General features: G+C 45.1%; 1 protein-coding gene and 1 pseudogene across 1 annotated transcript; one reads left to right on the top strand and one right to left on the bottom strand.

Moving 5' to 3' along the window:
• Window positions 1–29,622: 29,622 nt before the first annotated feature.
• Window positions 29,623–35,167, bottom strand: LOC144126497 (uncharacterized; annotated as a pseudogene).
• A 14,084-nt stretch (window positions 35,168–49,251) lies between these two features.
• Window positions 49,252–61,786, top strand: LOC144104783 (BEN domain-containing protein 5-like). The gene is made up of 4 exons (XM_077637968.1): window positions 49,252–49,323; window positions 50,918–51,018; window positions 58,807–59,020; window positions 61,593–61,786. Exons 1-4 carry the CDS (start codon window positions 49,296–49,298, stop codon window positions 61,778–61,780), a joined length of 531 nt encoding a protein of 176 aa, XP_077494094.1. The 5' UTR covers window positions 49,252–49,295; the 3' UTR covers window positions 61,781–61,786.
• The last annotated feature ends 10,303 nt before the right edge of the window (window positions 61,787–72,089 follow it).

The following is a 72,089-nucleotide window of genomic DNA, read 5'->3' as shown; positions in this document are numbered from 1 at the left end:
TGGCTATTTTTGCGTGCATGGAATAGGTTGGTTGTCCAACCTTTTAAGTTTTTTTGCGAGTAGCAGCGGGAGTCTTTGCTAAGGCGCCCGGAATTAGGCCTTGTCTATACGCTGCATGCCATCGGCATTGGAAAAGCATATCCTCAGTGTCTTCTTCAAACCGGCCGCAGGAACATGCCGCACTCTCAGCTCCGCCTATTCTGAACAAAGTTCTGCGCAGGCGCATTCTCGTCGTAAGGGGTTCAGCAGACCGGGTTCGATTGATACAAACAAAAACAGAACACTTCGGTATGTAAAAGATGGTAGAGTCGTTAGTATTGTCAGACCAGGTCGCTTCAGCGATCACGGCAGATATCTTGCGTATTTTTTTACCCGCACCACCCTGTGTCGCAGAAATGAGGCATGTGCCATTCTCTTAAATCCCGAGCGCGATACAGAATCACCTGACCTCCTTCCAGAGTTATTGCGCTGACTCAGAACCCCCGAAATGATTTTCTGAACTCATCCGCGTACGGCAAAAGTATAGGGTTCTCATATTCCAATGGATTCACTCGTTTGCGCAGGCTGAAATGTAACCATTCTTATGGAACTTCTAGAAAAAAAAAGTTCTCTAACCCAGACAGCGATAAGAGAACCTAATGCAAACTCATTTTTCCGTTGAATTGTTTATTTCGCAGGTGCACACAACACGAAAATTAGTGCTCAAATCGGGGTTCCGTATTTTATTACACGTCTCTAGAAACCACTGCGTATACTTTGTCTATTGGCAAGTAATAATTAACGAACTTTCACTACTGACTGAGCTCGGCATACAGTGCAATGAAAAAACTATATTTGTCGGATTCTTTTCAGCCATAGGTGTACGTGGGACATCTCCGTCTATTGCCGATGCATAGTTCTGTCCGTGCGGCGCACCTGTCCGCAATCACGTGACCACCACGCAAGTGTGCTCGGCTCTCTTTCCGCGTGGGTATGGAAAAACGTGTGAGGGTGAGGGTGGAAGCTAAGAGCGATCAAACCTTATTACAACACACGTGCTGATATTTCTTTTATATTCCTCTTCTCTCGGGTCATTGAAATCTCGATTGGTCATCAGTAAGATTATGCCGTTGAAAGAGGTGCTCACAATCTTGTATGCGCCATTAACATTTCGTGTTATGGGCGTCCAAATAGATGTTCTGCACCGTATCCAGGCGCGTAGCCAGAGGGGCGTTTCGGTGTCAGAACACCCCCCGAAATTTTCTGGCACTTTTTTTAATTGTACGCGCAGTTCGGCCAACTAAACATACCTTTTTTACGTCAGCCTATAATTTGCATCGTCCTCAAATGACCATTAACTACAGCGAAAATAAAAAGTGCTTTTTATTTAAAGGCCACTGTGGCCGGGCGCACATTCACATGCATGGTGTAGAAGTTCTGACAAATGCCATTCGTTTGCAGTTTCTAACTTTATTGTGAAGCAGAAGCTTTTGTGTTCTTGTATGATATGTGAAAATGTTGTAAATAGCCGCTATTTTTCACACGAATGTTTTTCTGATAAGATAAATGTTCCTTACGAGCCAAGTCCTCGAAATCCTGTGTGAATTCTTTTTTTTTCTTTTGTATATATTACAGGAAACGAAACAACAACACCTTCGGCTTTATGAACGCGGAAAAAAGGCTTAAGATATTGTTTGGGCGCAGGCTGTCTTTTTCACTTTTTTTACCGGCAGCATATAACACCGCCAGAAAAAATTTCTGGCTACGCCACTGACCATAACCACTGACCCACCACCGGCGGCTCCTTCTGTTTTCACAACCACAGCCGCGACGAATGGACAGCTATGGTCTGTTCTTTTGTTTTTTTATGCGGGTGCCGGGAAAAAGCGACGTAAGTGATAGATTTTCCAGGAATTGAGCTTCTGTAAACCACAACTATTTTTTATTTCAACTGCTTGTATATCTAGACTGTCATTCTTTAAGCTTTGGATGATATTGAAACGCGTATTCGGTGTGGCATCAAGACTCCGCTGCTTTGGTCGTGTGCGGTCTTCACCTAGAACCTAAATCCTGTGGAAGTACTCAGCCGCTTAACTGCACGATCAGTTACTGCAAGAAACAACTTTTTCTCTACTTGCGCAACATACTGCACGACCAGTGGCGCAGCTGCGAGTTATTCCGAGCTCCTGGCAATGCTGGCTGCTGGAAATCCTTAGCCACGCTGAATCCGTCGTGGCTTGGCTTATGGCTTCTGGTGATTAACGTCCCGAAGCGACTCGGCCTATCAATCCGTTGTGGTTGTACGTTCAGGGTGTGCGACTACAACATTTTTTGCTTCACTTCATACAAATACTAAAAAAGAAACGTACATTTGCGCCGCATCGCAAAAATAGTTTTTCTCAGCACTCTTCACATGCTGGGTATTTACTGCAGTGCTATTTCCTTTTATTTATTTATTAAACCGAAAGTTTTACTAGGCTATGTCGGCGGGGAACGTGTCCGCAAATTGTGTCTGCAGCAGTTGTCGGCAACTCAGAAGAGGTAGCGTTAAGCGAGTGGTTGTAGTTGAAAGAGGATGATGTGAGGACGCTGCCCGAAAAAGGATTTTCGAAATCGGACGAATAGTTAAATAATTACAGGCAAAATTCTCCAAAAAGTGGGCGAGTCCAAAGCAATAGTGCCGCGAAATTTGAAAACGCCGGAAGTGTGGGAGCACGTGACCAGAACTGTGGGTGGGGCCAACATGTGGCGCCAAATATGAAAGTCTGAAATGAATACTGAGATGAAACGAGAGAAAATGGGTATTTAATTGAAATCTAATCAATAATTACTGATTATAGAAGGTGTCAAGGGTGAATTAATATGAGATAAGGAGACTTAGTGGTGAATAATGGTGAATTAATTGTAAATTACGGGGAAATAATGTGGTCATTGTGATATAATGACACATTAAGAAGAATTAGGGTGAATTAAATTGTACTGGGCGGGTAAATAGACTGGACGAGTGTATAGTGATTGGGCGGGAACGAAGCGTGGAGGGAAATTTGAAAACTCGAATTGCTTGCCGGGATGAAAGGAGGGTATAATCAGAGTTAATCGATACCCAGTCAGACAAGTGAACGAGAAAACAACCATGGCGCCGATTTTTAAACGCGATCGGCGTCGAGGAGGCGTCAACGCTTTCGCATTCCAATGCGGTTAGCCGCAGTGTCGTCTAATTTTTATTTATTTATTTATTTTTTATTTGTTAATTTGTTTGTTTATTATTTGTACTCTAAGGGCCAAAGGCATTTCAGAGGGGAGTGGTTATAAATTATACAAATGCGACAAAAAAAGAAAAATTCAATCTACAAGCGTCATGATAATAATAATAATAATAATAATTGGTTTTGGGGGGGAAAGGAAATGGCGCAGTATCTGTCTCATATATCGTTGGACACCTGAACCGCGCCGTAAGGGAAGGGTAAAGGAGGGAGTGAAAGAAGAAAGGAAGAGAGAGGTGCCGTAGTGGAGGGCTCCGGAATAATTTCGACCACCTGGGGATCTTTAACGTGCACTGACATCGCACAGCACACGGGCGCCTTAGCGTTTTTCCTCCATAAAAACGCAGCCGCCGCGGTCGGGTTCGTCATGTTCCTGGTTCTACAATTTAGTAAAAGAAGTTAGCATAAGCTGTAAGCGCAAAATACGAGAACAAACAGAGTTAACTAACGCAAATAAAGATAATCGAGAATAATGCCGCGAATATTTGCAGTGTTTATTCGTTTTTCAAATCTGCCGCGACACCACCTTATCGCTTTGTTTGCGACGCAAGACGCGACTAGATTTATCTCGATTGATCGCAGCCAGGCAAAGCTGATTCTACGTTGTTCCGGAATGTTCTAGTAACTTTGCGCCCTTTATCTCGAATGTTCGCTATCAGCTTTAAATTGAGCACGGCCGACAGCGGCGGGCATTCTGTTCGACGACCGCCGAGCACGCTTGTCGCTTCGCCGCCGCCGAGTGATTCAGTCCATTTTGGGTGCAAGTCAGCCCAATAAACAGTTCCTTTAGAAGATCCTTTCGTCCGTCTTCATCGCTGCTTCGACTGCTGTCACCACTACGTGACATCTGGTGGAGGTGCGGGGTAGCCTTTCATGTTCCGGACGCCTCCTTCAAGTCGTGAAGCCAGCCCTGAGCGCTTCGCACCCGAGGACGAGCCAGCAGCTCAGCGAGCCAGCCGACGTCTCCAGGGAGAGGAGCCTGAGTTCGGGAAACTGCCGGACCGCACAAGACAGCGAAAAGACGCGGCTACGAGCACCGCAATCTCGCCGAAGATGTCGACACCGATCATACTGCAGCAGCCGCGGGTGCCGCCAACTTTCAATGGATCCCTAGGCGAAGACCCTGAAGAATGGTTGGATCAATTTGAGCGCGTGGCGTCATTCAACAAGTGGGATGATGCGGCAAAGATTGGACACGTTTTTTTCTCATTGGATGGCTCCGCACGCACGTGGTACGAAAACTACGAGTCGTCCCTTACGACATGGGAGCTATTCAAGAGAGAATTATTGAAGGTATTTACCAGTGTCGTGAGGAAAGAAAGAGCCGAACGACTCCTCGACTCCAGGATCCAGCTTCCGAATGAGCCCGTCCGCAGTTACGTCGAGGAGATGAAGCGCCTATTTCGCCGCGCCGATCCCGGGATGACCGAGGAAAAGAAAGTTCAGTTCTTAATGCGCGGCGTAAAAGAACAACTCTTTGGCAGCCTCGTCCGTCAGCCGCCAAAAACGGTCGAGGAATTCATGCAGGAAGCCTGCACGATTGAGAAGACCCTCGACGTCCGAGCTCGGCAGTACAACCGCCCTTCCTCTGCCTATGCAATCCGTTCGGACACGCCGGCGACCACCAGCGACAGCTTGCGGGACGTTATCCGCGAAATCGTCCGAGAGGAGCTACGCCGATTACTGCCATCCTCCCCACAGCCACAAGCATCGACTCTGATGGACGTGGTACGGGAAGAAGTGCAACAGGCACTTGGCACCCCGACGGCCACAGAACCCCAGGCCATGACCTACGCCGCTGCAGTAAGGACTGCTCAGCCCCAACGACAACCCCCACGTCCTCCCCGAGATGAGCCACTTGGTCCACAACGCCGCCTCCCAGCCCCCGCCCGCCCAGCCTATGACCGACCCTCAAGCCCCAGGAAATGCGACGCCTGGAGGACTTCCGACAACCGGCCGTTGTGCTTCCATTGCGGTGAGGCCGGCCATATTCTTCGTCACTGCCCGTACCGACGTATCGGTCTTCGAGGATTTGCCGTTAACGCCACCCGACCACGCTTCGGACAACGTCCGCACGAAATCGACGAGTACCTGCGTCGAGAAGAGTACACGCCGAACCGCTTTTCGCGCTCACCATCGCCGTCAACCTCGCGCTTTGCGTCGCCACGCCGCAGCTACGCAGCCGCGGTACGAGGAAGGTCGCCCAGCCCCCGTAGGGGAAACTAAAGGCAGCAACCTCTGGAGGTGAGGTTGCTCACGAGCTGAACGCCGAAGATCCTCCACCGACCACGCCCCATGAAGACGCTGCACCCGCGACGCCGCATGAAGAACCGACACTCGCTGCACCGACGCCGCACACAATGAGAACCTCGACCACGACGCAAGCTACCTTGAAATCGACGCCGCCACCCAGAGGAGCTTCGACCACACGCCCAACCCGTGACTCGCATACGCGACGAAGCCGTGACCCGACGCCGAGAGCGACATGCAATGCAAGAGCCAGGACCTCCGACCTAGAAGTGACTATCGACGGCCGGAAAGTTGCCGCTCTAGTCGACACAGGAGCCGATTACTCGGTGATGAATGGAACATTCGCTGCGCAGCTCAGAAAAGTCACAACGGCTTGGGACGGCCCACAAATTCGCACCGCTGGGGGCCACCTCATTACGCCATCAGGACAATGCACAGCGCGAGTGACTGTCAAAGGACATACCTATCCTGCGACCTTTGTTGTGCTACCGCAATGCTCCCGCGAAGTGATCTTGGGTATGGATTTCCTTAATGAGCATCAGGCGATCATCGACCTGCGATCCAAGCTGATCACGCTTTCGACGGACGAAGCCATCGCTTCGATGAAAACTCGGGAAAATCACGTTGCCCTAAGTGTCCTGGAGGAAGAAGTGAGCGTCCCACCCCGTTCAAGCGTTATCGTGACCGTAGGCGCCACGAAAGCCATAAACACTGAAGCCATCATCGAGGGGAACATGCAGTTGCTACTAGACCGAGGAATCAGCATCGCAAGAGGCATCGCACATTTCCGCAATGGCCAGGCCGAAGTACTGCTGACTAACTTCAGCGAAGAATACCGGCATATTAACAGAGGAACGACGATTGCTTTCTACGACGAAATATCTGACGTGCGAGATTCCTTCGCCCTCTCCGACCCCTCCGCAGAAGATCCGCCTGACCAAGAGAACTCGCCCACTTTCGACATCAACCCAGCCCTGCACCGGAACAGACAAGACCAGATCCGCAATCTGCTTCAAAACTACAGTGAGTGCTTTTCGACATCGCCGAAGGTGCGACAGACGCCAATTGCCAAGCATCGCATTATAACGGATCAACACGTCCGACCTCTCCGTCAAAGCCCCTACCGTGTGTCTCCGCGAGAACGACAAGCCATCCGGGACCAAGTCGAAGAAATGCTTCGCGACGACGTCATCCAGCCTTCAAACAGCCCATGGGCGGCACCGGTTGTTCTGGTGAGAAAGAAAGACGGCGCACTTCGATTCTGCGTGGATTACCGCCGCTTGAACAACATAACAAAGAAGGACGTCTACCCCCTCCCCCGCATCGACGACACACTGGACCGCCTCTGCAACGCCAAATATTTCTCATCGAAGGACCTCAAGAGCGGCTACTGGCAAATTGAGGTCGACGAAAGAGATCGCGAGAAGACAGCATTCATAACTCCGGATGGGCTGTTTGAGTTCAAGGTGATGCCATTTGGTCTCTGTTCCGCACCAGCGACGTTTCAGCGAGTAATGGATACAGTGCTGGCAGGCCTGAAGTGGCAGATTTGTCTGGTATATTTAGATGACGTCGTTGTCTTCGCCTCGAACTTTGAAGAGCACCTCAAAAGACTTCGAACAGTACTAGACGCAACCAAGTCGTCTGGCCTAACCTTGAAAGCAGAGAAATGCCACTTTGCCTACGAAGAGCTGCTGTTTCTAGGCCACATCGTTAGCAAGGAAGGAGTACGCCCAGACCCGCAGAAAACAGCCGCTATTGAACAGTTTCAACCGCCGGCCGATAAGAAAGCAGTGCGCAGATTTCTCGGACTATGCGCATATTACCGACGATTTGTGAAAAACTTTTCGCGCATCGCCGAGCCCCTGACCCAACTGACGAAGGCAGACGTGCCGTTTAAATGGGAAGCGCCGCAAGCAGAAGCCTTCAAAGAACTTCAGCGTCGTTTACAGTCCCCACCGATCCTTGCGCATTTTGATGAAAACGCCGATACTGAAGTTCATACCGACGCAAGCAGCGTGGGACTAGGCGCCGTTCTCGTTCAAAAAAGTGACGGGCTGGAGAAGGTCATCGCATACGCTAGCCGTTCCCTTTCCAAGGCCGAGGCTAACTATTCGACCACTGAGAAGGAGTGCCTTGCCATCATCTGGGCTACGTCGAAATTCCGCCCCTACCTCTACGGACGGCCGTTCAAGGTGGTCAGCGACCACCACGCGCTCTGCTGGCTTGCCAATTTGAAGGATCCCTCTGGCCGACTCGCTCGATGGAGTCTGCGTCTCCAGGAGTTTGACGTCACCATCGTTTACAAGTCCGGACGCAAGCACACTGACGCCGATTGCCTCTCACGAGCCCCTGTAGATGCACCGCCGCTGGACGACGATGAGGACGCCTTCCTGGGACCCATCAGCGCAAGCTCTTTTGCTCAGCAGCAACGCTCGGACCCCAACCTAAAAGGCCTCATCGAGTACCTGGAAGGCAAGGTTTCTTCACCCCCCGCTTCATTCAAGCGAGGACTGTCTTCTTTCTGTGTGCAGAATGAGGTCCTTGTGAAGAAGAACTTTACAGCGAACAAAACAGCCTACCTCCTTGTTGTACCTACTTGTCTCCGCGAAGAAGTTCTACAGGCTTCACACGACGAGCCGACAGCTGTACATCTCGGGTTTACTCGCACCCTCCGCCGCATTCAAGACAAGTATTACTGGCCCCGACTGTCTGCCGATGTCGCACACTATGTGAAAACATGCCGAGATTGTCAGCGACGAAAGACTCCTCCCACACGACCAGCAGGATTTCTGAACCCCATTGAACCTCCCTCAAGACCCTTTCAGCAGATTGGCATGGACTTGCTTGGCCCTTTTCCAACGTCAACATCTGGAAATAAGTGGATCATCATAGCGACCGACTACCTGACCCGCTACGCCGAGGCGAAAGCCCTACCGAACGGAACAGCAGCAGAAGTGGCCAAATTTTTCGTGGAGTGCATTCTTCTTCGACACGGCGCCCCCGATGTGCTCATCACGGACAGAGGAACAGCATTTACGGCGGAACTCACGCAAGCCATCCTGCGCTACAGCCAAACCAGCCACCGGAGGACAACTGCATACCATCCGCAGACCAACGGACTGACCGAGCGCCTGAACAAAACCATCGCCGATATGCTGGCTATGTATGTCGATGCCGAACATAAAACCTGGGATGTCATCCTGCCTTACGTCGTCTTCGCCTACAACACCGCAGTGCAGGAGACCACCCAGATGACGCCTTTTAGGCTCGTCCATGGCAGGGATGCCACGACCACGCTAGACGCCATGCTGCCCAACGTTACAGAAGAAGAGAACGTCGACGTTGCCGCCTACCTTCAACGCGCAGAAGAAGCTCGAAGGCTTGCCCGATTACGGATCAAAGATCAGCAGCGGTCCGACGCCAGACGCTACAACCTACGAAGACGCAACGCGGAATACAAGCCAGGAGACCAAGTCTGGGTGTGGACGCCCATTCGCCGCCGTGGATTGAGTGAAAAGCTTTTGCGCCGCTATTTCGGCCCGTACAAGGTTCTTCGTCGGCTGGGTGAACTGGATTATGAAGTCATCCCTGACGCAATGACTGCATCCCAGCGACGCCGCGTACGACCAGAAGTTGTCCATGTAGTCCGTCTGAAGCCGTATTATGCGCGCTAAAGGCCGCTGCATTTCCATGCTCTATTTTCGCAAGATCCGTTTTTTTTCCCTTACTAGTCGCAATATTTGTTTTGATGCATCGGGTCGATGCTTCTTTGAGAGGGGAGTAATGCCGCGAATATTTGCAGTGTTTATTCGTTTTTCAAATCTGCCGCGACACCACCTTATCGCTTTGTTTGCGACGCAAGACGCGACTAGATTTATCTCGATTGATCGCAGCCAGGCAAAGCTGATTCTACGTTGTTCCGGAATGTTCTAGTAACTTTGCGCCCTTTATCTCGAATGTTCGCTATCAGCTTTAAATTGAGCACGGCCGACAGCGGCGGGCATTCTGTTCGACGACCGCCGAGCACGCTTGTCGCTTCGCCGCCGCCGAGTGATTCAGTCCATTTTGGGTGCAAGTCAGCCCAATAAACAGTTCCTTTAGAAGATCCTTTCGTCCGTCTTCATCGCTGCTTCGACTGCTGTCACCACTACGTGACAATAAGTACATTTGTTGTGAGCCTTAGTATACGATGTTAGCTAAACTGTTATGGAAGCGCAGGTTGTCTTGAACGCAGGCGGTCGACCCGGGAAGGTGGTTCCAATCTTCTGATGTACGGGAATGAACGACTGCCAACAAGCTTTTGTTTCGTATGACGGTATGCAGCCTTTGTGAACGCGGTCTCGCCGTGGAGAAATGAAAGACGGATCAGATATGATTTTGTCGCGTAGATTGCGACAGTCGGAAAAAAATTTATGAAATAAATGTAACCGTTAAAATTTTCGACGGGCAGCTAAAGTTTGAAGGTTAGGCGTGTTTTCAAGGAAGGGACACTTGCAGAGACAATTTTGAACTCGTCTCAATTTCATCCACAACTTGCATGCCATCATGCCCCCAGCGGGGCGTTATTTCGATTTTCGATACATCTTAGTGGCTCGAATATTTCGTGACAAAATAAAAAAGCACTGTGTTTCAGCGTGGTAAGATACCGGCGAATATTCCTTCACGGCCACCAAGGCTAACCTGACTAACACGACCAGAGGTAGACGTGTGGCATCAAAAATCTCGACCTCACCTCAGCCTCACAAAAAATTTGCAGCCCTCACGCTAAGCTCATTGCTTCAGCTTGAGTTCATCTGAAACGCCCTCAGGCGACCACACTCAAACTCACCTAAATCTCCAATTTTGAGGATGAGGTCAGCTGCTCGACTTCAGACAAAAAAAAATGCGATTAAGAATTTTTTATCCAAAATAATTCTGAAAATCCTGTGAGTGAGGACGCCAAAATGATGACAGTGCCATGCAAAGACTACTTAAAACAATAGCGGCACTAAGTGATATGTAATTATTTAATAACGTGCGTACGGACACTACTCATATGTGCCTGCAGTAGGAGAAGCTTATAGTCTGGGATAAGACCTCACAGAGTTTACGGCCTGCGGACAGGGGTGTGCTTCATGCGGGTACCATCAGTACGTCGGAGGGTACTTTTAAGAGCGTTTATTCATCACGTTTCTCAATTTTATGGGGTCTGCCACCACTCTTCGGCGTGAAATTTTCTGTCCCAGGAGTTCAAGATGGCGGAACCATATAAATCGATATAGCAACCAAATTGGCGATTGATTGGTGACGTCATAATATATTGAATTGGTTATTGATTTGTGACATAATATAGGGAGCAACAAACGCTTACAGCTTTCGCTCCGTATACCTTAATCCATATTCTTTTTTTTTTTCACGGCTGCCTTATATTTTGCAGACGAACCTCAATCTACGCAATACCTACAGTTGAGCGATAAAAGCCAACCGTATCCAAGGAAGAGCTCTGCGGTTCAGCTTCACGACAATCTAAAGTACACTGGTTGCTTTGCGAGGCGCCTGTATTTATTGCTTGAGTATATGGTTGCCTCGAATCAAAGGATCTAAACAAAATGTAGCACTCCGCAGCTTGCACAAGGTTTTTACATTAAATATTCTATCGGAGCAGTTAAAAGCCAAAAAAACAGCTGACTTGAAGGTCAAAACTGAGTTTGAGGCCTTTCGTTTGCTTGCTTTGAATGAGTGATAAAATTGGTTTTCGAGGAAAGGACATGGCGCAGTAACTGTATCGCTTCCCGGTGGACACCTCAATCATGTCGTGAGGGAAGAGAGAAAGGAGGTAGTTGAACAAAAAAGAGAAAGAAGTGCCATAGTTAAGAAATCATGAATAAAACAACCGCCAAAGATATTAACGCGCACTGATATCAGCACACGGGAGTCGAATACAGCAGAATAATGAAGGCCGAATCGGATACTCTCGATCCCACTAGACCACTTACAAAGCGCCCACTGGAGACAAATTAAAACCAACTGAACCCCACCCCCTCAGTTTGCCCACATGTTCCACCCCACCCTCTTTGCTCTGTGCTGTACCACCTGCTGAGCCAGTTACATCTCACTATCATTATATCTGAGAATGCCCACACCCAGTCTGTCTGTGCCCCACCCGTTTCGATCAGCTCATGTTGACCGAGCAAGGCAAGTTGGAGGGGAAGGGCTGAGGTAGTCGGGAGACTCCCAGGAAAGATTAACCAATATTTTAAATACAGTTTATTCCCTAGCTCTTATTTCTAACACAATATTGGTGCACCCTGAACATAGTGTATGCTTTTGCACTGTCTTTGTGCCTTAAGTAGTTTCAGGTGATTGTTCGTGTGAGGTATTTACTCTGATAATAATAGTTGTTTTTTTAGAAAACGAAATGGCGCAGTACCTGTCATATTGTTGGACACCTGGACCGCACCTTAAGGGAAGGGATAAAGGAGGGAGTGAGCGACGAAAGGAAGAGAAAGGTACCGTAGTGGAGGGCGATGGAATAATTTCGACCACCTCGGGATCTTTAACGTGCACTGACATCGCACAGCACACGGGCGCCTTAGCGTTTTGCCTCCATAAAAACGCAGCCGCCGCGGTCGGGTTCGAGCCCGGGAACTCCGGATCAGTAGCCGAGCGCCCTAACCACTGAGCCACCGTGGCGGGCCGCTAAATATCCCCAGTTGGTCAAAATTATTCCGGAGCTTTCCACTACGGCGCCCATTTCTTCCTTTCTTCTTTCACTCCCCTCATCCTTTACAATCGAACCCGACCGCGGCGGCTGCGTTTTTATGTAGGCAAAACGCTAAGGCGCCCTTGTGCGGTGCGATGTCAGTGCACAATAAAGATCCCCAGGTGGTCGAAATTATGCCGGAGGCCTCCACTACGGCACCGCTTTCTCCCTTTCTTCTTTCACTCCCTCCTTTATTCCTTTCCTTACGGCGCGGTTCAGATGTTCAACGATATATGAGACAGATACTGCGCCATATTTCCTTTCCCCAAGAACCAACCAACCAACCCTTACAGCCCTGTTAGGCTCCTCAATTACTCAGAGGCGCGTAGCCCACGGTAATTAGTATCCATGTCAGTTCCTAGAATTTCCCAGTTGTGCGCATGCGCCGTTACCATTGCAACCGAAGAGGAGCAAAGTGCAGCGTGCTCTTACCGTCGCCGCGGCCGCGTGCCTGCTCGACTATCAGAGCTGGTCAAAGCCGAGCGTGACGTCACGTGGATGAGCAGTTGTAAGCATGCGCCGATACTATGGTAACCAGAGAGACCCCACAGCGGCGCCGCGCTCTTCGTCGCCGCCTCGCCGGACGCCCCTCTATCACCCGAACTCCGCGTTGCATGCGCAGCAATCCGTATAAAAGGCGGAGATGTAGTGGGCGTCTCTATCACAACGTTTGACATGCATGCAGGAAGGAGAGTCCAGCCGCTGCTAATCGGCGGTACAGCCAAGAGAAGATTAACTCTTCCGATCCAGGAGGTTGTCGCCTGGCAACTGGCTTGAACCAAATAACGCTGGAGTCTGTGTGTACATGAAACAGGTATCACCGCTGTCAGACATCTCCCTTCGATTGCGGTGACTAATGGTGAGGCCTGCTGGTTCTGCTTGGTGGTGCTAGTGGTTTTTGATTAAAATAGTAGTAAAAAGGAAGGAAAAGATTTTTGCTAGCCCCCGCATCTGCCATCGATAATGAAGCACCTGAGCTGGGGCAGCGGAAATAAAGGATAGCAGGCAGAATGGAGAAATGAAATGAAAGAGGTGAGGGGACAGGAAGAGAGGATAGGGGAGAAGTAATATGTACAAACTATTTACACAATAAGAAATGTTTCCAGGTTGCGCGCTGGAAAGCGGCATTGTCATCCAAGGAGTCTACGTGGCACCGGGAACTTCTGTCAAGGAGACGATTTTGGTGGTTGCCACATACCATCTGTACCAGCCTACGGCACGGTTTCACAGTTGTGTGCGACTTTGGGTGATTTCAACAGGAAACAGGACTCTCTTAGCCAGTGTATGAAATAAAGTTTGACTTTAATGTAGCTTCGGACCCTCACGTCCAGACTACACAATGGGGAACTACTATAGAGCTTCTATACTAAAGAGGCTCTAACCAAATTAAATGCTGTATCGACAAAATTGAGACCGCTGCATGCTACTTCATATATAATCGGGCAGTCTTCGTCTCGGTCAAGCAAAATGAATAAAATATGTGTACCTAATGTGTCTCTCATTGCTAAACATAGTGATCCCAACAAGCTCAGCCAAGGAAACGTACCTCTCGCTACGTATATCCTGAAATAGCCAAGCTAAGCCAAAGCGAATTTTTTGGGGGTTCTGCTACCACCACCCTCCCCAAATTGGTTGAAATTACTCCGGAGTCCTCCACTACGGCACCCATTCCTTTCTTATTTCACTCCCTCCCTTATCCCTTCCCATACAGGCGCGGTTCAGGTGTCAGCCGAGATATGACAGATACTGCGCCATTTCCTTTCCTCAAAACTAATTTTCTGTTTTTTTTTCAGTGGCGGCGTTTCTATGGAGGCGAAACGCAAAGTTGTCCGTGTGCAGTTCGATGTTAGTGCATGTTAAATATCTCCAGATGGTTAAGATTATTCCGGAGCCCTCCACTACGACACCTTTTTTTCCTTCTGTCACTCCCTCCTTTATCCCTTCCCTTACGGCGCGGTTCAGGTGTCCGCCGATATGTGAGACAGATACTGCGCCATTTCCTTTCGCCAAAAACCAATTTTCCAATTTCCGCACGAGTGCGGAGCCCCATGTATTGGATTTAATTTTCATTCCTCGATCTATATGTGGATTTTAGCGGTGTAGTGCGGATTACAAGTGTAATACCCTGTCGGAAAATCCAGCATGGTTTATGGTCGCACTAATAATGGGCATGCTGTCAATAATATCGGGTATGTCGGGGATCATGAGGGTCAAACCGGGACGTGGTGGCGATGTCGGACATTTGTTGGGAGGCTTACCGGGCATGTCGGACAAATGAAAATGGGAACAGAAAACGGTGCGAAGTTTGGTGTCCACGAAAGAAATGATGCTGGGCATGCAGCAACCCATAGCGGTGATAATAGCAGCAATGGGTGGGATGTCTGCTCATTGCTGGGCATCGCGAACGGCGATGGGCAGGTGTTGGTGATCAAATGATCAAAACCGTCATGCTGAACGCATGGTTACTCAATTCTGATTTTGTTTGGAACTCTAACAGGGGCGTGCACAAAGCACTTCGTGCTCGGATGAAATCACTGCAGCTATAGATTTGGGCCAATTGTACACTGCGGCGACGAGTAATTGTTCCGAACGTGTTACTACTCGGTCTCAAGTAAACGGATAATATATATATATATATATATATATATATATATATATATATATATATATATATATATATATATATATGAAAGTTGAAAACGCTTCATTTAGCCATAGATTTATTTTGAGTCGACGTTTCGGACAGAGCCTGTCCTTTCTCAAGACTGAAGTTACAGGGGTCTTCTTCCTCTTCTTAAGGAGTTGGCACTGGCACACATGTACGACACATGAACAAAAGAAACAAACGGTGGCAAAGAATACCAGAAAAGATACAGATAGAAAGGGAAAAAAGGGGGAACAAATAAAAAAGAAAAACGTGTTGTACCCCGCCGCCCACCCCGAAGCCGCGGGGAGCCGACCCCGGACGAGGGAAACAAAAAAAAAGGAAAACACGGAGCGGGAGAGGATAATGGCTACCCATCAAGGCAACAGAGCGGCGGCGTGTAAGGTGGACAGGAGCAGACGGTGGCGGGATCGCCCTACACACAAAAGTTAAAGACGCGTGCACTCGCGTGCCCCGTACACAAAGAGTAAACAAATAAACAGAATAAAATGCAGACAGGGTCGGAGCTTCCGTCATCTTGAACCACTTCGGCAGCCAGAGCCAAGGCCGAATCAGCGGCGCCGTGAGCTTAACTAAACACACGTGCACTGTGCATGAAAACACCCAGACACACAGCAGTAAAACATCCGAGCTCATGCCAGTGTCGTGTGGCGGCTAAATGACAATGGCGGGAGCATTTAAGCGAGTAAGGTGTACAGAAACAGACGGTGGCGGAATTGTCCAACATATATAAATTGGAGATGCTTGCACTCGCGTGACCTGGCCAGAAAAAGTAAACAAATACACAAAATAAAATGCAGACAGGACAGGAGACTTCCGTCATCTGGAACCATTTCCGCAGCCCGAGTCAAGGTAGAATCAGCGGCGCCGTGAGCTTAACTACACACACGTGCACTGTGCCTGAAAACACCCACAAAAGAAAAAAAGTGGAAAAACATCCGAGTTCGGCCAAGTGTGGTGTGGGAGGTAAATGTGAATGGCGTGAGCAATTAGGCAAGGGTTCTTCAATTGCACCCCGTCGTCAAGGTAATCGAACTGGGAAGATAGGGGCAGGATGGGGTAGGGAATGAAGAAATTTGTGTGAGCTTGAAAAAGATGTCGCTGGCAAGAAACGACCGAGGTATGTCAAGCTGGCTCTCGTAATGTCAGCAACGGCCCTGCAAGGGGCGGATGGAGGACAATACACCTGGACTTTCATTAATGCCGTGAGGAATTGTTTCAAATTTGTAAAGGAAGTACGACTCGCGTTGTTCTCTTTCCAGGGTGTTGTGGAACCCACCCTGTAGGACTGTTAACTTAATTGCATCAAATGGGTGGTTTCGCTCATTAATGTGTTTTGACAAGGGAAGGTTGGGTAGGGATAAGATATGCGCGCGGTGGTTATTAAAGCGAATTCGTAGAGGGTTGACGGTCTGTCCAATGTACTGCATACTGCACACACTGCATTCTAGGAGGTATATTACGTTGCAGGAATCACAATCAAAGTTGCCATTAATTTCCCATTTGAAGCCTGAAGCTGTGCTTACTGCACAGCTTGATGTTTGTATGTGTTTGCAGACCTGGCATCTACTTTTTCCACAGGGCCGGCACCCCAAAACCGGCTGGTTATTTGTTTTTGAGTGTACAAGAATATTTTTAATGTTTTTTGGTCGTCTGTAGATCACGTGAGGGGGAGCAGTGAAAATTTTGGTGAGGCGCTCGCTTTGTTCGAGGATGTTGAAATGTTTTCTGAGGATTTTGTTTACGTTAGGCGGGTTACTGGTGAAGGTAAGTACGAGATTGGCCCGGTGGTCTGTTTCGTCGTTGTAGCGACATCCCTCCAGTATTTGCTCTCGGTTGAGTTTAGATGCCTTTTCAATGGCATCGTCGACAATGGCGGGGGGGTATCGTTGCTTAATGAGGACTTCTCGCATGCGTTTGGAATTTTTTACGAAGTCCTCGTCTTGGGAACATATTCTTTTAAATCGATGTGCCTGGGAGTATGGGATGCTTGTTTTAGAGTGACGAGGATGGCAGCTTTGGAAGTGTAGGTATTGTTGGCGGTCCGTCGGTTTTCTATATACACCGGTGGTAAGTGAGCCTTGGTTTACCGAAATCTCAACATCTAGAAAGTTAATTTTGGTGTTGGAGTACGTGTAAGTGAAAGATATGTTGGGGTGGACGAGGTTGAAGTTTTCAATAAAACGTACGAGTTCTTGCTCTGTGTCAGTCCATATTAAAAAGATGTCATCCAAGTAGCGTTTGTATAGGGTGGGCTTAATGGGGCAATCTTTCAGAAATTTGGATTCAATACTATGCATGAAGATATTGGCGTAGGTTGGTGCCATCCTTGTACCCATGGCTGTGCCATTAATTTGCAAATAGTGTTCATTGTTAAATTCGAAGTTGTTATATTCGAGTACGATTTTTGCCAGTATTTCTAAAACACGTGGGGTAGGGGTTTCCTCCTTTCTGTTTTGTTCATACGCTTCGATCAGAGATTTAATGCCATCGGAATGAGGAATGTTTGTGTAGAGAGAGACTACATCTAGTGTTGCCAGGATGGCTCCTTCCGGGAGTTTGAGACCTGCTATTGCGCGAAGGAAATGGTTTGTGTCGCGTATGTATGATGCGTGTGTTGTTGGAATATGTCTAATTAGTGTGTCAATCAACTGGAAATTGGTTCTGTAATCGTGCCAATGCCAGATACTATAGGGCGGCCAGGATTATTCTTTTTGTGGATTTTCGGTAACATGTAGAATCGGCCCGGCGACGGGTGTGGTGCGGTGAGGGCTTTAGATAACCGTAGGGATATGTCCCCATTCTTCGCAAGTTGACCCAGGGTCTCCGCTACAAAATGTTGGTATTGCGCAGTTGGGTCTGCTTCAAGACGTTGATAGAAACTAATGTTAGAGAGTTGTCTCAAGCCTTCTTCAATGTATTTTTCGCTGTCCATGACAACTATACCACCTCCCTTATCCGCTGGTTTTATGATTATATCTGTCCTTCTGCTCAGAGCCTTCAATGCATCCCGTTCGTTTTTAGACAAGTTCTGCCTCCCTGGAGTTTGGTTCTTGTAGGCGTAAATAATGTCTTTCTGGACGGCGTTAATGTACATGTCCAAGTGTTTGTCCCTTCCTATACTAGGAGTCCAGTGGTGGTTAGTAACGACGAGTTCTCTGCTATCCGCGGTAACCCGCGCCCGATCGAAGAAGTATTCCCGGAGTCGCAACATTCATGCAAAGTTGTCCAAATCTTTTAACACCGAGAATTCGCTGTATTTACCGGTGGTAGGGCAAAATGTAAGGCCTCGAGAAAGGACGGATATTTCCTCTGTCGTTAAGGCCCTGGTTGATAGATTAATATTATTGTGCTGGAAAGCAAAGTCGGCGCTTGGAACCGCAAGATTATTATTAGTAGATGCTGTCGTTTCAGATCGTTCTACGCGTGTTTCTTGAACTCTTGACGTTTGTGTCGTTCTACTGGATTTGTTGTTGGAGTTTATTATAATAGTGGGGTTAATATTTGTAGCTGCCTCCGTTCTTGATTCTTTTTCGCTTGTTATTGATTTTGACCACACGTGTTCTGGAACCCCGTCTCAAATAAATTTTTTGTGTTTGGTCTTGCGTACCTCAGTCGCTCTCTTTTCTTCAAAGAACATAAGCTCTGTGGCCTCCAGCGCGGTAAGGGTAATTTGTTGATGAGCACGACTCTCTTCCATTCTCAGAGCCACCAACGCCTTCTCAAAGTGGCCAATGGTAACTACAAGCAAATTTAAAGAGGCAGATTGTAGTATACGATTCCAATTAGCCTTCTCCTCTTCACACAGGTCACCCATTGATGGTGTTAGCGACACTTGTAAACCTTTTGGTACGATTTTTGATTCAAGATAGGCCTTTAGGCTATGAATATGTAGTTCATGCCTAATTCGTTTATCCACAATTTTTCTTAATTTTAAAAATTTATAGTTATTTGAGGCAGGCTGTCGGTAGGATGAGTGAGAGAGAGTCGGCGTACTCACGCGGCCTGAATGTCACTGTTGACGAACCCGTTGTGCCGAACCGCAGCGCTTTCGAAGATCGTAGCGTGATAGAGGGGTGCTGGGAAGCTCTTCTTTCCGGCTGGATATCGTATCAACCTGGCCCTCCACCGTGGAAGCCAGTTGACGCTGCGCTGCACTAGAATGGCCTGATGCTCCGCCTGGGCTTGCTGGAGTACTGGCGCCGCTTGCTCCGGATTTCGGTGTTGTGCTGGGAGTGGTGGGGGTATGTACATGGTTGGCCTTAGATGGTGGTTGTTGTCGGTGGGTTCCAGCGGATAAGCTTGTTGCTGAGGTGGATCTCTCGGCGGTGCTGTCTCGTGTGGTGTCCCTGGGCGACTTCGGGAGAGCAGGAACAACTTTACTCTCCAATTTGCGAAGATGTGGTGGCCGCGTTGGTGTTGGCAGTAGAGCCCTGCGTTGGGTCGAAAAATGAACTACATATTCATAGCCTAAAGGCCTATCTTGAATCAAAAATCGTACCAAAAGGTTTACAAGTGTCGCTAACACCATCAATGGGTGACCTGTGTGAAGAGGAGAAGGCTAATTGGAATCGTATACTACAATCTGCCTCTTTAAATTTGCTTGTACTTACCATTGGCCACTTTGAGAAGGCGTTGGTGGCTCTGAGAATGGAAGAGAGTCGTGCTCATCAACAAATTACCCTTACCGCGCTGGAGGCCACAGAGCTTATGTTCTTTGAAGAAAAGAGAGCGACTGAGGTACGCAAGACCAAACACAAAAAAAATTATTCGAGACGGGGTTCCAGAACACGTGTGGTCTAAATCAATAACAAGCGAAAAAGAATCAAGAACGGAGGCAGCTACAAATATTAACCCCACTATTATAATAAACTCCAACAACAAATCCAGTAGAACGACACAAACGTCAACAGTTCAAGAAACACGCGTAGAACGATCTGAAACGACAGCATCTACTAATAATAATCTTGCGGTTCCAAGCGCCGACTTTGCTTTCCAGCACAATATTATTAATCTATCAACCAGGGCCTTAACGACAGAGGAAATATCCGTCCTTTCTCGAGGCCTTACATTTTGCCCTACCACCGGTAAATACAGCGAATTCTCGGTGTTAAAAGATTTGGACAACTTTGCACGAATGTTGCGACTCCGGGAATACTTCTTCGATCGGGCGCGGGTTACCGCGGATAGCAGAGAACTCGTCGTTACTAACCACCACTGGACTCCTAGTATAGGAAGGGACAAACACTTGGACATGTACATTAACGCCGTCCAGAAAGACATTATTTACGCCTACAAGAACCACACTCCAGGGAGGCAGAACTTGTCTAAAAACGAACGGGATGCATTGAAGGCTCTGAGCAGAAGGACAGATATAATCATAAAACCAGCGGATAAGGGAGGTGGTATAGTTGTCATGGACAGCGAAAAATACATTGAAGAAGGCTTGAGACAACTCTCTAACATTAGTTTCTATCAACGTCTTGAAGCAGACCCAACTGCGCAATACCAACATTTTGTAGCGGAGACCCTGGGTCAACTTGCGAAGAATGGGGACATATCCCTACGGTTATCTAAAGCCCTCACCGCACCACACCCGTCGCCGGGCCGATTCTACATGTTACCGAAAATCCACAAAAAGAATAATCCTGGCCGCCCTATAGTATCTGGCATTGGCACGATTACAGAACCAATTTCCAGTTACATTGACACACTAATTAGACATATTCCAACAACACACGCATCATACATACGCGACACAAACCATTTCCTTCGCGCAATAGCAGGTCTCAAACTCCCGGAAGGAGCCTTCCTGGCAACACTAGATGTAGTCTCTCTCTACACAAACATTCCTCAATCCGATGGCATTAAATCTCTGATCGAAGCGTATGAACAAAACAGAAAGGAGGAAACCCCTACCCCACGTGTTTTAGAAATACTGGCAAAAATCGTACTCGAATATAACAACTTCGAATTTAACAATGAACACTATTTGCAAATTAATGGCACAGCCATGGGTACAAGGATGGCACCAACCTACGCCAATATCTTCATGCATAGTATTGAATCCAAATTTCTGAAAGATTGCCCCATTAAGCCCACCCTATACAAACGCTACTTGGATGACATCTTTTTAATATGGACTGACACAGAGCAAGAACTCGTACGTTTTATTGAAAACTTCAACCTCGTCCACCCCAACATATCTTTCACTTACACGTACTCCAACACCAAAATTAACTTTCTAGATGTTGACATTTCGGTAAACAAAGGCTCACTTACCACCGGTGTATATAGAAAACCGACGGACCGCCAACAATACCTACACTTCCAAAGCTGCCATCCTCGTCACTCTAAAACAAGCATCCCATACTCTCAGGCACATCGATTTAAAAGAATATGTTCCCAAGACGAGGACTTCGTAAAAAATTCCAAACGCATGCGAGAAGTCCTCATTAAGCAACGATACCCCCCCGCCATTGTCGACGATGCCATTGAAAAGGCATCTAAACTCAACCGAGAGCAAATACTGGAGGGATGTCGCTACAACGACGAAACAGACCACCGGGCCAATCTCGTACTTACCTTCACCAGTAACCCGCGTAACGTAAACAAAATCCTCAGAAAACATTTCAACAACCTCGAACAAAGCGAGCGCCTGACCAAAATTTTCACTGCTCCCCCTCACGTGATCTACAGACGACCAAAAAACATTAAAAATATTCTTGTACACTCAAAAACAAATAACCAGCCGGTTTTGGGGTGCCGGCCCTGTGGAAAAAGTAGATGCCAGGTCTGCAAACACATACAAACATCAAGCTGTGCAGTAAGCACAGCTTCAGGCTTCAAATGGGAAATTAATGGCAACTTTGATTGTGATTCCTGCAACGTAATATACCTCCTAGAATGCAGTGTGTGCAGTATGCAGTACATTGGACAGACCGTCAACCCTCTACGAATTCGCTTTAATAACCACCGCGCGCATATCTTATCCCTACCCAACCTTCCCTTGTCAAAACACATTAATGAGCGAAACCACTTATTTGATGCAATTAAGTTAACTGTCCTACAGGGTGGGTTCCACAACACCCGGGAAAGAGAACAACGCGAGTCGTACTTCATTTACAAATTTGAAACAATTCCTTACGGCATTAATGAAAGTCCAGGTGTATTGTCCTCCATCCGCCCCTTGCAGGGCCGTTGCTGACATTACGAGAGCCAGCTTGACATACCTCGGTCGTTTCTTGCCAGCGACATCTTTTTCAAGCTCACACAAATTTCTTCATTCCCTACCCCATCCTGCCCCTATCTTCCCAGTTCGATTACCTTGACGACGGGGTGCAATTGAAGAACCCTTGCCTAATTGCTCACGCCATTCACATTTACCTCCCACACCACACTTGGCCGAACTCGGATGTTTTCCCACTTTTTTTATTTTGTGGGTGTTTTCAGGCACAGTGCACGTGTGTGTAGTTAAGCTCACGGCGCCGCTGATTCTACCTTGACTCGGGCTGCGGAAATGGTTCCAGATGACGGAAGTCTCCTGTCCTGTCTGCATTTTATTTTGTGTATTTGTTTACACTTTCTGGCCAGGTCACGCGAGTGCAAGCATCTCCAATTTATATATGTTGGACAATTCCGCCACCGTCTGTTTCTGTACACCTTACTCCCTTAAATGCTCCCGCCATTGTCATTTAGCCGCCACACGACACTGGCATGAGCTCGGATGTTTTACTGCTGTGTGTCTGGGTGTTTTCATGCACAGTGCACGTGTGTTTAGTTAAGCTCACGGCGCCGCTGATTCGGCCTTGGCTCTGGCTGCCGAAGTGGTTCAAGATGACGGAAGCTCCGACCCTGTCTGCATTTTATTCTGTTTATTTGTTTACTCTTTGTGTACGGGGCACGCGAGTGCACGTGTCTTTAACTTTTGTGTGTAGGGCGATCCCGCCACCGTCTGCTCCTGTCCACCTTACACGCCGCCGCTCTGTTGCCTTGGTGGGTAGCCATTATCCTCTCCCGCTCCGTGTTTTCCTTTTTTTTGTTTCCCTCGTCCGGGGTCGGCTCCCCGCGGCTTCGGGGTGGGCGGCGGGGTACAACACGTTTTTCTTTTTTATTTGTTCCCCCTTTTTTCCCTTTCTATCTGTATCTTTTCTAGTATTCTTTGCCACCGTTTGTTTCTTTTGTTCATGTTTTGTACATGTGTGCCAGTGCCAACTCCTTAAGAAGAGGAAGAAGACCCCTGTAACTTCAGTCTTGAGAAAGGACAGGCTCTGTCCGAAACGTCGACTCAAAATAAATCTATGGCTAAATGAAGCGTTTTCAACTTTGAATTTTCGCCTCTAGCAACCAAATACGTTTATCTTTCTATACTATATATATATATATATATATATATATATATATATATATATATATATATATATATATATATATTACGAACGTAGGTTGCGTTGGCTCCGCAGAATAAAGATTTAAGAGAAGTGGGCCCTTCTACAAAGACACTTTTATTTATCAACGTTTCGACCGCTGTGCGGTCTTCTTCAGGACTGACTTCTTCAGGACTTCAGAAGACCGCACCGCGGTCGAAACGTTGATAAATAAATGTGTCTTTGTAGAAGTGCCCACTTCTCTTAAATCTATATATATATCGAAATGCCGAGCGCCACACGGCTGTGCCCAATCGGATTGCAGGTGGCAGGCTTTGCCTCACTACATGACTGACTAATGATGACGCAGCAAGCGTTAGTTCCACGGTTCACGCTTTATCGATAGCTTTTGCCAACAGTGCCACAGAACATAGAGCGGCGAGAACAGATGGTAACAAGGCGCTTTAGCACCTATATGCGCCTCTCGCACCCGTAGATAGTGACTCAGAACTAGCGTCGGAACATGGTCGGAAATGTTGCAGCTTTTCAGCAGCGGTTGTGGTGACTACGGCTCTATAGCCACAGTCCTGACGTCCGATTTTTTACTGGACATGCACCGCTGTACTGCAACCCACCCAAGCCGGCGTTTTATCTGCCACCACAGCATGCTGCAGTGCTATGTGGGGAAGCCCACCTAACTGACGTTTGCCGCTTGGTTTTATTGCGGCCTCTGCAATCGCAGCGAGAGGCTTCGAAACAGTGCTGAAACTATGGAAAAGGTATCTCCCAGTTGCTGTCCTTCTCGCTGACTAAATTTTACTTTACCATCGTGAGTTTGTGGAGTTATTTTACAACACAAATTTTAGCTATGTAGAACCATTCATTTCACATCTTTACCTAGGTTTCACCGTATTATCTTTTATAATTTTCATGTGAGTATACCATCACAAATGGCATGGCGGATATACTTTTCATGTTTCTGCAATTATGTTTCGTCATCTCCAAAATATCGTAAGCCAGCTGAAATTATTTTTCTATCATTATTCTATCATGAAATTTTTCTATCATTTTCATGTAAATTTCTCCTCTATATATGTTAAAATTTTGCAGGAAAAATCGTATAGCTCGGGCCTATAAAAACAGTTATTTTTCCAGTGGTAACAAAAGTTAAACAACCCATATGTATTACATGTTACAGCAGCAAAAAAATAGATGGAGCCAGTCACGTACAAAACAGAAATTCAGATTGAATTCTGATCACGGGATCAGTGACAAACTGTGATAAAATTAATGTTTTTACTGCTACTACCTTAATACCTTTCCAGTAAAGCATTTCAGCACCATGGACATCACCATGCGAAAATAATGGTCTAATTAGCATGCACGGGTATTTTGGCTAAAAAACCAGTAGCTTTCTTGCATTGATGACTCATGTCTTCAAAGAAAGTAAGCTTAAGTGTATGTTTCATTTAATGAGTGTGTAAATTGTAGCTGCCACTTATGAAAAAGGCATTGATTTCCTTTCTTGTCAATTCAATTCACAACACTGAATGAGGTTGCTGGATGTTTCAAAACATTGGCTCATTGCTTAGAAGCCTGTAGTATTTTATTTATTTATTTATTCGAATACCCTGAGGGCCCGCTGGGGGCATTACATAGGAGGGGGGGACATAAATCATAGCACAATTTTCAAAGAAAAAAAAACACTTCAGGTGGTCAACACGGAAAAATGGGAAACAACATAACGTAAACACTGTTACAAAAAATGCACAAATAACAAAGAAAGAGAACATATTGGTTTGCGATTAAGTGATATAAAAAAGCAAACCTTGCTTCTGAACGCGCTGTGATTCCAGATAAGTTGGCAATTTGGACTGAAATAAGGTCTTTTTTTATTGACAAGGTTAAAGGCGAATTGTACTTTGCCCTCTGAGCGAAAATGGGGTTAACTTTGTAGACATGATCAGTGCGACTTGAAATATGAGGTGGTGGCAAAATATGCGAGTGTGCAAATGATGTACTGCTGTGATAGAGTGTGAAAAAAGGAAAACCTGGCAAATTTTCTGCGCATTGCGAGTGGCGGCATGTTGAGCTCTTCCTTCAAAGATGAAATGCTTTGAAATCTCGAGTATGATGACAAGATGAATCATGCGGCTTTATTCTGAACAGCTTCAAGTATATTGGTGAGGGTGATTTAGAAGGGATGCCAAATGAATGACGCATATTCCAGTGAACGGCACACAAGAGAATTGGATGCTTGAAGCCTGGGGTCCCTGTTGGCTAGACATAAGCGCCGCTTCAGAAAGCCAAGTTTTTTTGTGCCTTAGATGTAATATATTCAATTTCTCTATTTATTTGCATCTGCCATTTGCCGCAACACTCTTGTTAGCTTATTCAGGGCAGATTGCAAAGTTATGATGTCGTTAGGACCAGCTATATCTCTGTAAATTACACAGTCATCGGCAAAAAAGGCAAACTGTCGAATTAATATTTAGTGCTATATCATTAATATATATTAAAAATAGAAGCGAACCGCTTACTGAGCCCTGATGGATGCCCGATTTGACAAGGGTTAGGCTGGAATTATTATCATTTAATTTAACCACTTCCGAACAATTCGTTAGAAATTGTTCAAGGCATTGAGAATCAAGCTATTCAAAGGAGATGCGAGTTGCTGATTGAAAAGTCAGGAGATTATGAACACATGTTTACTGTAATGGGTTGAAAAATACAGTAGAATGCTGGATTTGATTTCATTTTGCCATTTGGGAGCAGCCAAATGGACAAAATCTTCAACGGTTTCAATGTAAACAAGATACTGAAAGGACCATGTCACACTCGATATTGCTAAATCCGATTGAATCACCTGGATTAGCCTAGACTGCATGCGTTCAGTGTTCACTGCACTCTGAAATAAAGGTGGCTGCTCTATGCATGCATCGGTAATGTATATGCCTTTGCCTTGGACGTCATATGCATACCTATGAACCACTGCAAATAATGTACAAATGGAAGTTCAGCCCTTGTGCTCATCGGCTCTTCTATCCTTTATTCTACATTTTTGTGCTGCAGCCACCAACACTATACTTGTCCTGTCTGGTACCATGATTGTTGGGTTTTCTAACATCTTGAAAGTGGAAAGTCAACAGAAGACTGAAGCAGTCCATAGCATTCGTATAAACAAAGTGCAATTTTTTCTTCATAGCTTGTTCGACGTAACACAAACCAAGGACACAGAAAACATGAAAGCTCATGATACATGTAAGACTAGTAACAAGAAAGGTTGCGTTCACAGTAACTTATTTTCTAAGAAAGTCACGAAAAGTGCACACTGCAGTGCATTGAGTACTGCTTTCAATTTTTAATAATAATGCATTAAGTAGCTTCTGCTCATGTCTGTAAATGAGACAGAATGCAAAGTAAGCATGGTTCACAAAATACTCTAAAAACTCAGAAATGACATATTTTTTGCAGGTGACAAAGAATAAATAGCATACATATTCAGCAAAAAGAGCATTTGAGCTCGCTCAATGAGGCTTGACAACTGCCGCAGTGAACACACAAATTTTGACTGGGCTATCAAGAAAACTGAACAAAAGGCAGTTCCCTGGAAATGAACTAAACACAGTAATAAGGACAACCCTGTTACTGTGGGTGCATTAGTTCATTACCTATTGACTAAGTTGATAATGGCCTTTGCCATTAAGTTCATGCAAGATGTGCAAATGCCATTGCCCACAAAGCATAAAAAAAGAAATGAAGGAAAACTCAGCAAAATTATGGCAAAGCTGAAACTTCTAGATCACAAAGCAAATGAAGTACAAATGAGCAACTGGAATAAAAAAAAAACTCCATAGAAGTGCAGAAAACTATCGGGCAACACACGCAGACACTGCAACCACAAAGGGAAACAACATGAAAATGTTCGCCTCTGCGACAGTGTGCCAAGTCCTTTGCAGTGATGTCTACTAGGCTAACAAGAGATGTAAAAGCTTGGAGAAGTGACAGGAAATCCTGATTGCAGACTTTGTTTTGCAGCAAAGTAAACCAAGCTACAACCATGCTCTTATTATGTGTCAAAAAAATGCAAGTTAGGAGCCTCCATAATGCTTGCTCTGGTGTAAAATCATAAAGTCAGATCAATTTTACTCACACGGCTACAAAAAAGATACATGCGCATGTACACACCACACATTCAAATACAGTCGTACCCCATTAATATGACCCCTGTTAATATGGACGACTCGAATTACGGCCAGTTTTTCTAGGTTCCAAATTTCTTTAATGTAATGATACTTCGTGAGTATGGAAACTTGCTGTACGGACCGTGCACAGAATGAAAATGCACACTGCCCATTGGGACCACTGTATTTCTGTGTGTTAATAAACACGACTGCCCCAAGAAAACTTTTTCTTTCCGGTATTTTGAAATCAGGAGTGACGCCTGAGTGATGATCCTTTTTTGTGTTTTCATGTTTACAGGGTGTTCAGTGGGTATACCTTACTGTTTCCCTTAGTGCATAAATTGATGTGAATAAAGCTCTATCTGGGACTCTCGCTGCTTAGAGGTTTTTAGCAGTTCTTGGGATGTGAACAGTCATAACAGGAGATAAGTCATTGCACCATGAAATGCCATCCTGCTTCTGATGCAGCGCTAGGCACATCAAACTGCACCGCATTAGTTAAACATAATGGCGAGCAGAATAATGTACATGGAGCTCACAAGATTTCATCTCCTTTCCACTTCACTGGCCACGACTACCCACAGAAGCAAATGTTGTATAAAACGTGTTTTTGTGAACTTCTTTCAAGATTCATTATTACGGATGACCCACTTTATCAATAATTTCGCCCCAGAACAAAGTGCCCATACCAACAAGGCAGGACTGTACATCATTTGTTGACTTGGTTGTGTCGCAGCACACAGAACCATGATGAACACAGTCATTAACAGTAAAGTAAAACCAACATTTCTCTGACATTGTACACGCTTATTTACTGGCCAACTGTTGCCACTTCGAACTTAAGATGTGCCCCACAGCCATTGACAGAGCAGATGTTGCCCTGTACCCTCACAGCTAAAAATAGTGGATAGGCCGTTCAAGCACATGAAGCTGACAAGGACATTAAAGTACAAAACAGCGACAAGGAGATCACGGGACTTTCTCACACACTGCAATGGCTTCCTCCATCACTTGGAGACAACATTGTGATAAAGCCAGCTTTGTGAATTCATATGCAATTCGTATGAGTTTACACGCAATAAGGCCACAGGGACTTGGCAAAATAAGCAAAATTAATTCAATCATATCTCCATAGAATACTTAAATGAACTTTGATTTCAGCATACTTTGTGGATTATGCGACATAGCATACAGTAGACATTTATTCATGCTGTGCAGCTCTTGGCTGTTCATAAAACATAGGAGAAAACACTTGGCAGTTCATCGGCTGCCATGTTTATTGCTACTGGTGACAACCACCTTACATGGTATTTTAGCTGCATTTGGCAAGTCACACTGTTGTAACCAGCTGCCAAAGCCATTTAGCTTGACATGTGGGTAAGCAGAGGTGAGCACCCAGCCTTATTGCTGGGCTGTGCAGCATTATACCAATGTGTAATGATGCAATTGGCACCCCTAGCCGCACTGAATGGAAAACAAAAATACGAATAATACAAAATATAAACCACATTCAGTAGGACCTAGGACTCCATGCAGTTTCTAAAAGGAAACGAATGTCGCTAAGGTCCCTTTCATTATAAATACTGTGAAACAAAACAACAGTGCACAACAAATGAAGAAAATGTGCATCTACTGTAGCAATGTGCTTTCAAATTCCAGTTATAACATACTGCTCTGCATTTTCATAAGCATGCACAGTTTATATTCAACTTCACTTTGATGAGTGCAACTTAGATGGAGCTACACTGATTTGTCTTCGGTTTGTTGTACTTTCCTTCCTGTATGTGCAGTGGATATGCGATGCAAGAACAGTGAATCACATATACACTGCATGTACAGGAAGGGAAGTACAACAAATGGAAGACAAATCATCGCAGCTCCAGCAATGTAGCATTCATCATAGTGAAACTGATTATAAACTGCACATGCTTAGGTACATTATGATGCAAGAACAGTGAGCGAACTTTGTGTACGATGGGCTTAGCTGCCTACGCGCTATAAAACTCAACACACAAAAAGCAAGAACGGTGAAGTCGCGAGCACAGGCCATATCGACAGACACCCAACACTGTTTTTATTTTTTGCCCTTTGAAGGGCAAATAGAGAATGGCAAAGAGGTCTAGTGCTGACTGTCCCAAGTTTGCATGTTAATGCTCCTTCAGAGTTTGCTTCAATCCCTTTTAATTTTGTTTGGAAGGTCGTAAATGTATGTTTTTTCTTCACTTATGAAATTCACAAAGAGACAGGTGTCATCCACCTCTTTTGGTAGCACCACATCAAAAACTCTGTCATGTGACAGGAAGCACTCCATAATATGTGGAGGAACTGCCAGGTTGTCAGAAACAATCACAGGCCTGCAGAGAAGAATGCAGCTGTTCACTTCCTTCAAGAACAGTATTTTCTCAATTTGCTTGTACTCCCCCCTGTCCGTCTGCACAAAAGTTGTGTCTGATTTTGATGGTCTTTGATATCCAGTGCTGTGATATATCTGCTTGCCCTTTATGAACCGCTCATACTCCACGCCACGTGTTACAGAAACTCCACATCAAAGCTGAATTTTGTCCTGCTCAGTGATGCTGAAGGCTATGTCTTTACCTCTTCCTAACAGGGAAAGGTCATGCACATGCAAGGAATTTTTTACGGGTGTGTAGCCTATCAAGCCCTTGCAGACCTACTTTTCTTCTTCTGTAAGAAGGTCCCCTTGAATAAGCCAGTGGAGCTTCTGCAGCATGATCACTCTTTCAGTAGTCTGGTGCGGCAAACCATTTGTTGCTGACACGAGCCGCACAATGCAGCCATTGCCATCCTCAAATACGAAGGCTGAATGAGCCCAAAGTGGTCCAAGTGAACGGGCGCAGTTTCCAAGGTGTTGCAAGATGTGAACGTTGAACGTCATGAATGCCGTCCCATACAGTGTCTGGCAGCGGAAAACAAAGGTGTTCAGAAGAGTCTCTGAAATGAAAAACAATAAATGATTTCAACTGACTCTAAGAACTAATTTTAAATAATTCCATAGAATAAATTTAAAACTGTTAAACAGGGATCGTATTTTTCCTAATATCCATACTGACCAAGTGTTAGACAATGCCAATATTCTTACAAATCATGTCCCATGTGATAACGCACGCACGAACTTATGAACCCATGATAGAGGCAGAACTGCACATCACATATACAATCTGCCACACTGCAATGCAGAGATTAAATTTTGTTACAACATGCAAATCTTGTTAAGTCTCAGGGGTTGGAGTTCATGGTTTCAAATTGCAAAATAAAAGAACACTAAACAGAGGCTCAATTTATTTTTTGAAATTTGATTCAATCAAAAAATATAAAGCATTCTTCAGATGTATGCTTTGGCTTGCTGGCTGTTTATTACGAGTTAAAATCAATCACAACACAGAACTACCAAAGTGCGGAGACCAGGAGCGCAGTACGAGAGCGGGATAGTTTCATTAAGTAGAGAAGTTGTGTTTTTTGAGGAATTGATTGTCTACTTCACTCAAACACCGAGTGCAGACTGAGGGACTCCGTTAACTTGTCAAGTTCATCTTGTAGCATAGCACTGTGGCCACAGGCTGTCATCTCATTATCGCAGCTGTTACTTGGCTAAGGAGTTTTTGCGTGCTGCGTAAGAATGCTGGCATTTGGAACTTTAACAAGCCACTTCATTTTTAAACTGAAAACAATGGACAGTATAATGAAGTACTGTCATGTTCTGGCTTCTGCAAAGGTTCAGGGGAACTTCTATTGCTGTCAATGTCATGCGGACTTTGCAGTTGAAGACTGTATGGCTTCTGAATTTCAGCTGCAATCACATATGTCTTCCCAATCCAAAACTTAGTTCTTATGGAGTGTTTTTTGCGTTCACAATGCATTCCGTGACTGAAGAAGTGAGAAGTGTGCAGGTCACAAGCAATACATATCCTATGATTTATCCACCACCAGATAAAGCTATTCCAGTGTGAAGACGACTCAACAGAAAGGCTTGGTTCTAATTGCCTAAGTGAGGCTAGTGTATGTGTGTGTTACTTCTTTGATGTTTTAACTTATTAAGGCGAAAGCCTTCAATGGCTCATACTCGCTGCCACGACCCTGTCTGTCCATCCGTTACGCTCTTCAGCAACTCAGTAAGAACAAAAATCTTTGTGCACGATGGGATGTGAACCACCATCCTTTCATTCCGCAGCCGAGCGTGCTAATGACTACGCTACTTCCTGCCAACGCATATGTAGTTCTCCTTGTCTAGGACACTGGAGAGTGCGGAAAGGCGTTGAATCAGACGGATGGCTCCCAAACGCCCTCCAGTGTCTCCAGCATATAAGTGTCACAAACAATTGTGCACTTAATCAACATCTTAACTACACATCAGTGACACAAGCAGCAAAACCTTGCTAAAGGCCTTCGCCTCACAGCACTTTAGGTCAACAAACTGTCCCTTGAATTTTTTTTCATTTATTTGTTTTGGTGTAACCAAGTTCTAGAAATAAACTTCGATTTATGTCTCTGTCTTATATCTTGATCACTTAACATTCACGCTGTTACTATATATTTAAGGCAGTAAAATTTCAAATTGCACCAATTACTGCAAACACAACCATTTCTGCATTATTTAGTTGCACTTGCATAAATGGCTTTTGGTAACTAACAAGACAAGACAAATTATTTGTGACTTTTGAGTGTGCACGAGGTTACCACAAGAATAATAAAAAAGTGCTAATTTTTCCACCAGAAATAATATTTGCCAAACAAAATGAAAGCTATGTTCTGAAATAAACAAGGAAAAAGTCTGCCAAATTCCGGAAAAATTATGAACCAAGCAATTCCAGCCTTGGCTACAACACTATAACAGCTGCCATGCAGAATTAACTAGTACTCTTGGGGAATGCAGAAAATTACCTGCTCTATCGATTTCAGATGGAGACAGCTCTTCACGAAGAAGAATGTGGATGGCCTCTCACAGCTTTGACAGATGCTTTCAGTACTCCGGTCGAAGGATGCCTTCAAGGCATGGAAGGGTATAAAACAAAAGCCACTGCCTCCATTCAGAGGCTTTCCAATAGCCTCGTTCGCTGAGTGGTCGTGGTAGTCTTGTGATGCAATGTGGAGGCTTTATTGCAAAAAGCCTTGTGTCTATGAGAGCCACAGTTGAAGGTGCACCCGTGTAAAAAATTCACAATGGTGATTAACCATCTTTAATCAACTCAAACTAATGATTGAGACATACAATATCCATTAAGCGAGATGAAAACAAATACATTTCAAGCAAAAAGCGCAGTTCTGTCAGCTTGAAATCTAAGCCAATTTATGATCAAAAATCACAACTTTATTTTAAGCAATTACTGGGGAAACTGGCGCATAAAAATAAACCTTATCAATAACTACCGCAGCAATAATTGTGAACTGTCAGTTATATTATAGTCACCGAATTATGTACTCAAAGGCATTTTGTTGGTCAAAAATCAGTGTAATGATATATTTGAACTTATATACTCTCATAGAAATAGCATCTAAATAACCTATGTTAAGTGATAATGATACATTACCTATATAGAAGCGCTCATCGCAGTTTGAAGATGACAGGATAGTTTCAGTCAGTTGCTTTGTGACCCCTTGGAGAACACAGTGCATGTACTCGACGCTATGGCCATTAACGAGATCGAGGCCTAAACAAAAAAGCATGACATGCTATGCATTAGTAAAGACATTTTTTAACGCACCAATGTTGTGTTGCCCCACAATAAAAGCTGGGACCATAAACAGCCAGGAATATGCAGTCGTTTTGTGACAGAACTCAAAACGCCACCTCTGCTGTGCTATAGCTAGCTGATAATAACGTTCTCAATTAAAGGCAAATGAAAGGATTGTAATGCATGTAGATCAAAACGTCGTAATATGACTTCTGCCTTAAAAGAATGTTTTCAAAGCTGCTGCCTGTCATGATAATATAGGGGTAATGATATAGGAGTGCGAGACCCATAGAGTGCGAATTAGCGAGCATCCCCCGTAGATAAATGTTAAACCTGGGCTGAGCCGGCATTCTGAATTATATGCATTTCCGCCCGAATTAACAGGGATCGAATAAATTAGTTTTACTGTACCCAATTAACACTGTTCTACAAAGTGTTGGACCAAAACAAGCTTTCATACCTTTCAGGCTGAGTAATGCAGATGGTCCTTTTACACCGTTGACATTGTCCTTGAAGCGAACTGCCAGCTTCATATCTGAGGCAAGTATTTCTGATGTTCTTGTTTCGACTGGTTCGTCGGTCACGTACCGCATGCTCCCTAGAAGTGAGTGAGAGATTGTGCGATAAACCAAAATTTGCTCCCTGCCCCCTCCCTCTTCCTCTTTATCTCATCTCTCTGCATATGCACTATTTCATTAGTAACATATGATTTTTTTTTTGGCAGGGACTAAAATATTTTGATTACCTTCACCGTACAGATGCCCTTGCCGGTGCATCTACGGAGCAGCAAAGCACGTAAGGCTTGGATGCGTGCTTCGACTTGTATGTCCAGTTCACAGGTCTTACACTGTTGACTTCGCAAGCAAACTTGCCAAGGAAAAGTTGCATGTTTAGATGCGACTTTCCAAACCAAATTCCAGCAAGAATCGGATGCTTTAAGCGCAAGTCTGGAGGAAGCTCATTAACTATAAACTGAAGCGGCCACACAGAAGTTTTAGATGATTTAAAGACTTGGCTCCCGTCAGTGTTTATGGTTAATGTCAAGTCATCTCTTCCCAGGTTTCTTGACTTTTGCAGTCTGCCATAACAACCAGCATTTGTGATGTCACTAATGATGGCTCGTGCGATGTTGTTTGATAATGCAGGCTGTCGAAGTTTTGTCAAATTTGCTTCAAGTTCAGATTTTTTCTGCTCGATTAAAAAGCTGAGTTGCTTGTGCATATTCATTATAACAAAAAATGAACCTCGCTCTCTCAAAGACTTCAGGCTGTCTGTGCACTTACATACCGGGCATTTTGCTGCGTTGTCATTTGGCTCCATTACTATGCTGCAGGTGTCACAGACATAGTGGTACTGTAGTACTTGCTCTGTTTCTTTTGCCCACGGTTTTCGAAACAGGTACTCACTCTGTGGCAAGATATTACAGCCGAAAAGGAAGTTAATGAGTTTAGTGAGGTCGCCTAGGGCTGTCCATGTAAGGCCATGAGCAATGGCATATGCCATGACGGCTGCAAGTGCGCCAGCTTTCGTGACTTGTGAGTGAGGCAGTTTTTCATCAAATAAAGGAAGAGCATGACTGTCGTTGTTCTCGGAGTGTACATCTTCCGCGCCGTCGTCGCTGCTATAGCTGCCGTACGACGAAGCATCATCTCTCAAGAAATCTGCACAGCTGGATGCAGGATCGCAGTCTTCCCAGCTGTCTTCGCCATCCCCTGCAACAGATGGCTGTTGGCCGCCACTGTCCTCGAGATCTGTATCCAAATCCACGTCAGTTTTTTCATTTACACTGTCGCAGTAATTCGAGCCGTCTTCTTCTGGAAATGGAAGCTGCGTTGCACTCTCTTCGGTTTCTGGACGGTCAGCATTTACAGAGTGACTTGCTTCTGTGGTTGACGCAGTCGAACTCGCAGCGGCATAAGCGGCATGTGCCTCCCGTCGCCTGTTAAAGCTTGTTGCTGGTACCTCGAAGTAGTTGTCGCGCTCCAAATACTGCTTGCGATGCTTTGCGGGGTGACTTTCCGACATTGTCTAACCACAGCACGCAGTGCACACGAAGATCAGACGATGCAGCGCGACCAACCTCACGCACGGAAAAAGGCGGGTAAGCTGCAAAACAGCTTAGGCTCAGTGTAGAGATGCTGAAGCGGAGAGAATCCGAAACCGGCCAATAGGTCGGCTTCGGAATCTCTCCGCATCATTATATAGGTCGAGTTTGGATTCCATGGGTTGGTTTCGAATTTATTTCGCTTCTAAACAGAACAAGAGAAAGTTAAAATGTAGGGCGTGGCTTTGTGAACGGAACAGATGGCTGCACATATATATTATATATGGTTTTGCGCACTGGCGCACAGCTGCGCCGCGTCGCTGCGGTGCGCCGCCGCAAAGTCCTGCTCCGGGTGCATGTTTCCTTTTCGCGTGGCATTCAGACTGCCGTTTGGAATCCGCGTGCATCGGAGATTAGACCGGTAGTCGCTGGATGCGATAGCCGCGCGTAACTACGTCGTAAAAGAAGGCCACTTCGACTGGGCAGCTGCGCTCGTCAGCGCTGCTCGAGCCGGGCGAGAAAACAGGCGCCGCGGCGAATGTTGGTCGCGAATTTGGTTGCCCTGAATTCGAGGAGGAATTCAGGGAGGGGGGGAGTTAACTCGGTAGATGTAGGTGGAAAACTAATTAAATTAGTATGGACACCTGATTTCGGTGGCACGTTTTCTTCTCCATAATGCTGCGGAAGACACTACTACGCATGAATCACTATGTCATATTTGTCTACGGCCACTAAATAATCTATATTCAAATTTTAGTCCTGCTGTTTCGGTGTTTGTTTCAAGCGCCGAACGATGACTGTGTCGTCAGTGTGTGATTTTTTGTCACGTGAGGCATGGCATAACGTCAATATGATCGCTGCTTCATTGAATTAATTTACTGCAGTGCTGAAGCCAGCTTTCCTCGAGAGCCGGAATGACAAATAATGAGGAAGCAGCGGCTATATTGCAGTTTTTTCATGTCTCACGTCACCTGTAAGTACACGTTAACGTCTGTTGAGAACGAAACCTCATTGGGCTGTTGAAAACGAAACCGAAACAGCACGAGAAAAATGTGATTATAAATTATTTATCGCTCGTAGGAGAATAATATGTGGTAATCTATGTATAATAATGCCTTACACATCATTACAAGTAAGAAAAAACGCACCCAATATTTAGCTGTCTATACTCCTTTAATTCTACGACCACGAAATCCATGAGCTCATTTCCAAGCAAAACAATTGTTTGCATGGATAATGACGACAAATGTGTCGAAAAATGAAATATAGTTCCAGTGATTTCTTTTCAGTTATGTTTAATGGAGTAAAAACTTTCAACAACCCTGCTGGCCTTTGCCTTCCCGGACCCGCGTCGCTTATATATATATATATATATATATATATATATATATATATATATATATATATATATATATATATATATATATATATATGTATATATATATATATATATATATATATATATATATATATATATATATATATATATATATATATATATATATATATATATATATATATATATATATATATATATATATATATATATATATATATATATATATATATATATATATATATATATATATATATATATATATATATATAAGAGGGTCTCGGTTCTGGCAGTCTTGATGCCATAGGTAGCATAAGAGGGCTCTCGCACAGTTTCCGCCCTCGACGTTAGATGACGTTCTACGTCACGCTCGCGGTATTACAGGACGTGCTACGTCCGCCGCTATGGTCGAGGGTGGCGCTGGTGAACACTCTCAAGGCTCGCTTACACCCAGTAAACATAAATACCCACGAGAGCAGCAGATTGGACAGCCGTCGCCGTAGCTCAGTTGGTAAGAGCACCGGACACGATATTCGGAGGTCGTGGGTTCGGATCCCACCGGCGGCATGGTTGTTTTTTCTGCTGCTTTATAAGTAATTTTCTTTAAACGATTTATTAATCTAAGTAATTATCCCACTGATAAGCATGACACATTAAAAAAAAAAATTAACGTTCCCCTATGCACCTTGGTTTCGGTCACTGTTGGCTCCCTTCATAAATTTGTCAAACGGGCCCCTCATTTCCTTTAACTTGTCTGCTAATATATATATATATATATATATATATATATATATATATATATATATATATATATATATATGGGCATGTTTTGGAAAGAACGGTAATCGAGGTAATTTCGTATTTTTCTCGGAAAAAAATTGTATGTCACACAAGAGGTGGAGAATGTCGTTTTTTCCACTTCGCAATGATGCAAGTTTGGAGCATCACTGCATGCACAATAAATTGTTTCCGCGCATAAATATTTTTTCAGTATCTCATTACAACTTGTACTATACGAAGAAATAAAAAAAGGTTTTCTTGCTACGTCAATCTTCTAAGTAAGAAATCTCAAACTTCGCTTCCGGAGCCATGCGGTGCCAAAAAGGCACTTTTCAGGGCAGCCTTAGGGCAAGATGCCTAAAGATCTCCCGACTGAGTCTTTTTCTCTGTATTTTTCAGCTACATTTAATCACTTCGGGCAAGTTCTGTAGCTCTACAGTTGACCTATATTTTTCAATACGGCCTCAAAATTGGCCGCAGTTCAAAATCGTCGAAAAACTGACAACTTTGACTTAATTGGATTTTAAAAAAAAACAACATCTTCGAATTTTATTAAAGTTTCCCTTCATATACTCAATACTTCATAATTTTAAGGCACCAAAAAAGTGTTGCAATATTTTGTTTTAAAGTATGAAAATAAATACAAAACTGAGTTCGTGTTCTTGTTATCTAGAATTGCTTATTACTGCCTCTTAGAAATAGTAATTAACTGTCAGAAATTTGATTTAGCTCTCACTGAACATAGTTTCATTTTATTTACCACAATATGCGAACCATCCTGATTGTTTGCACAGCTTCTACTCGCTTGTATAGCGGCGTTCTTAATGCGTCAAAATGGGAATAAATTCGGTATTTGAACTGATGTCTCAAGAACTGGCTTATGGCGGTGAAACTTTTTTTTGTATTCTCTAATTTATTATCGTAAGGAACATTGGTATGTAATTGATTCTTTAAAAATTATTAGATCATTTCTCGGTTCTTAGCACAATTTTTATATATAAAAATTAACATTAATGTGCTTCTGAAGCCGACGTTTCTGTACCTGCATCTGTTTACCTCTATGTTCAATGGTTCTACAGCGCACTGTCAGGAGACAGAACGTCGTCTTCTGAGAGGAACAATTTATCTGCAAGGTTTTTATTCAGGAGGAGTTTTAATAGGGACGCAATTTACAAATGGGATCCCGCTTTATGTGCAGATTGCAATTCAGAAAATCGTAACAAGAAATAAACGGCAGCAGTTGATGTCGGTATCCAGCACTAAGCACAACCCATATCAGAGTCTCTTCCATTCGGAAGCAACGGTGGAAGCCACGTAGGATGCACTGCCTTCATTTGTTTGAACGTGCTTCCAAATATAGAGCGTCTGAACTCCAGGCACTTTCTTTGCGGTTTTCCATTCAACTTTCTTTGTTTCGCGAAAGTCTGCAAGCTCCCTCTGTGGGAGCTCCAGAATGGTGATGTTCTTGAGCGCGCGTTTCTTGAATTGCGTCTACGAAGCAGCTGGCTGTTTGTATGGCCTCACTTGCAGGCTTCCGCAAGTTGCGGTGTGATGCTCGATGTTTCACAAGCCCACGAACGCCGTCGCAAGCATTTTTGCCGTGCCCAGTGGTCGAAAACATCCATTTCGTCTCTTGACGTTCAATGCGTTGTAGCTCATGAAACTAACATTTATTCTTGAAGTGAGCGGGAGCCCCGTCGCTCACACATGTTATCTTGGTGTACATTAGCGCGTTGTCGACACACAAAACTCGTGATCCGAACAACATCCGCTCACAAGGGCTATCTCGGTCGCAGGTCGCAGGCTGAGGCATAACTGCCAGGCGTTTGGTGCGTTGCGATGGAAAGGTGATAGCGGCGGCTAAAGCCTCGGTGCGGCGGTGGCACACATGGTGCTATGAAATTCAGTGTCGCGCCGGGCGTTATATAGCTATAGGAGCGGCTGCCAATTTAAACGCGGTTCATCGCTGGAGCGGCGGTAGCAGTTAAAGTCACCTTGAGAGTGCGACGGGTGCATTAATTGTTAGCATAAACTACCCCTACACACACGTCACTCCAAGATAACGTTATAAAGTATGCTTACAGTAATTTAGGTCCCACTGTTAGAACAGTACGAAAGCGAATAGGAGCTTTAGACCTTTGATTGGAAAAAAAACCTCCTACAAATTACACTTATGAACTCAAACTGTAGCGTTTAAAATTTACCCACAAAAAAAAACAATACTAAATCCAGCTTCTGACGATTGCGCATCCTAAGAGGGAATACTGAGCAGTCGTAGGGATTGAAATTATGAAATCTGTATGGTATTTATTTTCATACTTTAAAACAATATAATGCAATACTTTTTCGGTGCCTTAACAAGAAAGCAATTTTCATGAAGAGAACTTCAAGCCAGCGCTTCCAGCGCCATGCTATGCCGCACGAGAGTCGTTTCGCGACAAAGGTGTAGCCGAATCGCAATCCAGCCGGGAAATAGCGTCCGATCTTGCCATTGCGTCCTGCTCGTGAACGGCGTTTTAGGATGCTTGCGTGCGTTAAGTACGAGGACAAAGCTCGGGCAATATTGCCGGTTAATTTAATCAAGCTCTTTGAGCCTGAAAGGATCGATGATTTCGACCCTAGAAAAGAAGTGAATGCATTTTGGTGCTCCGAAGACCGGAGAATTTTCGGGTACTACCCGGCCTTTGTTCACGCATTGGCAGGTAAGTGTGCACGATATAAACACTTTTCTTTTGGCAGTTTTCATTCTGCCGGCAGTCCGGAGAATTTCTGGGCTGAAGTTCTCCCGGCACTCGCTTCTGACTGGCTCGAAGGGGCGTCGTGAGTACATGTTTTATTCGCTTTTCAAAGTTCCGATCCTCCCAGCACAGTACATTTTAGCCGCTGCCCGCAGAAGTACGGACTGACACGGCTCTTGCCCATGATCGGTGGCAGCTGGACAGTAGTCCCTTTGTTATATCTTGCGTCTGTTCTCGACTACTGAATACATCTGCTGTGGTACTGAAGGGGAACGAGAATACCCGCCGGCTCTGTCCCAGTCTCCGCGCGCGCCAATAGTACTAAGCCTAAAAATCAGTGCGGCTCGAAACAGCCGAAAGCGGACGTAATGATGAACAGTAGCGCCATAGATGACAAGGACAGCTTCGTAGAGGTCCTCACGTCGAGCGAGGATGCAGGTCTGACGCTCGCGAACTGAACCCTCGAAACTATGGTTTTGCGTAACCACGGTGAACGCTGCCCGTGTGCAAGGGTAAAATGGCACACGTTGTTGACCTTCCTCATTTAGTCTTTATGCTCTTTATAATTATTTTTTCCGTGGGTACGCACCCAGCAAACTGCACTTATTTTGACGTTCAATGCTTAAAAATTCCACTCCTCGAATGCTAGGTATTATTCGGCTCACATGGTCTATCTCAAAAAGCAAAGGCTGTCGTCTGCAGGCGCTCGAGACCCAAGAAGCAGTCTATAGTCTCTATCGCCGAAAATATAACTGTTGTGCGGAGCGGCCCGTCTAGAGCGCTTACTTTTCTGAACGACAACCACGAAAGCACGAAACATCAGTTTTCGTGGTGAAGGGTCCTGGTTCCCTGTACCCAATCAGGGGTGAGTGCGGGGACAATTTCAGTTGGTAAGTTGACCACGCTACAGGAAGAATAGATACTTCCTTTACTATAGCATACATATGTATCACCTTAAACAACAGGTGCCCTGGTACATTTTTATATTTAAAGCACTACTGCAAGATGCACCATATTGTTAGCGCTAAACTTGAATGATGCTTAGATACCATGCGACCGGAAGCAATGGACGTATTCTGGGCGATATTTTTTAGGTAACCTTTATTAATGTGTGACAAATACCATCTAGCGTTCCAGCGCGATAACATTGGGGTATTAAATTTTGGCCTATCAAAAATGAACTATGTGTACGTGCTCCACTGGGAGCTTTAATAACAAAGTGTAAGAAATGTGAACGTGCTCCACTGGGAGTTTTAATAACAAAGTGTAAGAAATCTAAGGAACCTGCGAAAAGCACTGTAGGCGAGTTCACCAATGATCGAGCTCGACACCTCAGAACACCTGAGTGTGGTCTGTGCACTACTACGGAGCTTAGTTTATCCTTTTGTGCCATCTCAACAGAAATTTGTGTGCTCTATTTTGCTGTCCTTGGTGCAAACTATCGTGCATTGCTTCTGCTGTTAACTGTTTCAGGCATCTTGGATCGAGATTTTTTGCTTTAGACTCAGTGTTCTTGCTAACCGAGAGAGGCCACAAAAATAGCAAACTGCTATCGAGCTTACAGTGCTCAAGCCGTATCATTGGCAAGTACTTGACTCTGATGGGGACAAAATGAACAGTACCAGGAGGGTTGGGGCCAGGTAAAAGTAGCGAAGTTGAACTTGTGTTGCCCTAAGTACCCATTTGGAGGTGAGTGGCAAAGGAATTTAACCATGGAACCCTGAAAATTCTGCGAGCTGCTGGTAGAATAGAAGCAGCTTTTCGTTTATGGAGTTCAGAAAAATTACCAACCTGACCGTGGGGTCAGGTTCATTCGTTAATCTGTAGTAGTAGACACAGGTTGTTTTGCACAATAGGACCTGCTTTTTAATGTACATACTGTGGTGCTGTTTTCTATCATTTTTTTTTCTGCTACTGCAAGCTGGTGTGCTTTGTGGTTTTCCTCCAGATGATCTCGAGCTGATGCATTCGAAGCTTAAAAGCTTTCGGGACCCGTTTCCGAGAGTGATAGATGTCGACTTGCAATGCAGCAAGGAACCAGTCGGCAAGAGAAGGGTGAGTAGTTTCTCGTGGTGTAAAGCTAATATCTGTTACTGCACACATTGAACTTGATTATGGTTTTTAAAAGTACCTTTGGCATGATAAGCAGCACAATTTCTTGGAAAATATTACATGTTGATTCATTTCCTTTTTCCTTCGCAGAAGATGCTTAGTAGCAAAGGCAAAAAGAAGTACAGAGAGGAGGCTGTTGACCTCGTAAATAAGGCCATAATAGAGCAGTGTGGCACCGAATTGGAGGTATGAGCCTTTTGATTGAGTACAGTTGTGCCTCAATAATATGAACACTTTGGTTCCTGAGCAAAACTGTCCACAAAGCGAGTAGTCAGTAATAACGAATCACCAAGAAAATTTATTTAGAAAAAAAACCGCTATAATTAGGGTCTGCTTCGGTACACAGTGGTGGTCAGTGAAGTTGAAATTAGACACAATTTTGGGAACACGAAGGCCATAATCCTGGTCACCATTATGCGCGAAATATTGTGGGGCAGTTTTATGCGCCTAGTGATCTATGTGTGATACGCTTCATGGCCTATCGTGGCCAGGTGACCTAACTCCTCATACAAATGCTAACTTTCCACGACCCCATGAATCAGCCAGCTGGTAGCTGCTATGCACCAGAAACTGCCAGGAGTTTTCTTTGCACCCATTCATGTAATATGGCAAATGGTAAGGGGCATCGACTTCGCAACGTTGCTCTGTAAAGAATAAAACCTGGAAAGAAAAGGACCTCAGGCAGTGAATCTGGAGTTTTTCACTGCATTACTGATTCATTCAGAATGCATTCAGCATTCAGAATGTAGAAATTTAGACATCCGTTTGGAGCAGTAGAGATTATTTTTTCATCACTGATCATGTTAATGCGACAAAAATACATGGGCCCTGTGCATACTCTCTCAGTTCATTGTCCGGACAGCGAGCTTTCATATTAACGAGGCATAAGTGTATTGGGAAAGTTTGGTCCCCAGAAAGCTTGTCCATAATTTGAGTCGCAGGGGTCGTATTAACGAGGCACGACTGTACTGCCGTGCTTTAAGTGGTATTCACACGGGGGAGCTCATTGGGGAGGGATTTGGAATGTGCAGGCGCCACCCCCACCCTTTGGTGTCAGAGCCAAGAGCGGACCAGATAACAGCGACTTGGTGCACTGCATTTAGACAGCTGTACTGCCTGGCTTGCACCGCTGCGGCTGAGTTGTATTAGCTCATGCACCCTGTTGCTTTCCTTGCCTTTATCCCAAGCCAAAACACACTCGGAAATACTGCTGATGTAGACTGTCTGCCAAAGTGATGCGCATTTGTGCTAGCCAAGCAAAATCTGCCCGTTTTCCTGCCTGGGGAGGTTGTTGTCACCGCACTGCCACCCAAAGACATGTCGTTTTTATCATACAATGCGCTCCTGTGCCAGTGGGGTCAATACTGTATTATTGCTGAGCTTATGTCTATCCTGCATAGTAAATGTGTTCTTTCGAATAAACTCTTTTAATAGCGTGTATTTTATACTTAGGTTCATAGATATGGTTAACGAGGACAGAGAGAATGCAAATAAAACTGTTTCATTGGAAAATCAGACACAAAATACATACATGCTTGTGCATGCATGAACAGTTGAGGCATCCAGAGGTCTGAAAGAGAGGGCTTACTGAAAACAGTGCAAAAAGTCTCCATTGCGAAGCTTAGTGGTTGTGCAATTGACCCGCACCTTCCTTGTATAAAAGGTTTTCATGAGCTTCCAGCCTTGCAGTGAAGAGCAAAATTTACAGTTACCTTCAGCTTTTGAGTGTGCTTCCTGAGTCTGTTGTTCAGGCAATGTCCCTTTGTACAATTTGCTGCATGTCTACTGAATTCCCAAATCGGTTTATTTGTTTCTTCAGGCATCTAGGTGAGATGTGAAGACAGAGCTGTGCAAGCTTGCTTGAGGTTGAAAAAATGTACATTTTTCTGATAGCTTTTTGAGGTTTCCCACTACTCTTGGCTCTGGTGTTTGGCTGGTAATCTCGAGATTGCTAGTTTGATGCTGCATTGACTGCATTTTTGCTATTTTGATGGAGGTGAAATACAAAAATGTCTGTATATTTTGCGACATCTGTGTACATTAATGAACCCCAGATGGTCTAAATTAATCTGAGGCCCTCCACTATGGTGTGCCTCATAGCCCATGTGTCGCTCTGGAACATTAAGCCCCATGACTTATTTTTGTTTACCTTTCTGAGGCTTTGGGTAATGCTGTGAATGTGCAGCTCTAGCCTGACACTGCCCTTCACGGTCCTTGCTGTTTTAAGAAGGTTTCAAATTGGGCTAGTTGGTAGTTAGCATGGTCAAACATATTGCGCTTTTAGAGTGACATGGGAGAACAGAGGAACGACACAGACACTGGTGCGCAAATTATCAACTGAGGTTTATTGCGGTGTGCACACATATATAAGTTTAACATGTTAAAACATAAAAACACATTTGAACCAGCAACTTTGCTATCGTATCGGCAAGCGTCGGAAAAAATTTGTCCCAGCAGATCGGTTTATGTTTGTTATCTCTTGTCTTAGAATTGCTTTTCCTGTTTGGTAAGCAAAACTGATGGGTCACTAACACACGTTCCTTCTTTTCCTGATTCCAAGCAGTAGGCTTCCCACAGCTCCCTGGTTGTCTTATCTCTGTATTTCAGCAGAACTGTAGTCTGTTGGAAGTAGGGTTTGCAGCTATCACATCTGGCGCAATGTGCCGCCAGATTTCCAGGTGAGCTAATCTGCCGGCAGTTGCGGTTATGCTCTCTGAGTCTTTCATTTAAACATCTGCCCGTCTGGCCCACATATGCTAGGTCACAAGATAGCGGTATCTTGCAAACCACTCCTTCACAGCACTCGGCAAACCTATTTGTGTGCCTGACACCACAAGACTCCTCTTCTCCAGGACCGCTTTCTTCATTTACCTTCGTGCACATTCCTTTTAGTTTTCTTGGTGCGGAAAAACCTACTGGCACTTCATGCCTTTCGGCAACTTATTTCAAATTGCGAGAAAGTGCATGAATGTACGGTAGAACCACAGGCCTTTTGTTTTCTTGCTTTTTGCCTTGGTCCGTTGCTTTCACAGGTCTTTTAAGCACTTTTTCTGCTACTGATGCAAGCAGTGGCTTAGGGTAACCGGCTTTTTCCAGTCTTGCTGCCTGGTTGTTCAGACTACTTCGCATCTTGTGGCTGCAGGACTTTTTTATGGCCTGCTCGAAGCAAGACATTGCATGTTTCGCTTGATCAGCTTTGAGTGGGCTGAGTCATATGGCAGTAGGCCTTTTTCGCTTCGTGTTGCATACTGCACACACAAGTGGGTTTCCAGAGACAAGGCCAGATCAAGGAACTGCAGGTTGCCATTTGTGGGGACTTTATGAGTGAAGGTTAACCCTGAGTGGGCTAACTTGAATTGTTCCAGAGTTTTTCCTACAAGGTTCGATATGGCCAGAGTGTTGTCAGCGCAGACCAAAAGTCATCGATGCAGCGAAAGCACTTTGTAACACCAAGCAGAGCCAACAAGGCTGCTTCAAGTCTCTTGTCCCCTCTGGCAAGGAATAGGGCACATAGAACGGGGGCTTTTGTGGATCCAATACATATCCCATCATTTCGAGAGAAGACCTCTCATTTCAGCTCAACACACAATGACGTGAGATATGCCTTCATAAGGGCGAGGAAACCTTAAGTTTTGATGCCACACTCGTTCATAAACTTGACAGAATGAAATTCTTCTATACACATTTCAATGCATTTTAGCACTTGGTCCCGGGGAACGCTGTAGAATAGGTCCACGACGTCAATGAAGAAGCATGTCGCACTAGGCTCTGTCTTGAGGTATTCGATGACCTCATTCGAATTTCTGATCAGGAACGGATCTTTCACAGGAAACTTGTTCAGATGGATCTGCAGGTATCCAGCTATCTTCCTTTGCCAGGTACCCTTATCTTCTACTTTTTGTTCGGAACGGGTCGCCTGGTTTGTTTTTATCGTGAAGAATGGTCTAACAGCTTCTTACCTTTCTTCACTTCTCTTGAAAGTTTTTCTAGTCCAGATTTTTCGCATAGCTTTGCGGCATGGCTCTGGTATTCTTTAATAAGCCTTCTCTCAGTGAGGTTTGCTTGTCTGGTGAAATTTTTAGGGACCGCTTCTTGTGCTTTTGTGTCATAGTCGCCAGCTTCTATTATGGAAAACAAGCCTGTCTTGTCAGACACCAGCTTCAATCCATTCTTACGAAAGAAATCAACCGTTTTTTTTGGAACCACTCTACAGTCCTTTTGCTTGCTTGCTTCTTTTACGCATTTCAAGCCTTCTCTGATGCATGCACTCTTTTCTCCTGAATCAGCTCTCAGCGATAGAGCTTATCATGCCTAAGACGTCTAATGAAGTGGAAGTAGTTTTTTCCGCACCAAGAAAACTAAAAGGAGTGTGCGCGAAGGTAAATGAAGAAAGCAGTCCTAGAGAAGAGGAGTCTTGTGGCGTCAGGCACACAAACAGGTTCATCGAGTGCTGTGAAGGAGCGGTTTACAAGATACCGCTATCTTGCGGCCGAGAATGTGTGCGCCAGACGGGCAGATGTTAAAATGAAAGACTCAGAGAGGATAACCTCAACTGCCGGCAGATTAACTCGCCTGGAAATCTGGCGGCAGGTTGCGCCAGATGCGCTAGCTGCAAACCCCACTTCCAAGGCTACAGTTCTGCTGAAATCCAGAGATAAGACAACCAGGGAGCTGTGCGAAGCCTACTGCTTGGAATGAGGAAAAGAAGGGATGTGTGTTAGTGACCCATAAGTTTTGCTTACCAAAGAGGAAGAGCAATTCTAAGACAAGAGATACCAAACATAAACAGATCTGCTGGGGCAAAGTACTTCTGTCGACGATACGATTGCTGAGTTACTGGTTCAGATGTGTTTTTTTATGTTTTAACATGTTAAACGTATATTTATATGGGCACACCGCATTAAACCTCAGTTGATAATTTGCGCACCAGTGTCTGTGTCGTCCCTGTGTTCTCCCATGTCAGTCTAAAGGTGCAGTTATGTTTGACCATGCCTTGCTTCTTTGTTGCCTGTGCTGATCTTTCCCTGTTTGTCGTCCATGAGACAGATGCTTTGTGTTGATAGGCAATTGGTTTGGCTGTCTGCAGCTGGCTTTCTTGAATTGGGCATAGCAGAAGCACATGTTAAGCCAAAAACGGAAGTGGGTAGCAGAGCAGTAAGGGCTGTGAAGGGTAATGTCCGGCCGGAGTTGTACATTTACAGCTTTACCCAGTCTCAAAAGGTGACAGTCAGTATAATGTACCAGTTCTACCAGCCTTCAGCAAGCGTACAGAGCTGTGTCCTTATGTGTTTTGAAGGGACAAAAGCTGAGATGCCTGAAGAAACACGCAAAGTGGTTTGTGAGTTCTGCAGTGCATGATATCCATGAAATTTTCTAAACTTGAAACTAATCTCAAAAGTCCAGATTGGACGACAGACTGGGAAGTGCACTCAGAACAAGATAGTAGAAGTGAAAATTTTGCTGTGCTCTCTGTGGCGTATACTTCTGAACTGCTATTGTAATGTATCATCCTTGTGCGCAAAATGGACTAGGCAGTTCTCAAGCTCAGAGACCTTTTGCAAGAGAAAGGTGGTGGTGAACTGCATAAATGATAAATTGTGCTCTTTGGTGCTGAAATGCAGGTCTGTTCGCATCCTTGTTGATAGGTTTTATTTTTTAGGCATCTGAATGCCATGTACAACTGCGCATGTGCTGGTGTACATTCATGTACTTTTTTCATGTCTGGCTTTCTATAAACAGTTGAGAAGCCTTTCAGTTCATCTTTTTTTGATTGCCTGTATTGGTTTGCTATAACTATAGTCCTGAATGTATGGTGTTTCAGCAGAATGAGGAAGTTCGGCAAAAAACAGCGGAGCTTCAAGATGCTTTACATCGCAAAGAAAAAGAACTGAAAAGGCTGCGGAAGGAACTGCGCGAAGCCAATGAATTAAACGAGCGCCTTACAAGTGCTCTTCTGGATAAGATTGGTGAGCTTTTTTTTAGTGTACAAAGAGCATATTGGCATTTGCTTGGCTCAGCTTTTCGGCATCAAGTGCAGATTACTGAGCCTGATTACTGGTTTATGGTGACGTGATCAGCGCCGGCAACGAAGACTCGGCCTCTTGATGAAATCTAAGGTTTGATGAAGTCTCATCTGGTCGGGCGAATACATGTGAGAAAGTAAAGAAGCGCCGACCAAAACAGTTGTAGTCAAGATGACAAAGACATTTAGACACAGCAGCCTTGTTCACGGCTGCAAATTAAGGAGGTGCTAAGCAAGCAATCTACACGCACGGAGACTCTCGCCTCGCACTAATTTGCCGGCACATGATATCATTTGGAACAATCAGCTTAAGTCACCATGTTTCTGTCTTCGAGTCTTCTCTTCCTCTTTCCTTTCATTGTGCCCAGAGCAGAGAGCAGCACGTGGGCAAGAGAAAACTGAATGAGAAGGATAGAACCATAGCTGTGGCCAACAAAGGCTGTGTTTTGATTAGCCGTGGTACTTGAGAATTAATCCCTATCAGTGAAGTGTACTAGTGTACTACAGATTATCACTGCTGGTGACAGAATATGCACCAGATTGCAGCTTCACCACATGCTTTTACTTCTGCTGAGTATCTGTCGACTGATAATGGGAAAATTTTCAGCTGTAGACAGCTCAATGACCACACTGTGCCACCAGCGCATTCATTTCAATGTCTTTAGGAAGAAAGAATAATGAGCGTGTACCTCTGATCAAGTAAACAACACACTTATGTTGCTGTCTGGTCACCCGCTATACCCTCTTTCTGGCACTTCTTGCTCTCATCGCCAGTTGGTGATAGGCTGCAGACATTGCACAGCTACAGCAATGACCTAGTGTTGAAGTCTTTGCGATGCCCTAGCATATTTGGTGTCTATGCACTGGGGTGAAAGCGCTTGACATTTTACTATTGCGTGCAATCATACTTCATTAAAATTATAGTGGGGTTAATTTCTGACTTTCTTAAAGAGGTTGCACGAGCTACAACTCAACCAGAAGGCACGGTCATTGCGGAGGTTGTAATGGCTTCCTGTTTGGATGCGGGTAAGGCTTTTATGCCTCTTCATTTCTTTATGTTGAAATACAGTGATATTACAGCTTATCATGGCTTCCTTGCATACAGTGGCCTTCCAAAAGAAATGTTGTGTGATGCACCCAGTAGCGCAGGTATGTTTCTTAATTGTATTTTGGGATGGGGCTTCCTGCACATCTGGAAGCTGGCTGAGCTATGTTTGCTGTCATTTTAAGAACAGTGAAGAGCAAAGTGTTTGTAATGGGTAGAAGATCAGTCATAGGTGAAATTGCTCGCATATCTTTTGTCCTTGCAGGTGGTAACGCCACCTCGTGGTGTAATGCGCCTGGTACGCTTGACAGAGATGTGGAGGGGGCTAAACATAGCAGTATGAAGCATGCTTTTGGGTGCTTAGAGGCTGCTTCCTTCTGAACATGACAGTACATATGAAAGATGTTCTGGATGGCTTGAGATTGCTTGCTGCTGAACATAGCAGTGCGCATAGAGCATGCTTTTGAATGCTTTGAGGTTGCCTGCTGCTGAAATTGCTTTTCTCCTACTTCATATGAAAAATGAACCGGCGCTGAGGCAGCGATCGAATATCGACTCCGTGCTTGTGTTGTGGCTGAGGGGTCTCGGGCACAACTTTGGAGAAGGCAACAGTGAATCTGGGGTGCGCAGCTTCGAATCTGCCTCGCAATAAATAATTCGGCTTTTTATTTTGTCATTTCATTTTAAAATCATTTTGTTAAAAAAAAATTTGATTGCAGCAATATGCAGAACAGAACTACATTTATTACTTCCTAACATGCATATTGTGTCCATATGTCTAAATTCAAGCACTGCATATGTCCTGTGAATGTACTTCCTGTGCTGTAAAGGGGAAAAATCACCCATAACTACATGTTGTACCATGTGATAGACAAATACTTCCTTGTAACATCGCAGTCTTAAGGATGGTTGCTCTGCAGGTGCTGCAACAGAACAAAACATATTTTATGACCTAATTTTTTGAAACGTTACCTGTACGTAGAATAAAGCAGATCTTTTTCAATGCATATCGAATTTTCGTGACTAAACACTCAACACTACCTCCACATACATTTAAAGAGAAAACCATTAGAGAAATCCTTTCGAAGGTTGAGCTGCTGTAAGTATGACATTCAGACAGGGAGAATATGATGCTAAATAAGCAAGACTTCCATTCTAACCCTTCTTGATTGCTTAGGACAAGGAAAATGTACCATATCGTAAATGGTATGCTAAGCATTAGGTTGCCATGAAAGTATTTCTGTATATTTGCTCTTAAACATTAAGAACTACTGGTTCATTGCTCTGTTTTCACTTACTGATATTGCATGGATTGCCTAGTAATCTACATGTAGATCTGTCTCAGACCTTGGAACATTGCATGTCTAGTATCTTCAGCCTGGAGCATGTGTATTAGTTGTGAAACTTCTGGAATAAGGATTATTTCTCATTCTATGCCCTTGTGAACATACTCTGCTAGAGCAGCGTGTTCCTGAGCTATGAACTATGACAACAGTTATGAGTAATTAAATATATCAACAGAATAGAAAGCTGGGCTAGTTGGAGGCTGTTCATGACATATTTGTGGGTGCAAACTGCAAAGATGCAGAAGGAAGGAAGATAGCACTTGTCCTGCGTCTGTCTTCGGTGTCTTTGTAAAGTTTGCGCCACAAATACACCGTGATTTAAATTCATGTCTTAGTGTGCACAATTTTGCAGGGGACAGTCATGGAAATGAGACTGCTGACCAGCCTCTTGAAGAAGGCCACAAGGAGATGATTGAGAAGCCTGTAGCCCTGTTTGAAGCTGTGGATGGACAGGTGATGTAGGACAGTACTTTATTTAGTGGTATGATACATGGGGCTTAATGTCTCAAGGTGACACGAGCTATGAGAGATGCCGTAGTGGAGAACTCGAGATAAATTTAGACTGCCTGGGACGGTTCTGCACAGGCGATGTAAAACAGTTGCTTTTGCATTTCATCGCTGTTGATATGTGGCCCCAGTGGCCGGGGTTCAACCTCTCGTCCTTCGCTCGGCATCCGGATGTCATAGCCACCATGGCTGCTGATGTTTTTCAAGCTTACATGTGTTGCAAACAATTATAAAATTAAATTTTTAATGACTGCGTCTGTTGAACACATGGTATTTTTCTGGCAATTAACAGCTGTTGACGAACTTCGGAACACGAAACTTGGCAGATATCTGCCTGGTTTGGGGGTAAATTAGAGCAGACTGAGATGCTCTGACCAGTCTCACGAGAGAGCTGACGAGGCATTTTTCAGGGTTGACTAGGTCGGCGCAGGGGACGCTTTTAATCTTCTTTTGGCCCACTGGCATCACCACTCTACAGTCATGGACAAAATTTTGCTAGATGCCGGAGCGGCATTTTGACACTGCCTTTGCACAACTAGGCAGCGCAGTGGCTGCGTCGAGGCTGCGCTGACCGACGACTAGGCACATGCGCATCCTATATTAGTCTGCTTGACTGTCTGATAGCTCATTTCACATGAGCAGCTGCTTTTTGTAGCTTGGCTGCGGGCGGCCGCTTTTCGCCGCCATGTGGTCACTGTACACGCGCGGCCCAGCGACTGCGAGGGCGGCGTACATTCACGGCGGCCGTCGCATTTATTCCACGTTTAAGAGAAATCAAGTGCTATCTTTTTTCCTTTCGCTAAATGTTTGTAACGTCTGGCCTAAGGTGGGGGATGGCTGTGTGCTACTGCCTGCTGCCGGTCAAAACCATTTCTTGAGTACCCTCAACGGCGAGCGTTAGCATGCGTCGTAACCACTTAATAAATAATGTACTGCCATAAAGTGTAAGAAAACAATTCTTAGGCAAGAAATTTATTGCAGCGAAATATAGAACCGAGGACGAAAAGACAAAAACAGTCCAGGTATCACTGGATACTACCACTTTCTAATACCTGGAGAATCCTGATTGTGCAGCATTCGCGCTTGCCTAACGGCACTGCACACTCAAAGAGGGAACCGATGACAACTGTATCATCGCGAAGCCTGTCCCACACAGTCTTGATGGCTGCCCACAAAACGTCCGCGTTGGCATTCCCAATATAGGGCCTCATTAGGTTGGCGTTCATAATGCCCCGCCCATTCTCTATGGGCTTAGGCGTGGTTGCTGCAAACGGAGGATTTTCCTAGTATTAGAAAGTGGTCTTTTTCAGCGCCCCCTGGACTTTCTTCTCTTTTTGTCCTCGGTTTTATATTTCGCTGCAATAAATTTCTTGCCTAAGAATCGTTTCCTTACACTTTATGGCAGTACATTATTTATGAAGTGGTTACGACGCATGCTAACGCTCGCCGTTGAGGGGTGTCAAAAAGTGGTTTTTACAGGCAGCGGGCTATAGCGCACAGCCGTGCTCCACCACAGGCCAGAAGTTCAAATGATTAGCGAAAGGAAAAAGACACCGCAGTGAATGCGTGCCGCCATTGCAGTCGCCGGGCCGCACGGCGAGTATAGTGGCTATATGGCGATTGACGAGGGAAAGCGGCCGCCCGTTGCCAAGCTAAGCAAAAGCAGCTGCTCATGAGAAACGAGCTGAGACAGGCAAGCAGACGAATATAGGACGCGGCCACTGCGCCGCCTAGTCGTGCAAAGGCAGCTTCAAAATGCCGCTGAGTCACCCCGCAAAATTTTGTCCATGACTCTACAAGTGATTTGAGCTGGTGTAAGAACCGGCCATATTTGCGGGGTGACAGGGTACATAATATGTATTGTTGCAAAGACCATGTGCATATGCTGGCGTAAGAGAGCCTTCTGGCAGATTCATATTTCTAGGTGTATTTTGCCTTGGCGTGCTCAATCGGTGCGATGGTTACATTGCTCATGATGCTCTACGATTACACTGTACTTTCATTCTGTTTCCATCATTCATCTGCTGGCGAAGCCTTTGTGCAAAATTCTTCCTTTTTCCGATGTAGCTGGTGGAACAGCAAGTTCAGGCATTTAGTAGATGGTGCTGGGTGCTCGTTCGTTCGCACAATCTCTCGGCAAAGGCGTGACGTGTCCAGTGCTTGACAGAAGTTGGTGATGCATCAGTATTTTCTGGTTAAGGTGGAGCCAGGCCGTTTTATTTGTACCTTTGTCATACAGGATGGTGGTGCAGGTTGTTTTTATAGCTTGTTCAAAGTTCTGTTCTTTTGGTTTGTGGTTAAACTGTCGGACAAGCTGTCCGATAAAGTTCATGTATACCCGTTGTGGCAGAGAGCAGTCGTAATGCTTTCCTGCTCCAGCTTGTGCTTGATGTTTGAGAAGCACATTGTCTTGGTGCTTGACAAGAGGAGAGACCACGGTTGCTTTGTGGGCTGTAGGGTGATTTCAAGTGAAATTGAAGCGGCAACCAGTGCGGGTAGGTTTTCTCGAGCCTGAAAGTGGCAGAAATGAGAATTCTTGTCTGGGCTCATTGGTTCATTGCTTAGAAATATTGACCCAGTACTACGAGACGAGGACAAGAAAACACTACACAATGGGGGCTGGGGTATGTGTTTTTTTGTGTTTGTAAGCATTTCTAAAGAAAGTGGCAGTTGAGGCCCTTTTCAGTTCAATAGCACGGTGAGAAATGCCGTTGCTTGTCACACATTCCAGGGCGCACTTGACGGCCGGCTCACAGGCTTGAAGTGCGCCAGAAACTTCCACCATGGACTTCTTCAGGATGGTAAAACAGTCATCCATGCGCTGAAGGATACCTTGGATACATTGGTGAATTACTGCAGTGCTCATTGCTAAATCAGCTCCAATGCCAGGCTTGCAGCCATCACCGTGAATGGTGCTTTCATTGCTGTGTTGCTGGTTTGCCTGAAGAATTTTTTAATTGAGAAGTACGTGCCACCCCATCCCAAACTCCAGCAGTGTGCACAACTATACTGCGCTGAGGCAGGTCCTTTTGGCAGATAGGTGGTTGACCAAATTGCCTTAGCATAGCTGAGTTATGCCAGCTCCTGGAGTTCTACTTGGGTGGTGCGTACTTCTAGTTTACAGGAGAATTCTTAAGGCGAACTTACGATACGGCAACTGGAGCGCCGGTCACGGTCACGGCTGCGAACCTGGCATTGGAAGTGATTAAGCAACAGGCGCTGCAGTCATTCATGAATGGACCTTAGGTATTCCTGTCATTAATGGACAATAGTTTTACCATTCTGAAGTCCATGTTGGAAGAATTTCTGGTGTACTTCAACCCCATTAACCAGCCCTCAAGTTCAAAACGGCCTCCTGTTTCTTGTCATGCTAGTGGTGCAAAAAAGACCTCAGCTGCCGTTTTCTGTCCACAAAAAACCCACCCACATGGGCACTACTTAAATTTCTTTTCAAATCACCATACAGCCCACAAAGCAACTGAAGGCTCCACTGTCCTGTCCAAAGCCAAGACAATCTGCTTCTCATACACCGAGTGCAAGCTGGAGGAGGGAAACATCACGACTAATCTCTGCCGCAATTGCTGTGCGGAAAAGATTGTCCGACAAGTCTTCCAACAACAAACCGAAATGACGGAACACAACCCAAGCCGCCAAAGCAGTCCACATCGCCATCCCATATGTGAAATTCACAAGTGAAATGCTTACTCGCTCTTTTGTAAGCAGGGAATAGGTGTGTCGCAAACCGTCATCAAACCTTGGGCGCTTCATGCCTCAGCCAAAAAACCGCACATTGATGGAATGACCACAGTGTTGCCTACAAAATCCCTCATGCTTACTGCACCACCAGCCATATTAGCGAAAGGAAGAATTGTGGACAAAGGGTTCACCAGCTCAAGTATGGTGCCTGAAACTTTGAAAGCGCACTCCAATTGCAGAGCATTCTGAGGATTTGGGTTACGTATAGACTTTGAGCATACCCAACCCATCCTATTCAAGCTACAACTTATAGAATCCTGGCACACACAAGAGACACCTGGAAATATCTATTTACCAGTCCCAAGGCTCCTTTCCTCGGTGTACGTACATGGCCTTCGTGACGTCATACGGTCTGCACCCCACTGCCCCATAAACACACATTGTTCTTGCCCTAGCTCATGTCACTCACTGTGGGGATGGCAGTGGGTCAAAAGAAGGTTAAAAGTGTCTCTTGCTCCCACCCATTTGACCCTACGGAAATGGCCGAGTCAGCATCAAAATGTTGGCTCTCTCAATGAGCTTCGCTCCAACACGGTGGCAAGACGGGCGAGTTGGTGATACATACTTAAGCGAAAATAGCGCAAAATACGAGGACAAGAAAAGAAAACAACAGGACAGTGGACAGAATAAGCTCGCATTCTTTTTACTCCATAGCTTTATGTAGCCTGATGCAAAAAACTTTTAAATAAGAATTGCTGATAATAATAGGAATGCCGTTTCAGGTTGCAGCGGCTCATAAACCTTGTATTCGTCACTGCAGTTTTTTTGTAGCAATAGCTGCATTACGGTAGCATTTCGAGGCTTCAGTGTGGCGGTGCTGCCACCTTGTGGCACTCTGTGGCTGCGTCACCACACTGTCACGTTGTTGGTCACGTGCGGAGCAGCTGCGGGGGGCGCAGCGCCATGGCTGATCACATGGTTGGTCACGTGACCAAGTTGCTCTCGGCCAGCTATAGCTATCGCGTCACTCCAGGTGTAACCAGAGCTAAGCCACCGCCTATTTTTTTCATTTTTTGACAAGTACCTGAAGGTGAGGTTAAAAATGAAATTGACTTCATAATATGTGCTCACCCTGGTATCGTGCAGGATGTGGAGGTCCTCGGAAAGGTGCGTTGGAGCGACCACAGAATGGTAAGGACCCGAATTAGCTTAGACTTGAAGAGGGAATGGAAGAAGCTAGTGAAGAGGAAGTCCATTAACGAGCTAGCGGTAAGAGGGAAAATATAGGAATTCAGGATATCCCTGCTGAACAGATAATCAGCTTTAACTAAGGAAGACGATCTTATTGTTGATACAATGAACGATAAACTGACAGCAATCATTACAGAGTGCACAGTAGAAGTATGTGGTGGGATGGTTCAACAGGATACCAGCAAGCTATCTCAGGAGATGAAAGATCTGATTAAGAAATGTCAATGCATGAGGGCGTCTAACCCTACAGACAGAATAGGACTAGCAGAGCTATCGAAGTTAATAAATAAGCGCAAGGTAGCCGACATAAGGAAGTTTAATATGGAGAGAATCGAGCATGCTCTACATAACAGAGGTAGCCTAAAAGCTGTTAAGAGGAAATAAGGCCTAGGTAAAAACCAGATGTATGCGTTAAGAGACAAGGAGGGCAATGTCATTAGCAATATGGATAAGATAGTTAAAGCAGCCGATGAGTTCTACACAAATATATACAGTAGCCAATGTAATCAGAAAGTTAATGATAGAGACTAGCGCACAGCAGTGGGACGCCCAGCCAGTAATGAAAGAGGAAATAAAGAAAGCCTTAGGAGCAGTGCAAAGGGGAAAGTGCGAAGGGGAAAAGCAGCTGGTGAGGACCAGGTAACAGCAGATCTGCTGAAAGACTGAGGGGAGATTCTGCTATAAAATCTAGCCACCTTGTATACGCAATGCCTTATGACCTCGACCATACCAGAAGCTTGGAAGAACGTAAACATTATCTTAATTCATAAGAAAGGAGATTCCAAGGACTTGAAAAATTACAGACTGATCAGCTTACTGTCCGTTGCCTACAAGGTATTTACTAAGGTAATCGCTGATAGAGTCTGGGCAACCTTAGACTTCAATCAACGAAATGATCAGGCAGGCTTTCGTAAAGGATATTCCACAATAGATCATATTCACACTATCATTCAGATGATAGAGATATGCGCAGAATATAACCAACCCCTGTATATAGCCTTAATTGATTATGAGAAAGCAATCGACTCAGTGGAAACCTCAGCAGTCATACAGGCATTGCAGAATCAGGGTGTAGATGAGCCGTATGTCAAAATACTGGAAGATATATATAAGAACTGTACAGCTACCATAGTCCATAAAATTCCAATAAGTAAGAGCATCAGGCAAGGAGACGCGATCTCGATGATGGTATTCACCGCATGTTTACAGGAGGTATTCCGAGACCTTAATTGGGCGCAGTTGGGGATAAGAGTTAATGGAGAATACCTAAATAATCTGCGATTCGCTGATGACATTGCCTTGTTGAGTCACTCAGGAGATGAACTGCAAATCATAATCAATGAGTTAGATAGACAGAGCAGCACGGTGGGTCTAAAAATTAAAATGCAGAAATCCAAAGTATTGTTCAACAGTAGCGAGGGAACAGCAGTTGACAATTGGCAACGAGGTGCTGGAAGTGGTAAAGGAATACTTAAGGCAGGTAGTGGCATCTGATCCGGATCATGAGGGAAATAACTAGGATAAGAATGGGGTGGAGCGTATATGGCAGGTTCTTTCAGATCATGAATACCAGGGTACCAATATCCCTCAAGAGAAAAGTGTACAACAGCTGTATATTACTGGTACTCACCTACGGGGCCGAAACATGGAGGCTAACGAAAAGAGTTCAGCTTAAGTCAACAACAGCACAGCGAGCCATGGAAAGGAAAATGTTAGGTGTAATGTTAAGAGACAGGAAGCGGGAAGAGAGGGTCAGGGAACGCATGTTAATGACATCCTAGTCGATATCAAGAGGAAGAAATGGGCTTGGGCAGGGCATGTAACGTGAAGGCAAGATAACCGCTGGTCCTTAAGGGCAACGGAGTGGACTCCAAGATAAGGCAAGCGTAGGAGGGGGCGGCAGAAGGTGAGGTGGGCGGATGAGATTAGGAAGTTTGAAGGCATAGGGTGGGTGCAGCTGACAAAAGACGGGGTAATTGGAAAGACATGGGAGAGGCCTTTGCCCTGCAGTGGGTGTAGTCAGGCTGATATTTATGATGATGATGACCTGAAACAATTTAACCCACGCAAAAAACTCTGCTTGTTAAGCAAATATGTGAAGCTCCTGTCACCCCATTTTTTTTAATTTATCTTACGGGCAGTGCCATAGAGACGTAGATATACCAAAAATATAAACCACATTCCCCTTTCAGGCCATTATACTGTAAATATCTGGGTGCCAGTCCTGCACCTTGTCACATGTAATTGAAGTGCATTGATGACTGTTAAGCTTTTCCTACTGAGCTCGAAATGGGGACGTGTGCTCTTGACAGATCCGATCTCATCATTAGCCAGATTACGTCCACTGGAGAACAAAGGCTTTTCCTAATGCTTTTCATCCCAGTTTCCTTGCTTTCTTCGCGTTTGCTTTATTACCACCTATGACCATTGACCATTGCTTGTTTCCTGCATTACAAGTTCTGCCCAAGTCCATCTTTCCTGTTGTGTTAGGTCTGAAATTGCTATGGTGACTCGGTGGTTATGGTGCTGGACTGGTGACGTGAATGAAGTGGGTTCTATCCTAGCAGCGGCGGTCGCATTTTGATCGAGGCAAAATGCTAGAGACCGCTGTACTGTGCGATGTGAGTGCACGTTAAAGAACCCTGGGTGGTAGAAATTTTTGGAGCTCTCCACTATGGCGTCCCTCAGCCCGAGTCGCTTTGGGACGTTAAACCCCATGCACCAAACCTTGGTCTTAAACTGTGCTCGCAGTGCTTATTGCTACTTTTATGTAATGGAATGGTGCAGGTGCCAATAGGACCACAGCTATGGATGCCTGCTGCAAAGTGGATATATGTAATGAAGAACACCAGCGACGCAAAGTGTTGCCTTGAGGTGGCACGGCATTTGTGGACATTAAGTGAGGCTGCTGAGCGCAGCCTTACTGGGCAACAGTGCCGCTTCATCGCCACTGCAGCCAGAAAGCTACCTGCCACACCAGAGAAGGTGGAAGTGATGAAGAGTAAGTAAATAAAGGCTACTCCCTACTTTTCTATTCACTCACAGATTGGACTAACTTTTCAACTAGTAGTTGCGTGATGCTGCATCATTGTCTTAAACCTGCTACATGCTGCTACAAATTTGTGGTTCTTGATGAAATTGTTGTTAGGCTGGGCCAAAGTGCTTTTCCAGCAATTAAGAGCTGTGAAGAATGCGAAGAGACAGAGACTACCACTTGTATAGAGAGACATGTCCCTGGTTCTTTCTTACCCACATGCGATGAGAAAAGTGACCGGCAGAATCCAGCGCTGGCCCGTTTTGCTTTTAGCGTTTTACTGCCTTCTATTTATATGTACTATCGGGGAAAAAAGTGGTATACTCCATGCAGTGGGAGCCGGAGCAACGAAAAACTGCATCGTAACGCCATCAACAGGCAGCATCTGGGATCCAGACAGCCAGCAGGAGCCCTTTATTATTATCTGCAGGCATGTTGTTTGATTCATTTCAATGTTTCGTGCTTCAGCTCGCCAAAATGCCGAGCGGCGCCACAGCAGTAGCAATCTGATGGCCCTCTTGATTTTGTGTCTTTATTGCTACTGCTGCGGCGCAGCTCAGCATTTTGGTGAGCTGAAGCACGAAACATTGAAACGAGTCAAGCGACATGCCTGCAGATAATAAAGGGCTCCCACTGGCTGTCTTGATCCCAGATGCCGCCTGTAGATGGTGTTACGCTGAAGTTTTCCATTGCTCCGGCTCCCACTGCGTGGAGTAAACCACTTTTGTCCCCGATAGTACTTGGTGTGCTGCACATCTGCTTCTGGCCTTGCCAACACTCTCTCAAGTGAAAATGGCGAATGCACATGCAAAGAAAGAATTGCTTTGAGCAGGCTCGAGCAGTGCTAAAGTTGGATCCTGCTAGATTTCTCAAGCTTCTGTGCAGCGTCATTGTGTGCATGTTCAATGTGGACCATATGAAATGTTCAGGACACGCTCCAGCTGATTGCTTGACCCCACAGACCTCATTTATGCACGGTGTAACAATGCCGTCAGCATCCGAGCTTCTGGTTTGTTTTTACTGTTGGTTCATATAAATAGGATTCTAAATTGAGCTACTTCTAATGATGGCAGGGCGGCATTCTCCTTGGGTCAGCGTATGATGACCAGATCCCTGTGATCTCACATGCACATGTGCATGCTTGATCGCTAGTTTGTCTTCTGCCATGCGAGCTTGAATTAATGTTATGGTGTGAGCAAGCTCAAGCAGTTTCTTCGTCTCAGGCACATGAGGAATCGTAGAAGTATGTTACAAGCACACGGCAATGCCGGATTCCTCAGCGGAGAATCGTGGTGTTCCTAGCGACACGGTGACCAACAGGCGCAACCGAACGCTTTATCACGAGAGTCGTGGCCATGGTGTGCTACAAGCATGGCTGCAAGGAACCTATGCTGTGCCTTGATATGGGGACAGTGCAGACAAACTCCTTGTGCATCATCGTCTTCTTAAAGGACCATGGACGCCTAATTTCATTTGCATGCGTATTCGTTGAAATGATTTTTACACATTACAGTACTTCGTTCTCATAATAATCACTTACGACTGCTAAATAATTTACAATTGATTTTTCATGATGCTGTTGCAGTTTCATCATCTAAACAATGATTATGACACGTCCAGTGTTTAGATCATGTGAGGCAAAAAAGAACTGCAACATAATTGCTGTTGCATAATTTTAAATAAGTGCAACACAGGCCAATTTGCTTGAAGAACTGGAATCACAACAAAGAACTTATCAGCAGTTATATTGTAGTTTTTCTTCTCTCACGCGAACCAAACACTCCCAATGCATCACAGCCATTATACGGCTCATGAAACTATAAGTTCATGAAGAGAAAATAAAATTATAAATTATTTAGTGCTCCTAGAAAAATTGCACATGGTGAACTCTCTATTATGTCTAATGCATCATTTGACATAAGAAAACAAACTAAAATTTAGTATCTGGTCACCTCAAGTGTGGTTCAATCTCTGGTTCAATGAAGTAGACCGCTCTCATCCTGAACTACAATATACCCTGTAGCCTGTTTATTCATCCTTGCTTTCTTTCCCATACCGACCCTTCAATCAGCGTGCACCCGAATACAGAGCGATTAATGAGTGCAGTCGCGCACTAATTTTTAAATCTCTCTTTTACGTCTTAAAAGAAAACCATGCGGGCTAAATATATATTGTAGAGGCTGAAGTGAAGACATTACCTGCAACTTTCGCACAAAAAATTTGTGCTTTAAATGTACCGAATTTTGTGCATTTTTTAACACTGTTAATTTGGGTAAATTTAAAAAGTGCATGCGGATGTGGGCAATATGACGGCTACGCTGCACTGTTCAAATCTGTGCAGCATGTCATTTTTGTAAAACCATGCTGCAATGCTACAAGTTGATTGAAATGTCCTGTATTAAACTTTTGTGCTTCTTGTACAAAGCATGATGTAGATGCTCCAAATTGAATTTTCCCCCACTAAAAACCCAGCTCCAGAATTCTTTTGGCCATTCCGTCCACTGCATTAAGTAAAACGGATATTTTCTTAATTTTTCAGATTGCCTGGCTTATTTCGTCGATCGACATCCTGTGCCGGAACTGCCGAAGGACCACCGAGTGGCTGCTGTGCGGAAGCACCTGCGCAGCTTCTTTACGGAGGCAGCCCGCCAAGGCAAGAGGGTGCGGGGTGCTGCAGCACCTCGTGACACCCAAACCAATATACTGCAGCAACACCCAAACCAATGAACTGATGCTGGCCGCCAGGCAAAGAGGGTGTAACAGAATAAACACTGAGCTACCGTTCAACCTGACTCTTTATGCACTTACTGCAGACATGGCGTAATGATGCCTGTTTGCCTCGATACATTCATACTGCATGTACTATACACACCTAATTCTGCTGTGGGCTGCCAGTCATACTTTCAGCTTATTATTCCAGAGAATCGTAGTAAAGTCCAATTGTATATGCCTTTGCATTATCTTGTATATAACCTGCGCATTACTTATGCACTACCAAGAAAACATTCACTATACTGGGCATACTGGCTTCTCCACCAAGCCCAACAACCCTGCATACCCACTCCCTACCCGATATGCCCATTACCCGACATGCCCACTACCCATCATGCCACCTACCCGACATGCCCATACCCGGCATGCCCAATACGCGACATGCCCACTACCCACCATGCCCAATACCCCTATATGCCCAGTACCCAACATGCCCAGTGCCCGACATGCCCAATACCCACCATGCCCAGTACTCGACATGCCCAATACCCAACACGCCCACTACCCGACATGCCCGCCATGACCAGTGCCCAACTTGCCCATCACCATAATCCACTATAATGCTCGATGGTGGGTTCCAGTATGCCCGGTATATTTATTTTTCCGATAGGGATATGTTTGTACTTGTGTAAATTCGGTACTTTTGCCTTTTATATGTATTTTCTTCTTTTATCACTGCTGTCGAAACTGTTTGCTGTAGGGGGCTGGGACCTTTCGTCAGGTCGTTGGTACCTTTGGTCCTAGTCTCCACTCGCTACGACGAGGAAATAAAGTTCATTCAATCAATCAATCTGGACAAACACGCGTGCACTCAAATTCGGTGCACGATAAAGAAGCACGTGCAATGTTAGTCGCCCCTTCCTTCCGCTTGCCTCTTCACATAGAGTTGTAGTTTGGCATGCAGAATCCATTACCGGCCACACGCATCAATGTCTGTGCATTTCATTGTGAGGGAGCTGGTGCGCATATGTGCATGCGAAATGAATTTGGTCACAACATGAGGCGCCGGAGTCTGCGTGACTGAGCGTGCTGTATGCGGCTTTCCGGAAACCTCAGGCTCCTTTGAACGCACTGAAGGAGCACGCAGTAGCGTAAGTTGCCGAGAATTGTTTTAAGAGCGCTAGCTCTCATTCATCACGTTTCTCGATTTCTTCGGGTCTGCTATCATTTACCTTTGGCGTGAAATTTTTTGAGGCACATGGTCACCGCTCCTATCATGCGTGGCGCAGCATCCCACATTCATTTCCATATTCTGTATTTGTAAGTACAAAGTGCATATTACCCCTGTAACCCTATACTTTCTTTCCGTCGCTCCCCGCTTTCTTTCACTCTCCCTGTTCTTTTATTTCCGCTAGTCGCAGTTCACGTGCTTCAGGTTTCGATGGCAGATGCCGCGGATAGCAACATCTTTTCCTTCCACTGTTATTTTATAATAAATAGCCTCTGACAACATCAACAATAGGGTCATTTTGTAGCGGATGATGTCGCGAGCCACGTCCAAGTCCGACGAATTCAAGATGGCGGCCACCATAGTAAATCGATATAGCAACCCAATTGGTGATTGACTGGTGACGTTATTAGTATATCCAATTCATGATTGATTGGTGACGTCACATATTTTTTGAGGTCATAATTACCTAGTCACGTGACTATGTTTAATCGCTTATAATCCAGTTATTAATGAAGTCAACATGAAAGGAATTAAATATTTGAAATCATCTAGATTATTAGAACACGTTATACCGTAATATTTACTCATTAAGTTAACGTTTTGTCATGGCTATGCTTAAATTTATTTGCCTGTAATTAAATAACAGATGGCATCTAACTAATGGCATATTTGTAACGGTCTCGATGAGTAGAACATGTTAAACACGAATATCGCCTAGTTTGATTTATACTTAATTCCATTTAACATGGCGGCCGTGACGTCAGCATCCGGCAACTCACAAGACGGTAGGCGCCCGCTCACCGTGAAATATGAAAACGTAGCCTAATCACGTGAAAATGCATCGCATAGACGATAGATGGCGCTACCAAACAGCTAACGCTCGTTACTTCGTCTTCTAGACGCTGGGAGCATATTTTTTCATTCAGTTTGCGTCACTATTTGCTAGCTTATAAGTCTCAATTTCTTCAACCTGCTTTGCGTATGCTTCTTCGTATTGTAAGCCTCTCGCTCATTCATGCACGAAACGGCAATCGTCAACCACAGAAGACCTTCTACACCATCTACCAGAAGTTCGAAAGAGGGGGGTATTCACGGTACTCTTCTTAGACTTGAGAAGAGTTATCGAATGCAACGAAACTGGTCGTCAATGTACTTTCCAGTGTGACGACTACGCAGACGCTTATCATCAGTATATTTCGACTTTCTGGCTCTACCGCCATAGCGAGAGGACTCAGCGTAGATGAACATTTTGCCACACAGCAAACGCTGCTTTCATTCCTCTGTATTCTGCCTTCGAAAACAATTACCGAGCTGCGACTGTAGAATACCGAAAGAGGCGCGTTCAAAGAACAAAAACCGCACACTGAAAACAGAGGCGAACAGTGTGCACCCGACCGCGGCGGCTGCGTTTTTATGGAGGAAAAATGCTAGGGCGCCCGTGTGCTGTGCGATGTCAGTGCACGTTAAAGATCCCCAGGTGGTCGAAATTATTCCGGAGCCCTCCACTACGGCACCTCTTCTTCCTTTCCTCTTTCCCTCCTCCTTTATCCCTTCCCTTACGGCGCGGTTCAGGTGTCCAACGATATATGAGACAGATACTGCGCCATTTCCTTTCCCCAAAAACCAATTATTATTATTATAACAGTGTGCACCCGCCGCGGTGGCTCAGCGGTTAAAGGCGCTCGTCTTCTGAGCCGGAGTACCCGGGTTCCAACCCGATCGCGGCGGCAGCGTTTGAATGGAGGCGAAACGCCAAAAAGCGCCGGTGTGCTGTGCGATGTCCGTGCACGTTAAAGATCCGCAGATAGTCGAAAGTATTCCGGAGCCCTCCACTACGGCACCACTCTCCTTTTTTTTCTCTTTTACTCCCTCCTTATTTATCCCTTCTTTTGCGGCGCATCTCGGGTGTCCATGGAGGTATGTGAGACAGTTACTTTTTATTACCTTTCATCAAATTCAATTGACTTATTGGATCCAACTGACTGCGGCAACTCTAACAGTCCCCCTTGCAAGAGCTATGCTATGGCTTTAAGAGTGAATGGCAATGCCATTCCGACGGTGGACAGTGTTCGAGTCCTAGAGTTGCGCATACAAGCAAATGACAAAAACACTGAAACTATCATGAGACTTGAAGCGCGTGCCAGCCAGACGTGCCGGCTACTCAAGCGCATTTCTAACAAGCATGCGGGGATTAAGGAGGCCAATCTTTTGAGATTATCTCAGGCTTTCGTCATAAGACGTGTGCTATGCGTTGCCCTCTATCTCAAAACTTGGCAAAGCAGGAAACGACAAAATTGAAATCATAATCAGAAAAGGACAGAAAACGTACCTAGAGCAACCAGGACTAGACTCAAAATTGTACCGCTGCCAAAGGACATGCATCTGGTGTTTAATGAAAGTAGATGCGAAGACAGGGCTGCGGCCCTACAGGTCCAATTTCAAGGTAGATCTGATGTGCTCTACACGGACGCCGCCGAATACGATAGCAAATCAGCACACACAGCGGTGGTTGTTCGTGAGAATGGAGACCCGGTCTCGTGCTGTACCGTTAAAAACACAAGTGAAACTAAGGCAGAATTTGCCATTGCTCTAGCAAAACTTCAAAACGGTACAACGGTAGTTACTCTAAGGCAGCCGTTAAGAATTATAATAGGGACAGAACTCTGCTGCAGCCGCCAAAATTCTGAGAGAAGGGCAAGTACCATCAGAGCTACTCTCAGTGATCCTGTCCCTGGCTCATCAGGGTAAAGTGGGGGAACGAGAAGGCGCACGCGATCGCCCGAGGGCTCACTTTCCGGTCGATCGCCGGTGACGCGCCGCCTCCACGCGAGGAACACCTCCCTTAGGGGGACGAACCCACAACATTGGAGGAAATCATTTCTCATGATAAGCTCGGTTAGAGACATATCTTGTAGCAGATAAACAGCTCAACAGGAAAGAGGAAATCATGTGGAGGAAATTGCTAACCGGGGTATTTCCAAACCCTCAATTGTACAGTAAATGCATCCAGATGTCTTTAGTCCTAGATGTACGCACTGCAGTAGCATTGCCGACCTGGCCAACATTGTCTGGATCTACCCTTCTTAAACGACTCGAATAGAAATTTACTGTCCTGGGAGATGTTGTAACTTAACCATCGGTCTCTCTTTGACCGCCGCCGAGTTCTAAGGAATCCCTTCCGACGGTTAGGGGAATGAATGAGGGTTTAGGCTAAAGCGTTCTCCCCCGTCCTTTTAATCGGTGCCCTATTAAAAAATGTGTACAGGTTTGAATAGGAGACAAATAGGATTATGGCACATTTTGTTTAACATTATATGATGAAGCTTCCAAAGCGATTCAGCCTTTGAGTGACTCGTTAGTGGTGGGCTCCGTATAACTACCATTACCCGTCGTTAATTACCGTGCACTTACATCACACAGTGCATGCAAGTCGTGGGTTCGAACCCGCCTACTACGGTAGCACTTCGATGGCGGAAAAATATGAAACCTCCATGTACTGTGCATTGTTAGTGTCCATTAAGAACCCCAGCTGGACGAAATTATCCGGAGCCTCCCACTACGGCGTCCCACATAGACTGAGCCGCTTTGGGACGTCCATCCTATAAAGCCAAACCAATTGTGCCATAATCCTATTTGCTGACCCGTTCAAACCTATATACATTTTTCAGTAGGGTGCGAAATAAAGTAATTCCTCTTTCTCCATCAGCCGTTTTCTGGACGAATTCCTCTGATATTATACACACACTATGGCAAGCTGCGGACGGACGAGCTACTCGCAACGCGTGCCCGGCATTATGTAGGTGCTGCAGTATCAGTTGAACATCGGAAGGGTCAAAAGCGCGCGGAAATTTCTGCAGGCGACTACAGAGAAGGCGCTCGAGGACTCAGAACTCAGCCTCAGAACGGCACTTATTGCACGTGACGTAGTGCTCCGAGACGAAGGATACTGAGCCATCTCCGTTCTCGTCCTCATCTCCAAACGGCCCTCGCCGAGCGTTGAGCACGGCATGCAAGAAACTCCGGCTACCGGGCACTGCCCAGCGCGCTTTGTTAGCAATTTCAGAAACACGCTTGAGAGTCCACCGGTTGATTGCTTCAGAAAGAACCATGCTGGTGTCTCTGCCATTCTCCTCGACCAGAGGCCCGAGGCGTCAGCACGGATCACACTGTGGCCGACTCCTTTAACAGCCCTTTGGTGCAACTGTTCAAGAGGGGCTCGCGAAATGTTTCAACCTGCATATTCAGCGGCATTTCTTCGACCTCCCGATCATCGCACTGTCAGTCGGAAGCGTCCTTCGTGGCTGGAGGTAGAGTGGAACCAGGGGTAGCCGTACAATCAGTGCTTGAACCCAGCCCAGGAGAGCTCGGTTATGTAACTCGGCTACCAGAAGAATTTATCTCACAACCCTCGCCTAGAGTTGCCAAAGCTGATACTCTCTCCCATACTCCCAAATGCCCGGCTACACCTGTCATCCAAAGGACCTCTGCTCAGGTTTTTGCGTGGAGTGACGCCCCTAGACCACCCTTCGTGCATGTCGGTGGGAGTAAGGAGCCGAAGCCGTTTCTTCCTGGCCCGACTTGACGGAATTGCATGAGACGCTTCTCACGGATCCTGCGCACGTACGCTTCGCTGTACGCCCGCCTCTACACTGTCGTCCCTTTGGCGGTGCCATCGACACCGAGTCGAGACGACAAACTGACAAACAAGAGTAGTTGCATCCTTCTCGTGACAGCTTCGTAACGCCTACTATTACAAAACCTGTGGTGGGACTGCCAAGAAAGAATTAAAACTGAAATTAATAAAGCTTATCTTATTGGGTTAGCGTATTATCTAGCTCTCACTGATTGATTCAAACTGACGGGAATTAATGTGTACTGTAGTGATAAGCAGGCACAGAGCCAAGCCGCAGTAGGGAGACGGGGTTCAACTTTCGAAATTATTTTCTCGCTTAAATAAAAAATTCCTTAGATTAAACTACCTAAAAGTACCATTTAATGCTACTGAGAAATTTACTACCTTTCATACGCTAACTATTACCGCCTCAGTATGCACTTGGCGGCAGAATATCCGGCAAAAAGCAACTGTTCTAAAATTATTTCTATTAATGCTTGTCACCACGATAACGTTCGAACGAATTGAGTTATAAGAAAAAGAATGTTTGCATCCGATAGAGCATCAAAAATCTCTCAAGGGAAATTATGAGGGGCATCTGGGGTAATTAGTTAATTAATTCGAGCTAAAATACTCATAAAGTGGGCGGGCGGAGCAAGAGTGGCGCAAAATTTGAAAACACCGGAAGTGTGGATGGAGCTAAGCATGGCGCCAAGTTTTAAAACTCACAATGGGCAATGATGAAACTTGATTAATTTAGGCAAGGAGGGGCAAAGAAAGGCGAGGAGGCGTCAAGGCTTACGTATTCCTCCAATGCAGGTGCCGCAGTGATTTCTTATTTTTTTCTGGCATGGGTTACCTTTTCCGAACACTGAAATCCTTTTGGATAACTTAGGAAAGTAGTTCGAATGACTTCTGTGGGAACACAAAATTATAGAAAAATTTACAAGTTGCGTAGTTTTGTACCTTTTTTCGTATTTGATTTAAAAATAACAAAACAAATTAATTTCAAATTGTTGCTTACGAAAACGGAGTGTATTTTCTTCGGATATATATGTTCATAGTCATGCATAAAATATTTTAATTGTTACAAATTGTTTTCATGGATATGAATTTGCTACGATTTGGAAACCTATAACATAGCACGAAAATTTTTTTTTTCGCGAAAAGATAGATGGGTGAATGTTTACCATAGTAATGCTATAAACCATTATTTTTTAAGAAAATCTAAGGCGGACGAGCGCGAAGACAGGCTCAGTTGGCGTGAAATGAAACTGCCTCCCGAAAATCGAAGATTTTGAAAACAGTATATATGATATGCTTTTACAACTATTACAATGTCTTTTTAAATATAGTTCTGATATAAGCTATACTTAACCTAAGCTCTTGAAGATCTGAAGTTTTATTTCGTTCAAAAAACAAGGCAACCTCAGATTTAAAGCTTTCTGTTCGTTCGTGTTGTACTTTTATAAATGAAAATTGTTAGCTCTCACTTCTGTGTCGCAAAAGCGTGTAAACGCGCGCTTACCTGCATATCTCTTTCATTTATCACTCAAAACACGCCCTTAAAATTAGCTGTAGCTTGTCGTCTGTGGTAGAAAAAGGTGCCATAAATGCTCGTACTGAAGTGACTTTATCTTAACTCTCGGTTTCCAGTGTACATACACGCATGCCTGCATAAAACAAATACTTTCTGATGACACAGTTCACTGACACAATTAAAGATCATACTTACTTGATGGATTCCTGACTCTTATTGCTGCCCAGATGTGCTCGTAGTAGCCAACACACCTAATCCGGAGGTGAAATGCACAATAATATCGTAAATATCCGCAACCTCTAAGAAGTCTCTACTGGCTATTTTTGCGTGCATGGAATAGGTTGGTTGTCCAACGTTTTAAGTTTTTCTGCGAGTAGCAGCGGGAGTCTTTGCTAAGGCGCCCGGAATTAGGCCTTGTCTATACGCTGCATGCCACCGGCATTGGAAAAGCATATCCTCAGTGTCTTCTTCAAACCGGCCGCAGGAACATGCCGCACTCTCAGCTCCGCCTATTCTGAACAAAGTTCTGCGCAGGCGCATTCTCGTCGTAAGGGGTTCAGCAGACCGGGTTCGATTGATACAAACAAAAACAGAACACTTCGGTATGTAAAACATGGTAGAGTCGTTAGTATTTTCAGACGAGGTCGCTTCAGCGATCACGGCAGATATCTTGCGTATTTTTTTACCCGCACCACCCTGTGTCGCAGAAATGAGGCATGTGCCATTCTCTTAAATCCCGAGCGCGATACAGAATCACCTGACCTCCTGCCAGAGTTATTGCGCTAACTCAGAACCCCCGAAATGATTTTCTGAACTCATCCGCGTACGGCAAAGGTATAGCGTTCTCATATTCCAATGGATTCCTTCGTTTGCGCAGGCTGAAATGTAACCATTCTTATGAAACTTCTAGAAAAGAAACTTCTCTAACCCTGACAGCGATAAGAGAACATAATCCACACTCATTTTTCCATTGAACTGTTTATTTCGCAGGTGCACACAACACGAAAATTAGTGCTCAAATCGGGGTTCCGTATTTTATTTCATGTCGCTAGAAACCACTGCGTATACTTTGTCTGCTGGCAAGTAATAATTAACAAACTTTCACTACTCACTGAGGTCGGCATACAGTGCAAAGAAAAATTATATTTGTCGGATTCTTTTCAGCCATAGGTGTACGTGGGACATCTCCGTCTTTTGCAGATGCATAGTTCTGTCCGTGTGGCGCACCTGTCCGCAATCACGTGACCACCACGCAAGTGTGCTCCGCTCTCTTACCGCGTGGGTATGAAAAAACGTATGAGGGTGAGGGTGGAAGCTAAGAGCGATCAAACCTTATTACAACACACGTGCTGATATTTCTTTTATATTCCTCTTCTCTCGGGTCATTGAAATCTCGATTGCTCATCAATAAGATTATGCCGTTGAAAGAGGTGCTCACAATCTTGTATGCGCCATTAACATTTCCTGTCATGGGCGTCCAACTCGATGTTCTGAGGTGTCAAATTTTCTATTGCTGTACCCATCGACCCTCAACAGAGTGTAAACAGTTTTAAAAAAATAAGAATAAATGGCGCTACACTCTTCCCTTTCTACCGGTGTTTGTCTGCGGCGGTCGACACTAATCCCCTGCAATATTTTCCTCGCGCTGTACTCTGCGTGTGCTGATGTCTCTTTTTCTCCAGCGCTACTTAAAATGTTCCTGCTCCCAGAAATTCAAGAGGGTGGTCCAGTTCAATTGCTTTTCTATGACTTGGTGCATCACAGGTAAATATACGGCTGGGTCTAGCATGAAAAAAAAAGCTCGGGGCTAACCAATGGTCCATCTGACGGCCTCAGGATCCATGCGGTGCAGTGCTCACCCTTCGGCTATTGCTCTAAAAATGCGCCACGTGGGGACCTATTCGATTGAAGGCTTCCAACGATGAGGAGTGGTCAAGTTTTTCAGATCGCAGTTCAGAACTCTTTGCATTCTTTATGGTTTGGTTTGGTTTTATGCGGTGTAACGTCATAAAGCGACTAAGGCTATAAGGGACGCCATAGTAGAGGGCTCCGGATAATTTCGGCGCACATCATTTCGACGACCCAGGGTTCTTTAACGTGCACTGACATTGCACAGCGCATGGACCTCTGGCACTTCGCCTCCATCGAAGTGCTACCGCCGTAGCCGGGATCGCACCCGCGTCTTCCGGGTCACCCGCCGAGCACCGTAACCAGGGGCGTAGCCAGAGGGGCGTTTCGATGTCAGAACACCCCCCGAAATTTTCTGGCACTTCTTTTAATTGTACGCGCAGTTCGCCCAACTAAACATACCTTTTTTACGTCAGCCTATCATTTGCATTGTCCTCAAATGACCACTAACTACAGCGAAAATAAAAAGTGCTTTTTATTTAAAGGCCACTGTGGCTGGGCGCAGATTCACATGCATGGTGTAGAAGTTTTGACGAATGCCATTCGTTCGCAGTTTCTAACTTTATTGTGGAGCACAAGCTTTTGTGTTCTTGTATGTTATGTGAAAATGTTGTAAATAGCCGCTGTTTTTCGCACGAATGTTTTTCTGAGAAAATAAATGTTCCTTACGAGCCAAGTACTAGATCTGTGTGCACTCTCCTTTTTTCTTTTGTTGATATTAGAGGAAATGAAACGACTACCCCTTCGGCTTTATGAAAGCGGAAAACTGGCTCAAGATATTCCTTGGCCGCACGCTGTCTTTCAATTTTTAAACCGGTGGCGTATAACACCCCCAGAAAAAATTTCTGGCTATGCCACTGACCGTAACCACTGACCCACCACCGGCGGCTCCTTCTGTTTTCACAACCACAGCCGCGACGAATGGCCAGCTATGGTCTGTTCTTTTGTTTTTTTATGCGGGTGCCGGGAAAAAGCGACGTCATTGGTAGATTTTTCAGGAATTGAGCTTCTGTAAACCAAAACTATTTTTTTA

This window comes from Amblyomma americanum, chromosome 1 (genome assembly GCF_052857255.1).
Source record: "Amblyomma americanum isolate KBUSLIRL-KWMA chromosome 1, ASM5285725v1, whole genome shotgun sequence".
NCBI lineage: Eukaryota > Metazoa > Arthropoda > Arachnida > Ixodida > Ixodidae > Amblyomma > Amblyomma americanum.
The sequence above is the reverse complement of the archived record's forward strand: the minus strand, read 5'-3'. Positions and strand labels throughout refer to the sequence as shown.

Coding starts and splice junctions, on each gene's coding strand:
- LOC144104783 (XM_077637968.1), top strand. CDS start 49,296: ATGTTGTGTGATGCACCCAGTAGCGCAG. Junction 49,324..50,917: donor TGATGCACCCAGTAGCGCAG/GTATGTTTCTTA, acceptor ACAATTTTGCAG/GGGACAGTCATGGAAATGAG. Junction 59,021..61,592: donor GAAGGTGGAAGTGATGAAGA/GTAAGTAAATAA, acceptor TTAATTTTTCAG/ATTGCCTGGCTTATTTCGTC.